Source organism: Zeus faber (genome assembly GCF_960531495.2).
Source record: "Zeus faber genome assembly, chromosome: 1".
Classification (NCBI taxonomy): domain Eukaryota; kingdom Metazoa; phylum Chordata; class Actinopteri; order Zeiformes; family Zeidae; genus Zeus; species Zeus faber.
Genome location: NC_137193.1, coordinates 25,783,072 through 25,854,771, shown reverse-complemented (window position 1 = coordinate 25,854,771; position 71,700 = coordinate 25,783,072). Strand labels below are relative to the sequence as shown.

Genomic DNA, 71,700 nt, shown 5'->3' with positions numbered 1-71,700 from the left:
ACACACACACACACACACAGACCCATACACTTGAATGAGTATACGACACACACTAAATCACCTCCAACCAAACAGTTCACAACAAACCTAAACAGCGCGCTGAGTGTCAAAAACCCTCCGACACTATGGAAGGAAGTAGTGTTAGCTTTGCGGTTTACACTGTTGACAGTGGAGGAGAAGAGAGCGAGGAGCAGGTAGCAGGTAAATGTTTCTCTGGTGAGCGGTCGGGGCTGCAGAGTGAGTGCTGACGTGCCGTCATTTTGTCTGCTGCACTCCAACAATACACGCTGATGATGGGCCCTCGGAGTTCAAACTTTCCCCGGATTTCTCAGTTGAATTGTTTATAAAAAATAAAATAAATAAATAAAAAGTCTCGAGTCTACTTCACAACGAGTGCGTAGCCGACAGTTAGATCCTCCCCGAGTGACCGGCGAATGAAATCACGTCTGCTCTGAATCTGAGTTTCGCATTGCAAAATATGTCAGGGGAAATGTGAGAGCTCGTTTTTTCCAGAACAACAGCAAGTAGTTTGCTCAGCTGGACATTTATTATGTTCCACGAATCTGGGTTTAAAATTTCCTACGTATAGTGTTTTGCAAAAAAATACACACGATTCACTTATATAAAAAGAGATATATTGATAGTGAATATGGTGACATTCAAAGTTAACATCAATAACGTCATTAATATACAGTATATACATGACTTATTTACCGGTACTTCGTTTTAAGCCTAGTTACACATGAGTTTCCAAATGTGAACGCGTCGAGAGCCTTGGTCGCGGTTTGTTCTTGTCATTTGTCGTATCTGGTGTGAATCAGGCTCCACAGTGACCAAAGGCCTGAAGTCCCCGCCTGCTTTTTTTAGTTTCTCTATTTTTTGAATTTAAAGTAATTGGAGTGGCCAGAATACGTCTCCGGTTTAATTAGACGCTGTAATTGCGGGAGAGACAGGGGGCGCATGGTGTGACAACTGCAGATTAATCAAACCCCCGCAGGGCCTGCGTGACTGGCTCGGCCCACGCCGACACGCTCCATGGCGACATTAAAAATAAATAAATATATAAATAAATATGTAGGGAATGCCCATTCTGCTACGCGGGCAGTTGTGCCGGAGCTCCAGGCTTAAAAGCCGACATCTGTGTTCATAAGCCTAATTTCACACCGACACTGATTTTCTTTCATTGTGACTCTCTGAGTATTATGAAGTGGATAAGACAAATGGGTGGTCCTCCCTCTGTTAATTCACTTGAATGGAAAATCCCCTTTCATGCTAAGGGCTATGTGGGTTTTTGTGTGGGCGTTGTGTGTGCGTGTATGTGTGTGTGTGAGTGTGTGTGTGTGAGAGAGAGAGAGAGAGAGAGAGAGAGAGAGAGGGAGAGAGAGAGAGAGAGAGAGAGAGAGAGAGATTGTTTGACTTTGGTGTGTTTCTGTGTGCTATTTCACTGTGAGGGTCCTCAGCTCTGCGTGCAAACCCCATGCTTTAATTCTCCTAAATTAAAGCCTTACTTTAAGCTTTAATTCTTCCCGCCAGGACCAAACCCATAAACGTGGTTCACTCTTTCCTGCAGAATGCTTAGAAGCAGATCTCAGATGGGGATATAATGTTTAATACACCGGCACATGATCGAGTGATGGTGCCAGATGTGGTATTAGGTACACCGCCGTAGCACAGGGTGGTTTTTCGGCAACAGAACATCTGTGTGTGCGTGTAAGTTCCTGTATGCCTGTGGATGTTTGTCGGTGTCCACTCTCTCTTTTTCTCCCTTTTCGGGCCCCTCCCCTTTTACTAGCTGCTCACCGTCCCCTTGTTGGGTCAGGACAGTAAATAAAGCAAATGCTTGAATTCGTCCCAACGTGGAGACCTTTGAGCTTCCATGTCTGGTCTAGATCCCTTTTTCCCGCTGCATTCTGGGAGCGACAGCGGGGTTCCGGGGGTTCCTCTCCCGCTCGCCCGCCCCAGGAGCAGATGGCCCCGGCCGGGTCTGTGCGCCGTGAATGGAGCCCCCCTTTTGTCCCGGGACGTAGTGCGGCCGCCGGGCCCAGATGGCTTTTGTACCTTTTGTGTGTGCGCTGACTTCTCTCTGCGGCATGAGGCGCTGTGTGTGTTGTCTGCTGCCGTGGGTGGTACCACCCCCCACCCCCAACAACTCTTTGGTCTCTCTTTCTTTTTTCTTGTCTCTCTCTCTCTCTTTGTTTCTGTCTCTCACTCGCTCGCTCGCTCTTTGTGGTGGTGAGGCTGGCGTGACCTGTGCGCATGAAGGTGGGCGGGTGTATGTGGGTGTATGGTCTAGTGTGTAGGTGTGGGATCAACTTGTGTTGTGTGTGTGTGCACGGGTGTAGGCATCTGGGTTATGTTTTGTGTGTATGTATGTGCTTGTGTGTATCATATGTGTGTGTGTGTGTGTGTGTGTGTGTGTGTGTGTGTGTGTGTGTGTGTGTGTGTGTGTGTGTGTGTGTGTGTGTGTGTGTGTGTGTGCCGGGGGTGGGGGGGGGTCTTTGCGTTTGCCGTCACAAGTTTTCTCATCCCCTTGGTTTTTTCTTAGAACAGGCCTAAAAATAGCTCCGCCCCCCTGCACCCACACACACACACACTTACAGTACAAACACACACATACACAGCGACCCACCCTCACAAACAGAGGTCTCTTGTTGACTCACATGTTGTTTTTGGGGTTTGTCTTTTTTTTTTTGAGCGGGGGAGCATTGAGGTTCTAATGAGCATTTGCGGTCGACCTCATTGACGACAATCAGGGAGATTAGAGAAACGTTGTCACTATATAACTATCTGCCTGTTGACTGAGAGAGAGAGAGAGAGAGAGAGAGAGAGAGAGAGAGAGAGAGAGTGAGATAAAGATGTTCAATTATTGTTGCGACGCTCCCCGGTCCCTGCGTCACATTCACCGAACCGCGGAAAGTCGCACGGATGCGCCATGTCGAAGCCGCTAATTTACTGTTTCGGTCCAGCTCAGCTCCACTAATGAATCTACACGTTCACGCTAATACGGACTCTCCCTCCCTCTCATACTCTCCCTCCCTTTCTCTCTCTCTCTCTCTCTCTCGCTCGCTCGCTCTCTCTCTCTCTTTCTGCCTCTAATCAGTGACGCACCGCCATGCCCACGGGGCTGAGCGGAGCATGAGGCCCAGTCAGAGACAGTCGGTCTGTCTGCTGTGCAGAGCGCTGGCACATCAGCAGCCTGTATTTACTGCAACCGCTGGAAGAGAGGGATCTGATTACCAGGAGGAATATATACAAGACATCAATCAACAGAGGGAGAGAGGGGACGGGGACGTAGAGAGCAAGAAAGGGAGATGGAGGGACAGAGATAGATTTGGTTTAATCTTGTGGTAATTTTCACACACACACACACACACACACACACACACACACACACACACACGCACACACGCACGCACACGCGCGCGCACACACACACACACACACACAGGGAACAAAAGGTGATGTCACTAACCCATAGCTGTCCCTACCACTCAGTACAGCGATGGCTCTGTGTGTGTGTGTGTGTGTGTGTGTGTGTGTGTGTGTGTGTGTGTGTGTGTGTGTGTGTGTGTGTGTGTGTGTGTGTGTGTGTGTGTATGTGTGTATGTGTGTGTGTGCGTGCACGCATGTGTGTGTGTTTGTGCACGTGTGTTTCTCTATCACTTTCTCAATCTGTATTTCTCTCTCTCTCTCTCCGGGGATCATGCAGACCTTGTTGAAAGCTTCGGTTTGGATCAAGTTCCTCTGTGTGTTTGTAGGAGAGACTGTGAGTCTCAAGAACGCACACACACACACACACACACACACACACACACACAGACACACACACACACACACAACACACAGAGACACTAACTCACTCAGACGCTAGATGCCGGGAACAGCAGAGGGGAAATGGGGGAATTTGTGGAGATGCTTTTCACACTCCCATCTCCCTCTCATACATAACCAATTAAGCGCGTGCACACACACACACACACACACACACACACACATTCTTTTAATACATTTAAAGGGAACCTAACTCACCTTTTCAGTGCTTGTGGACATACATTAAGGTCCCTACTAACAGACAAAACAGACAACTTAGTCTTTTTTTTTTTCAATATTTCTGCCTGGGTCATTAAACGTGATTCGACAAACCCTTCAAATTTTGCGATCCCTTCCTATGTCAAACCTTGAGTCACAAATCTTTTAAAAGAATGAGGAATTAATACCAATTGTCCATGAGAAAAGACTGCAGACAAAGAAAAAGTCCTTATATTTTATGACGTTTACTAATTGAATGAAACAAAAAATCCCAGTGTGGTGCCCCAGTGCGGTCTCCCCTACAAGCTTCGTGCACGGCAACAAAAGTCGGAACAAACTTTTAAATGAGCCCTTGCACAGTAGATCTAATATGAGTGTAGATTCAGCAACTGGATTGCTTATTCTTCGCCTCAAATTTGTTCAGAAACAGATTTTGGTGGACCGATGAGGTGAAATCAGTGATAGTTTACAGACTTCATGCAACGGAACCTGGAACTCAAGCTCAAACCCCATTGGCTCTAGGGCTCTTATAGCACTAGGGATTTTTTTGTCTAAAAGAATCATGATAGGTCCTCTTAATTACATTCTTGGGGTCTGTTGTCTTTGAGCATCATTTTTTGGGAGGCTTTTCTGTTACATCTTTTTTTAACTTCTGCCTTGAAAACCCTTTCAAGGTATTTATTTTCTCATGACCGTGTTTGTTTGAAGAGCTTCACTTTAAAAGAGAATGTTTCTGTGGTGAACTTGCAAATGCAATTAAAGTGCTGATTAGGTTTTGGCGACTTGTTCGGAAAAACAAATATGCAGCATATTAGCCAATTTCAGTCACAGGACCCTGATCCTAGATGTTGTGTAGAAACTTTCTGCAAAACAAAAAACAAAGCAAAGCAATGCAAAACAGGAGAAACCCCCCCTAGCGTTACATAGCAACAAAATATTTTTATGCCTACAATGTGGTTGTGTCACTGGAAAATCACATGTTACTGTAAACCTGTACAGGAAAGATTCACTATTTTTCCACCCAGGCCTTATTAAAATGTTGGTTCCCATCATTTATAACTGTTCTGAGCACAACCTGAGCAAAAACTACTGACTGAAAACCTTCAAGAACCCACCCCTCTTTTCAAAAACGGGAAGCTCACGATTTGGTCAGGCAGTATCTATTGGAGATAGATATCGCCTATAGATATCTCCTATATCTATCTCCTATCTCCGACGCTATCAAGTTTTCAGGCTTCTATTGACTGTTTTGCACTCCTTCTAATAAGCTCTTTCAGCTTACGTGAGAGACTAGGAACAGGAAGTTGTGACGCTTTCAACTGGCCACCTACTGTAGCCAACTACTGTAGACACGCTTGCCTACATTGTGAGCTTCTTTAAGCCGAAAAAGTTGCCCCATTGGATTTAAGAGAGGAGAGGTTGCAGCAGAGTCGTAATTTCCTCAACTGTCAAGTGTTCAGCGAGGTTGTGCTATGAACAGTTTTAAATGATTGGCACTGACATGTTAATAAGGTCTGGCCTGAAAAATATAGTTAATATAATTATTAGTATTAATGTGTGTGATTCTTATTTTACATGACTATACTGTGTTTTTAATATGATATTGCAAAGCATTATCAAAAGCTGTACAAATAAAAAGTCGAATTACAAGCTACTTGAATTGCTGTAAAATACATTGCAAAATGCTGATAATTGTTATCTACTGTATTTGGAACCAGGCAGCAAGGAGCCATTAACGAGGCTGAACCCTCAACGCGGCGTTGTTAACTCCACCAGGGTTGAAAGCTTCCTGGCAGCGAAACATGAGCTCGCTATATTGAAGCTGAAGCACTTATATATTTATGATATATTTAGCCACGAGCATTTGCATAGTTTTATTAAGTATGGAAGCATTTTTTGAATGAGAGAGTTGATTTAATTAAAGGAATTGGGAACCGGGCACCACCAGCGCAGACACATACACAGAATAAATTATTACTTATTCTGTTTCACAATGGTATGTTCTCCACATATTGATCTTTCACAAATACAAACAAGTATTTTTTTTTATGTAAAAAGTGCGTAATTTGTTCACCGCTGGTAACAAAAGTAAATTCTTATGAATGAATTTTTCTATTTAACTTTTCACAAAACATGATGCACTCAAAACACAAGTCCACAAGACTTCTGACCTCACAATTATTTCCTCACTACAAATAAGTAAACTGTAATTGTGGCTGAAAGCACTAAACAAGCAAAGAATATTCACATCTGTTTGGAATAAAGTTCCTGTTTTCTTTTTTATTTTTCTCTATTCATTTTTGTATCGCTTTTCTATTGTTCCCTTAAAGCAAAATGTAGAATGACCCGTAAAGAGTTACTTTATATTCCTGTGCCTGCAGTTGGCTGTTGCATCGGGGAGACATAGGACTCTGCCAATTTCCGTCGAGAGGCGACCAGGACAATTTGTGCAGAAGAAACCCATAAATCCATCTGTTTGCGTTACAGCCAATGTAATAAAAGAGAAATCGACTCCGGATGTTTTTATATTTTAACTACTGTTCAAGTGCTTTTGTGGATATTGTTTTTTTCTCCCCTACTTTCGTCTCTCTCTTGCAGCCTTGGTTTTGCTTTCAGGCTTCAGCTGCGCGATGGTGGTGGAGGTTGGATCTCTTCTCTCTGTGTGGGTGCCATAGTGACCTCTGACCTCCGGCGACCCGCAGACCAGCAGCCCAACTGGCCCTCCAACCGGGAGCAGGGGTCAACCGAGAGAGGAGCACTTTCTCAGCCTCTCTCTCTCTCTCTCTCTCTCTCTCTCTCTCTCTCTCTCTCTGGTTTTGAATATTGAATAGTGTCTGCTATTCTTGTGCTATATGTTCTTATTGCAGCCTTATACATTTTTGTTTTACGTCTCTTTCTCTTTCCAATTCTCTTTAATGCTGATCTTCCCATGGGCTTTATTTTTCAACAAAGTCATGCTCACTCTCTCTCTCTCTCTCTCTCTCCCTCTCTCCCTCTCTATACCTCTCTCTCTCTCTCTCTCGCTCTCTGTATTTTATGGCCCAGTCACCAGCCCCGAGATGTGTCCCTCTACACTTGAACGGGATCTTTTGGCGTTTACGTTTAGGGGAACGGGAATATATCATATAGTAAAAACATGAGACAAAACACTGGCTCTGGCAGATTTTTTTTTCTTCTTTCAGCCTTTACACTCCTCGCTCACACCCCTTTCCCAGGGCCCCATTTCCCCTCCCTCGCCCCCCCCCCCACACACACACACACTTCTCCCCCTCTCTCTCTCATCAAGGGTCATTTGCCTGGTTTCCTGCCCTCCTCCTCCCCCTCCTCCTCCTGCTCCTCCTACTCCTCCTCCTCCTCCGCTACAGGCTCTTACCAAACTCTGATTGGTGGAACTGTCCCTGTTTGTGATTGGTTGGCACCTTTGTCTCCTCCCCACTGGACACACTGGGACACGCCTTCCCCTCCAGTGAGACGCGCCCACCTTCCACCCCCTTTGGACCGCCCCTTCCTGAACCTCCCCCCTTCCAGAGGCTGTATGGGAGAGCATGTGTGTTTTGAGCGCCATCTGGTGGATCAATAACAATCTGAAATGATACTGTATATCTGGCTTTTCAGTCCTTATAACACAAAATGTATTTAATATAAATGTATTATGCTTATTGTATATGACAACATTTTCCTGTTTATTTGTTTCTGGGTTTTTACAGTTGTTGTTTTTATTAAGTTATATATTTTGTTGTTCATCATTAGGTTTAATGTATATTGTCAAAGTTTATTGTGTACAGTCAACTGTTAGGTTTTATTGTATATTTGCACATTTAACATATATTGCCACTTTTTAATTTTATTTTTAGTTCCATTGTTTTATTTATTTTTTTTTTTGCCTATTTTTTGTAAGATGTTGCTGAGACTACAATTTCCCTTGTGGGGTGAATAAATTATCTAAATGCTTATGTTTTTACTCTGATACATTTCCAATACAATCAGGACTTTGGTTTTTGTGAGAAAATAATCATTTTGATGCATAGAATCAGAATTGCCAAGTTTTGAAAATTTGGTTTGGGTCACAAGGACTGGATCTAGTATCAAACTTTTTATATTTATATTTAAGCACTTACTTGTATAAGTACTGGTACACTTTTACTTAAGTAGGAATGCTTATGCGATACTTTTACTTTTAGTAGTGATTTTGTGTCAAGGTATTTGTACTTTTCTCAATTAAAATGTCTGAGAAATTCTTCCACCACTGAGCAAATTCTTCAGTGGTGTTCAGTTGATGAGGGCCCAGAAATGTCGGTAATAAAGACGTTATTTATGAATTGTTAAATTGAATAGATATCATATATAAATAATGCGGGGGAAAAAAACATAGTAGGAGAACAAGAATAGCCAGTAAGCACACGTGCTTATTGTCCACAGAGCTGAGTCGATAGCACATACGCCTTTGTGTCTGCCGCTCGCTGTACATCGTAATGGGCGGATCACAGAGAAATGGATATAATCATTGATAAAACTATAAGCGGTCAAACACATTGATGGATGGGTCTCCTCGCTGAGTGTGCGGACGGCTGGAGTGTTGCGATGATGACCCGGCTGATGTCTAAGTGAGGGGAAGATAAAACTGCACATAAATCAGCTCAACAGGGGGGGATTAGGCTGCATTCTCACAAATCATCCCGGGAATCCGAGGCTGCCCCTGTCCTGAGCCCGGAATTCTGGGAAAGCTGCCAGGTCCCAGGGCAGAAAGGGGGTGGGGAGAGGGGCAACGGGGAGGGGGGGGGGGGGTCCGTGGGGAATCAATGGTGAACCCTGTCTCATCACAGTTCTCCAATTCTCTGCCTCCCCAGTCCCTCTCTGTCTCCCTCTGTCTGTCCCTCATTTTTGGGCGTCTATTTTTTCTCCGTTCTCCTCTCTCTCTCTCTCTCTCTCCCTCTCACATGCACAGAGACTCTCTCAGAGTCTGTCTCCAGGTGAGGCAGACAAGCAGACCGGAGAAAGGCCGGGGTGAGAGAGGTGTAGACATGAAAGCCGGAAAATGGAAAGATGAAAAGGCCGCCCATTCTGAGAGGCAGAGTGCATTAACAACATTAAGAGGGGAGAGTTACAGTGGCTGACCAAGAAGGTCTTCAGTGTGTGTGTGTGTGTGTGTGTGTGTGTGTGTGTGTGTGTGTGTGTGTGTGTGCGTGCGTGTGTTCGTGCATGCGTGCGTGTGTGTGTGTGTGAGCTCGAAAAGAACAAAGGGAGGGTTGATGTACCGAGGCCCCCGCTGGATAAGTCTCCAGATAAGTGTTGAAGACAGCATCGTAAATTATGACCCTGCGGTGTGCACATCCGCAACCAGGGTCACAGAGAGAGAGAGAGAGAGAGAGAGAGAGAGAGAGAGAGAGAGAGAGAGAGAGAGAGAGAGAGAGAGAGAGATATGGGAGGGATGAAGAGGAAATAGGAGAGAGGAAGAAAGGACAAAGAGGAAGGACAGTCGGAGAGGGGTGGGATGGCAACGTGGAAAGCTTTGCATAAAACAAAATCAAAAATCCATATGTTACTGTTTTATCACTAGAACAAGAAGCTATTTTTCCATATATTATGAGCATAATACATCAGAATAGGATCACACTGTGAAAAGGCTGCTACGCTAAGCTAAATTAAACTAAGCTGAGCTGGCAGCAGTTGCTGAGAAGCCAAAGAAGCAGCAATGTCAGGGCAAGGACAAATGACACAAATTAAAGTTCAGACTGGATTGTCATCAATATTATTATTATTATTATTATTATTATTATTATTATTATTATTATTGGGGGTCCAGCCTGCAGGGAAGAGAGGGAAGAGGTAAGAGAATAACATGGAAAAACACACCTCTATGGAAGCAGTTACATAAATTAATTTCCATAATCTTCTTTTTCTTTGGGCTGCTCCCATTAGGGGTCGCCACAGCAGATCATCTGCCTCCAATACCTTCTGTTCTGCGCATCTTCCTCCCTTACACCAACCGCCTGCATGTCCTCCCTCAGCACGTGCATAAACCTTCTCTTTGGCCTTCCTCTTTTCCTCTTGCCTGCCAGCTCCACCCTCAGCATCCTTCTCCCAATGTAACTCTCATCTCTCCTACACACGTGTCCAAACCATCGCAATCTGGCCTGTCTCACTTTTTCGCCAAACTGTCCAACCTGAGCTGTCCCTCTAATGTACTCATTCTTAATCCTGTCCATCCTTGTCACTCCCAATGAAAATCTCAACATCCTCAACTCTGCCACCTCCAGTTCAACCACCTGCCTTTTAGTCAGTGCCACCGCCTCTAAACCGTACAACATGGCTGGTCCCACTACCGTCCTGTAGACCTTCCCCTTCACTCTTGCTGGGACCCTTCTGTCACAGATCACTCTGGACACTCTTCTCCACCCACTCCACCCTGACTGTACTCTCTTCTTCACCTCTCTCCCGCACTCTCACTGCATTGGATGGTTGACCCCAAGTACTTGAACTCATCCACCTTCTCCATCTCCACTCTGTGCATTCTCAGCTTTTCGCCGCCCTCCCTCCCATTCAGGCACATGTATTCTGTCTTACTCCTGCTGACTTTCATTCCTCTTCTCTCTAATTCATGCCTCCACTTCTCCAGGCTCTCCTCAACCTGCTCCCTACTCTCGCTACAGATCACAATGTTATCTGCGAACATGATAGTCCACGGTGACTCCTGCCTGAATTCATCTGTTAACTTGTCCATCACCATTGCAAACAAGAAAGGGCTCAGAGTTGATCCTTGATGCAATCCCACCTCCACTTTGAACGCCTTTGTCACGCCTACTGCACACCTTACTACTGTCTGACTGCCCTCATACATATCCTGTACCACTCTTATGTACTTCTCTGCCACCCCCGACTTCCTCATGCAATACAACATTTCCTCTCTCAGCACCCTATCATACGCTTTCTCTAAATCCACAAAGACACAGTACAACTCCCTCTGGCCTTCCCTGTACTTTTCCATCAGCATCTTAAAGCAAACATTGCATCTGTACTTCTCTTTCCTGGCATGAAACCATACTGCTGCTCGCTGATCCCCACCTCTCCTCTTAACCGAGCCTCCACTATCCTTTCCCATATCTTCATGCTGTGGCTGATCAACTTTATTCCCCTGTAGTTACTACAGCTCTGTACGTCTCCCTTATTCTTGGAGATGGGTACCAGTACACTTCTCCACTTCTCCGGCATTCTCTACCTTTCCAGGATGGTGTTAAACAGCCTTGTTAGGAACGCCATTGCCATCTCACCTAAACATTTCCATGCTCCCCAGGTATGTCATCTGGGCCAACTGCCTTTCCTCTCTTCATCTTCTGTAATGCTGTTCTCACCTCATCCTTGCTAATTTGCCGCACTTCTTGATCCACTATCCCCACATCATCCACTCTTCTCGCCCTCTCATTCCTTCATTCATCACTAGAGCTGGTGGTCTAGTGATCTAAAGGTTGCTGGTTTGATCCCAGGCTCCTCCTGCTAGCATGCTGTAGTGTCCTTGAGCAAGACACTTAACCCCTAATTGCTCCTGATGGCTGCGTCCGTCGGTGTTTGAATAATTGTAAGTCGCTTTGGATAAAAGCGTCTGCTAAATGCAATGTAAAGTAAATGTAAAGTACTGTGTACTGTAAAGTATAGTGGTATTGCTAGTGTGTCAATTGCTTCAAATCTGTTAGTCACATTGAGTTCCCTCTTCAGTACCATATGCACTCTCCTGTGGTACTCTTTCCAGATCTTCTCCTTCACGGTTGAGTGTTGTTTGTAGTCTCCTTTGTTCACTCCTACATACTTATATGTGCCATCTTGGTGTAGCTCCTTGATCATGGTGTCAATGTCTAAGTCTGCAGTCTTGGTCAGTCATCCTTTCTTAAAAGTGACTTTGTCACACTTGAATCCAAATTCCACCTTGATGTCATCGCTGGAGGTCTTGACCATGTTGGTTGTTGTCCATGGCAAGTTATCAATGTAGCGCACATGGTTTAGTTTGCCATTCTGTGATTTGTACCCAAAGCTGCTTCTGTTCAGTAGGTTGCTGAGTGACGCTAGTACAAGGCAGATGAGCAGCTGTGATAGTGAGTCCCCTTTGATGATTCTGCTTCTGTGCTTGATGGGTTTAGATGATAACGACCTGTCTGTATGGTGGAGATTTAGGGTGGTCTTACAGGTCTTCATCCTCTCCTTGATGAACTTCCTTTGTTACATCCCTTCTGTTCTGCTGGTAACAAGTTGTTTTTTTGAGCTAGCTGTAGGTCCTCTCAGTGATGATGCAGGTGATGATCTTGTACATTGTTGGTAGGCAGGTGATGGGTAGGAAGGTGAGAGTTCTGCGACTCCTCTGTCTTTGGAAGCAGGTAAGTGGTTCCCCATTTGAGCCATTTGGGCCCATGCAAGGTCTTCATGGATGCTGGGCAGGTTCTTGACCCAGAACTTGTCAATTCCTTCTATCCTCGGTGCCTTCCAGTTGTTGGTCTTGTTGATGGCAGCAGTGGTCGCAGTTTTGTTTGATCCATGTGTTTGGTCCGGCTGTTGCCTGATCCATGTTGCTCCCTCTTGTGTCTTTTGTTATTGTTCCAGATTTTACTCCAGATCTCCTTGACTTCTTTGATAGTGGGTGGCTCACTGACATCTATCTTCTTCTTGCCCAGCTCACAGAATAATTTCTTGGTATCTCCTTTGGAGATCTTGTTTTTCCTCAAGAACTTGTTTCTCTTGTCAAATCTCCAGAGTCTTTGAAGCTTGAAGCTTGAATTACTTCAGCGTCTCTTTAACTATTGATATATCATCCTTCTGTTTGATGTTGAGCTTTCGTTCCAGTTGTTTCCTTTTTCTCCCATAGAGTTTTTTTCAACTTCACTAAGGAGTGATAGCTGTCTCTGTAGCTTCCTTTCTGCCACTCGATTTTCTCCAAACTGATTGTTTTCTGTTCTGTGTCTGTTGTTGACTTGGTCTTTCTCCTACTGCGTCTGCAATGGCTGAAGTGGTCGCATATATGAGCTGGTTGATTTTTGTTAAGCAAGTAAAGCAAAAGCTTTGTTGGCCAGTCTGATGGCTTCTTTGGACTGGTGGTCTTTCTTGATCTTTGGGATTACTAGTCGTTCTTCGATAGACATTTCATTCAGGTTTTCCCGTCTCTTCTGTGTTCTGTCATCAAATCGGTCCATATACGGAGCGGATATTGCCAGTATGCCAGTGCGAAAAATGTCAAACCCAGCTAACACTATCTGAAACACATACTTCGGCATAAGCTAGAAGCAGGGTTAAGATGTCGTTTAAATTGCTATATAACAAGGATCTCGTGGTTTAAATATCACAAAATCGATCCACATACAGAGCAGATATTGACGAAAAACAGAATAAATTTTACCGGAAATATTCAGTAGATCTGGTTAACAGCCATGTCACACGTGTCGTTCAAAATTGAACATGATGAGATTTACAGTAAGACGCCTTATCACATAATCATATTATTTACTATAAATGTACAAATTCCAATTGAGAATGTCCACTTGGACCACGTCCATAGGGTGGCGTTGAATGGGACCCTGTGCAGTCTTTAGAAGTTTCCAAACTATCAATTAACGTGTATAATTATATAGCTTCTTACCTGGTAGATGTCAGGAGATCTGTTTGTTTGATATTCAAAATCCGTGGTCCACTTTGCCAGATTAATGAAAAAAATAATAGGAAATAATCCTTAAAATGTTATCTGAGCGAAAACACTGAAATGTGCTACTCAGTGATGAGTTCAAAATACAAGGTGGTGTAGGAAAAAAAGAAACCGTGGAATTACCCACAGAAATATCACAATGTTTGTCATATTTAATGGAAACTAAACATAATGAAAATGTAATCCAACTAAAAAACTGAACTGAACTTTACTAAAGAAATACTTAAATTTGACTGCTATCGTAAATCAACATAAACACAGAACCTCATAATTGACGTATATGACACACAACATCTACCATCACAGAAACCCGCGGATGTACTTCAATGCAGCAAGGTAAGTTATAACAATGACAACATGTAGTTTCAAATAAAAAATAATATACTTTTCTTGATAATTAACATCATGGATAAACATTGTCCTATAACTACACTTAAAAAACTATAATGAAACACCACAAAGTGTCTGTGATCTTGCGTAATTATTCAATAATATTTCTAATTGCAAATGAATGTTAAAGATACATAAAATTATCTGCATTCAAATATAGACAAGTAATCTGAATGAAATTAAAAGATCATAAAAACTGATGATATAAAACTAAAAATATATATCATTTTGGTGTGGGGACGGTATGGTTTGAGAAGCCTCACCTGACCTGGATCTCAATAATTGGGGACCCAGGCTCAAGAGTGGCTTCCCTGAAAACATCACTTGGGTGGCGCGTGGTAGGCGAAACTGCCACACTGGCACCTGAACAGGGACTCTCCGGCACGGGGAAGGGACACAGAGGGACTGTCCGAAGTCGCCCTGGAGTCGTCCTTTTCAGGTATAGCAAGCCAGTTTCAGAGTGTGTTTTAGGCTTCTTTTTTTTTTTCTCTGCTTGGTGGGGGGGGCTTAAATACATATATATATATATGTGTGTGTGTGTGTGTGTGTGTGTGTGTGTGTGTGTGTGTGTGTGTGTGTGTATATATATATATATCTTGAATAAGTTGGACCCTGTGTATTGCTGCTAGTTATTATTATTATTATTATTATTATTATTATTATTATTATTATTATTATTATTACTCTGCCTCTTAAACACTACCATACCTACATACCATTCCCAGTGCTATTCATTCAAATGCATTGTAAGTGAGTCATTTGATAATTACAAAAAAAGAAGAAAAAAACAAAACCGTTTTCAAGGACAGAATGTTGTGTGACGTCAGTACGACTTGTACGCTGAAAAAATATGGCCAGGTGGAATTCTCTTAATTAGATGTCTCCAAACGCACCCCAGCAACGGTTGCTAGTTGAATTCACAGCAGCCAAGGTGAATCAATAGCACCCTTACTTGCCAGTTCTCAGGACAACACCTTCTTTTAGAAGTATTTGGGTTAAGAATCACAATTTTGTAAAGAACAATAGCCTGATAGCATAGAATAATAGATTATAGTAATATTTTTTAAAGAAGATGTATTGTGTACATGCATTTTTGGATTTTTGGGTAATGGCGGCTGCAAAGACTCCCAAAGGACTACTAGAAGCATAAATGACTACTAGTATAGCGATGGTGGTTACAGCCATTATAGATGAGGCCATGGATGTCATTGATCAGCTGAGCAATCAATTACTTCAATTTGTCTTTCTGCCTGTATCTCCGGTCAAACTCTGCATGCCACAGCACAGTACCAAAGCAGCAGAGTTGACTGCTCAGTTGCCCCTACTAAAGCCTGGCATCATCTCCATTTGGAGCTTTCACTCAGTCTGTGCTCCTATCTGCACCAGATCTTTTCACCCTGGAACTCCTTCAATGAGGTGTCCCACTGTGGGGCATCTTCTTGAACCCTACTGTGTCCACTGGTTGTATTTCCCACTGGTGTTTCTCCACATCACGCTCCCAAATAGGACAGACTGGAGGGTCAGTTGTGGCCTCTGGAGCAGATTTAGGCCTTGATTGCATGGTGAGGGGCACTAATTGGAGATGGTGGGCTCACACCCGCCCTGTCACACAGGGAGATTGTGTTAGAACCCCTTTGGTTACTGGATGGTCACTCTTCATCTATACACAGATGAAAATGCATTACATTTTTATCAACATGTATCTGAAAACATCCTGAAGCATGAATGTTTCATGCATTGTGTTTACTAGATATGTATCAAATACTTCAGATTTTTGATTTAGAAATACCATATTCAATGCTAAAGCACATTTCCTGAGACAAGTCAGCATTTTCCAAAAAAAATGAAAATCTAGTCATAACCTGCAACTTTGATGAGCTAATTCAAACATCAAAAAACATTTTATCTTCCTCATCGACTTTGCCTTCAGAAGCCACTCAAATCCCATAAAATACACAAAGACACTATTAATAGCCCTTACACCACACACTGGTGACATCCTGGGTGTATACCATACTGTAAACTGATTGGAAATGAACGAACATGCAAAATGAAAAAAATGAAAGTCAGTAGCACAGTACATACATGTAAGAAAAGCTTCATCTCCAGTGTCCTGTCTTTGCGCTGGTCAGGCCACAGACTTTCACAGGCTGTCAGGCAGCAGGGGGAAGTACTCCCTTGTGTGTCTTATCCAGGCCCTGGCAAGTCTCCACATAAATGTCCCCACGAGCTGCCTCCGTGGCCTGGAGCAGGTTACTTCGGTCATAGGCCTTCCAAGGCCATGCCAGGAAAAACTCCTCTACGGGGGTTGAAGAATGAGTAAAACAGGCTGGGGAATCTAGGATCGTCAGTGAACTAGTTGCGTACCTATGAAACTTGCACGTTTGAGAACTTCAGACAGAAGAGATTAGACAAACTTTGTCCACCATGTGAAGGGAAAATAGAGGAGGGTGTTACATTAAAACACATATAGTATAAAAGACATACACAGTGAAACTAATTGGACCAATCCCGCTTTACCGCTATGGAAGTGGGAGCACAAAAGGCTAATAAGGAAGGAAATTCCTTTGATGATTCATTGATGTGATCACAGGTATTGTAATTCTTTCATTTATTCATTCATTCATTCATTCATTCATTCATTCGTCCACTGAAAAACTCCATAAATAGTGTGTAACTGGTTGCTACGGTTGGTAACTGGTTGGTAACTGGTTGGTAACGCTGGTTTCTATGAATGCCACTATTGTATCATCGAGAGATTATTAGGTAAGAACGCTCGAATGCATCTCAACAATTCGTGTGTGTGTGTGTGTGTGTGTGTGTGTGTGTGTGTGTGTGTGTGTGTGTATGTGCACAGTTTGAGGAGGTGTGAGGCAACGGTGTGTCCATGTCTGGACTCATGCACGCCACCAGTGACGTTTTTCGGTGTTAAATATGAGGTGGTCTTTGCAGAACCGGGCTTGTGTGCTATGGGTAGAGAAGATCTGCACAGCTCTCACAATGTTACACATAGTCTTGCTCTTGGGTTTTCCGGCGCTGGAAGGTCTTGGAGAAGCAGCGGCTTCAGAGCGACTGGTGTTCCACCAACCCTTCCATGGCGCTAAGACTCTGCTGTCCATCATGGACGGCTGGAATGCGGTCAGGAAACACCCGCACCTCCAGGTAAGGCCATGGTGATGATCCAAACCAGGCAGAGGCCCCTCGGTTCATCTTTATGGGTTTGGGGAAATATTAAGGTTTTCTGAATGGTAGTCAAGGAAAAACTGCAAACATTTTTTCACAATTTTTCACCAATTACAGGTAGTCCCTGGGTTACGAATGAGTTCCGTTTTTAAGTCTGTCTGTAAGTCGTATTTCTATGTAAGTCGGAACAGTTAGGTACGGTTCACACCTAGCGGCAGTTAGTCAAATGTTTGTCTTAGTATATAGCATATATTTTACCTAAAACATCTTAAATGTAATAATACAGTAATAATAAAAATAATGATATTTATTATAAAAATAATGTAACTACAATACAGTACAGTATTTATGAGAGAGAGAGAGAGAGAGAGAGAGAGAGAGAGAGAGGACAGCGTGGCGTTGTTCTCCCTCGGGCCAACGAAAAGTAGTCCGCCTGTTCGTTTGTACGAACCATTGTATGTCACTCGATTTTACGAACTGGCGTTCGTAAATCGGGTGTTTGTAACCTGGGTACTGCCTGTATATCCATTTCTATCACACAATTTTATGTAAAAAAAATATGAAAATGGAAAGTTTGACAGATAAGATTTCCCTCACAAAGTTTTTCTGTGATGGGAGGATAACACTGCAGGTCCAACAATTCCATTTGAATTTGCAACGCTTTTATTTCCCAATATCCGTGTTTAACCTGTCTTCACTCTGAGATGGTCTAATTCTTTGTTGAAAGAATACTTTCTTCTGATCGATTTGAATTTAATTTTTTTCTTGCTGGGAAAGGCGGGCCAATAATAGCAACGGCATATAGAGGAGTGTGTGCATAACGCAAATACATCCAGCGGCTGTTTCTTAATGCGTGTAGTATCAAATATGGGACTTTTTACCTACCTACGGATTACCATTTTAAACTTGTATCCACCACTCAAGGTACAGTATATTAATTTCCACCTCCATATTAGAATTTGATGAGGTTCTTCAACAACTTTGCCACCATTTTATTTACTCAGCCAAGGTAACAAATTCTGTTTTGCTCCATGTCCATTTTTATCCACTGAAATTATGCATTTCTGCTTCCAGCCTGACGAACTACGCAGGAGCTTGGATTTTGAGAGCCTGAACATCCCGTCGGTCCCCATCAGCAGCAAAATCAACATTCCCACCATGATCAAGCTGTACCCGCCCACCACCAAACCCATTCACCTGCATGCCAACCTGCCCCTGCGCTTTGGGAGACACATGGAACCCGCCAACGACGGGAACATCAAGTCCACCCCCAACCTACCGCAGAGATTCGGGAGGGCTTGGGAGACGAGTAATGCACGGTGTGCAGGATTTCCTCGCACTGAAGAGGAGAGGCCTCAGAAAGTCTGCAGCACCGCAGCCCTTCCAGAACCGCACACAGAAAACAGATAAAGGGAAAGCTCGATCCCAAGTGCCTTGGAATCCTTCATTCTGATGCTGTAATGATGCTGTCTGATATTTTTTTCCATAGGCCTAAAGTTTTAGAGTCCACAGTGAGCTCAGAGGAGATGGAGAGCCTGTAAAAATATGTGAAAATGTGAAGGAGGAGCAGGCCTAAAGATCAAACTTGGGCTTCAGATGCTACGCCTTGTAAATACACACAGCATCTCTACTGTGTTTCAATAAGTATTAAAAGTCTGTATTGGTGTAAACCAAATGTTGTGGATGGACATTTAAATATATTCAATTGTAATGGGAAGCACGCATTAAAACAGGATATTTGAAAATAATAAGGAAGAGGTTTGTGTTTATTTTTCATCAAAGTTCATATTCACATGAATACTGCCCTTTATAAAATCACAGTATTTTCATTGATCTTTTGGAAATCTATGAAAGTGACTTGTGAATCTTTGAAGGGGGATAAATAATGATAAAAAATATGTATTCAAGCAGATTTCATTACAATTACCTTTTGTTTCTATTGCACTATTTGGTAAGGATGCTTTACTGTTGGTTGTGTTTTTTCTCATCTCAGTCTCTTGCTATCTTGAACTTTACAGCCTCAGATGAAAACAATGTTAACTCAAGTTCTACCTGGTTTGTAGTAAACAATTGCTTCCTCATGTTGGTTAACAATATAATAATATATAGTCATGAATCATTAACAGTAAATCCTCCTATACTCACATCACTCCATTGCATTATACCTGAATATACTGCACTTGAAAAAGCGCCCTCTCTAGTCCACAGGAGACAAAGGCGCTTCACATTTTCTTCACATTGGGCCTCATTCATGAACAGTGCACCGCACAGATTAGTGCTTAAATCCTGTCCAAGGTTTAAGAATAAATTCAGGATCAAACAATATGTTCTTGTTGAATTTGTTCTTACTTTAGGAGAGAATTTAGAGCTGCCTTGTTCCATGCGATAGATTCCAGGAAAATTATATTGCTGAACTTTAAGTGGCATATTAGAACCACAATGAGTAAAAAAAAATAATAATAATAATAATGTTCAATTTTAGACATTATACAACATACAAATTAAAAAAATATTTACTCCCACTAATAATCTGATACCTACTATTTATCTTCTTTGCGTATTATTCTGTTTAAGTCTAGGATCCCATAATAAAAGTGGTCATATTAATCTCCAAGTCGGTTTGGAAATGGATTATTTTGCTTATTATTATTATTATTTTATGGATATAATTATGGATATTGGTATACGGCTTTGGGAGAGAGCGCATCTATAGCGATCTGCTTCCCTAGGAGTGATCAATGATCTGTTTACTGGTATTAATCAATTATCTATTTCCTGGTAGTGAACAATGATATATTAAATGGTAGTGATGAATATTATTAATTGGTAGTGATCAATTATATATTTACTAGCAGTAATCAATAATCTATTAACTGGTAGTGATGAATGATATGTTTCCTGGTAGTGATCAATGATCAATTTACTGGTATCAAGGATCTCTTTACTGGTAATGACCAATGATCTGTTTACTGGTTGTGATTAATGATCTGTTTACTGGTAGTGATCAATGACTTTACGCAACTTTATCACCGGACCAACCGTGCAACGGGAAACCACCACATCCAAATCCTCCATCTGCTTCCTTGCTACAAGCACCAAACAGCCTCCATGCAGTTAATAAATAGATAAACACAACTTTTATATCAATCCACATTTTTTATCCAAGTCATTTAAGTGAGATCCTCTGGAGTAAACGGCGTCTACCTACTCCAGCAGACATGCTCAGTAGAATTGGCTCATCCTCTTTGTTTACCTCTGGCCAGGTGTGGTGGTATTTGTTATATCCTTGTTTGGGCCTATATTTGGAAACTAGACAATAATTAACATGATTTACGAATGGGTTACATATAAAATAAAAATAAAAAATTCTGTTGCATTTATCCTTATGATCTTGCATTATTTTACCTGTTCTGTTCCCTATAATTTAACCAATCGAGCCCTTTTTACCTGTTGAAATACATTTAAAGCAGCACTATGTAACTTTTGGTATTTGGGATCCGGCGCCCCTACAGTCTCTGAGTGAAATTGCACTGTTACGTCAAATAATTTATTTTACCGGACTGTTAACCTTATTGGGCGCGGGGACGGTGAAAGTGGATTACGATTAAGATATTTACGCCTAAATAACCTTTCAGTGACAAGGTAGTTGCTGCAAAAAAAAATTGGCAAGTTAAAAACTGCATTTTACTGGTTGTATAGGGCCTTTTAAGGTATTTCAAGAGGTAAAAAGGACTGTATTGGTTATGATATAGGGCACAAAGCAGGTAAAATAATGCGAATGCATTTTCTTTAGTGTAAATAATGTTATTTATACTCTAGTTTCCAAATATAGGCCTAAACAAGGATATTAGTAATTTCAAACACATACAAAACACTGGAAAAAAATATTAAATTGTTTCCCATAATCACGTCAATGTCATATTACGCTATTAACTGCAAACACTTATTTGGCCACAAGTGTGAATATTCTGTTCCAAGAGACGTTAAAGTTTCACAAAGACATCCGTTTGCTGTTACATGAAGTCATGCACGTTATGACCGTTTGATCCGAATAAAAGCAGCTGTAGACGGATAGCACTCGCGAGCACGCGCCTGTCTATTTAGAATGCTTCAGATTTATAACATACAACATGTTTAGGAACAAATGTGGCACGCGTCTTGAATCCGGTGCTGACTTTGCGTATCCAGCTCTCAAAGTAAGAACATTTCGACGCACATATTCACGAATGAGGCCGATTAATGTGGTGTGCTGTGTGACAAATAAAGATTGTTCTTCTTCTTAAACCACTGTGACACACACACACACACACACACGTGGAGTCAGTACAGTATTTGACCACTAGGTGGCGACAGGAAGCCAGTGAAAGCCTTGAATTAAGCCATCCTGCTTTTTGCAGACTTCCCAAATAATACATAATAACAAATACAACTGTGAGACATGCACATAAAGTGAACACAACTTCATTTTCATAACACCGTAAACATTACAGTTTTTTCTATATTGTCTAATGACACAAAATACATACATATGGGGCATTTGCATGTTACGGGTATTGCAGCATGGACTTTCAAGCATGCACCTATAAAGAGTGCATTGTCTTACCAAGTGTTTTCTGTCTGTTTTTCTTTACCAAAACGTTCTTAATCACATCCTTAAAATCCAACCCACGAACCATGTCGTTTTCCATGGACATTAAGGTGGTTATAGTCTCTCTTGATGCACAGTGGATCAGTCTATTTTTCACCTCATTTTGCTCATTTACCCCCCATGCAATTTGCTGACAACAATGGTGATGACGAAGAGACTTGCTCTTCATATTGGCATGCTAAGCTTGGCACTTTTAGGAGCAATTGGCTCCCTAATGTACACTGAATCTAGCGCATCAGTTTGACCAGTCAGCAGCCACAACATTATATCAAGTGACCAATTTGGCACCAAATAAGAGATAATAATATAGCAATTGAAGCAATGAGACTGTCATATTGTCTAGCTTTGACATTGCATATTATAGAAGTACAATATCCTATGATTAGTCAGTCATGGTTTATTATTATTAATGTTGCCCACTCGGCATCCACTGCAGCCTGGGCATCTTGGAAGGGGGATCCTGCTTCTGTGGCCCCTTCTCAACGTTTCTTCCTTTTTTCCCCAAAGGGTTTGCTGGGAGTTTTTCCTTAGCCCGGATGGGGGTTCAGACTAGGTGATGCCGTTGATTTCTTTGTGAAATGCGAAGCCCTTTGAGATTGTATTTGTCAGGGTTCGCCCGGGTCCTTCCGGCATCGGCCACTAGATGCCGCCAGTACTGCCTCATCAATGCTGCTTTGTTTCACCTGTTTCTGTTTCTGATTCCCCAACCTCATTATGTCATATGTTTCACCTGTGTCTCGTTTTGTCTTTCCTATGTATACCCTGTCTTTTGTGTCCTTCCGTGCTCAGCCTTGAGTTTTTCTAGACTCCTGACCAAGCTCTCGGTTCCATGCCCACGAAATTCTTACTTGTCTTTTGTCCGTTTTTTGTTTTGAAAAGTTCAATTGTTTTTTGGCGGTTTGTTTTTTTGGAGTCCCATCTCCGATGTATTTGTGCTTTCCCTTTGTTGTGTGCTTGTTACAAGTAAACCTTTATTTTTGCCACCTCATCTCTGCCTCTGCCTCGTTCTCTGCACCTGGGTCCACTCAACATACCACTCGACAGTTTTGTGATGAAGGGCTATAGAAATGAACTTGCATTGACTTTAACAATGTATTAACCCACTGTCGCCAGACACATCGAGTCGTCGGATCAAATGCACTGAAGAGCTGTACACATTTACATCGAATTTAAATCATTTTTCTGTCTACCTCTGGTTGGAAAGAGCAAACATGGATGGAAGTTGCTCTAAACAGGTGCATTGCACCTCAATTGTGAGCTGCAGTTTAGTACTATAATAGTACAAACCGAATAATAGTCGTAGTAATGCTAGTACTCTGATTATTTATATATATATATATATATATATGAAGAAAAGTAACGTTACTTAGGGGAGGAGCTAGAGGGAATGAAGACGGGATGACAATAAAATCAACGAATGTACAATAGGCTTTTGCTCATTTGGCACCACGTACACCGCAAATATTCATAATAGGCCTATACGATGTTCTTCTTGTTGAATTTATCATTTTTGCCAAACCGTCCAGACTCGTTCGTTCACTCTTCTATAAACTATAAATTCCCGTGACGTAAAAGCTTATTTTTTTAGGTAATCCACCACCTGTTTTGAATCAAAGTTTTGCAAGTGTCTTTTTTTTTTATTCATCGCTCTTTATGTTGACAATAAAAAAGGCACAACACACCACAACACCACATCAGCAAAGAGCTAGGGCGTGATTATGCCAAGTGACTAATTTGAAAATCAGACAGCGCAATGCATATTGTGAAAATAAATAAAGACATAAATAAATAAATGAGAACGAAAACATAACCATAACAACGAAAATAATTTGACTAATAACGAAAATATACGAAATATACGAAATATACGATAAGGCCTATAATACTAAAGTAAATTATGACAATGACAATAATAATAATAATAATAATAATAATAATATGTATAACAACAACGACAACAATAATAATAATAATAATAATAATAATAATAATAATAACATTAATAACAATACCATTCATAATAATAATAAAAATAATAATAATAACAACAATAATAGTAATAGTAATAATAATTGATAAACTGCCCAGTGAGAGGCCCTTGATCATGATCAGCATTATAAACAGATCGTCATAACACACACAGTCGGTAGCTTTCTTCTTCTTCTTTCGGCTGCTCCCGTAAATATAAATCATTATTTGTTCCATTTCCGTCTCCCCCAAGGCTGGTTGGGGGCCAACGTGGGTGGATGCTCTGAACAGGTGCACTGACACCCAAGCAAACCAAAACAGTTTGGTTACGTCAAATTCGGTTGTAAACAAACAAACAAAATACATGTGGTAAATTGATATTTTAAATGTTGTTATTTTTAATTTTTATTGTATTACATATACCATACCAGTCCTGGACTCCCTCCTATCCAAAGACTGGGTGGTTGCTTGGGCCTTTTTTGATATGCTTTGTTTTGATTTAATTCACGTTTACCCAATACGCGAGTCACCGATTGAGCGAGTACTTTTTAAATAGAGGATGAGCTTTTATACCCTGGAATTCTGATAAGGAACAATTCTGATAGGATGTTTTGACCACTCCACTCCAATAGATTATTATCAGCGCAAGAATTGTAATAGCCCACAGGATAAGATATTTATCCGGAATAACATACTGTATATATAAACACTAGTAAAAAAGAAAAACAGCAAAGGTGATGAATAATTATAAAGGTTTGGTAAATACATTTGCAGTGATATAAAACTTTGTTATAGATCAAACACAATAAACAAGGTTGGAATGGAAGTTCCAAGGCCTCTCTTATTCCTCAAGACGTCCATCAGGCTTGGGCAGAAACGCTCAGGGACATCGAAGTATACTTGTTCAAGGTTTACGCCTTATTTACTGATTTCACTACCCCTGTAAACCGGAAACATTAGATAAGATTTACGTGAGATAAGATTCGAATTGGGGGGAAATTCAGTTGTTACATCGGAAAAAAAAACAAAAACAGTGCGTGTTTCAGTCCACGGTCCTGGGTCCTGCCAACAAAAATGACCCGACCGAGCATGAGCCAGTAGACAGTGACATGTCTGCATTCTACTTGATTCCATGGCCGTACAGCAGAATACGGTTAATCCTGTATTTCCATACTCTCTGTTTTTGTTTATAGCCCGTGTGTTAAGACGCTGTCGTTTTTTCCTTTTCTTCGCCTCCTTTCCTCCTGGTGCGGACTGGTTGAGCAGTGGCCGAAGCTGTGAGCGTCCCTCTGGTGTTCAAAGAGCAGGATGAATTCAACAGGAAGCTTATCTTTCTCTTATTATGTGAATGTTATTCAAAACTCTCTTATTGAAATGCACTACTCCAGGATAATGATCGGTGTAAAAGTTGAAGACATTGGTATTTGTGTCAAATTGCACATTATACATATGTATTGTATTTCTCTGCTGACCAGCTGCAGCCAAATCACAAATCTCTTTCTTTTGTTGTTGTTGTCCTTTTGTGATGATTTTATATCAAGTGAATTCTGTGACATTCCTTCCCAGTCACACACTTCTACGATTCTAATGAACTCGGAACACAAATTAGTTATTTTTATTTTAACGTCTTTGATATTAACGTATGGATCCAATGTGCCGCCTTTATTTTCCTCTATACTTTGTGCCCAGAATCAAGTTTGAGTCCAGAGGGCACAAAAGTAAAATAAATAATTAAATAAATACATACACACACACACACATATATATATATATATATATATATATATATATATATATATATATATATATATATATATATATATATATATATATATATATATATATATATATATATTCTGATCCGCAACTGTGCAGATTGGCAGAACTCCGGACAGGGAAGGGGGGTCATCCTTAATAGGGAGGGTCAACCTTGATAAGGACTGATGGGACTGTTCCATCAGCCCTTAATGCATTTTTCTATTTTTTTTTTGGGGGGGGGGGTTGGGTCCAATGTCCCATATTCCCTGGGCCCTGCGTAATTTGCTGTGTTTTGTTAGGAATGCCTCGATCAGTGAATGTGAGTACTCATCGTTGAAATACACATCGACCTTGTGTCCACTAGATGGCAGTCGTATGTTTCAGCGTCGATGCAACCGAGTGAGCAGCAGTCCAGTAGGTGGCAGTAGTACCCAGCATGGACCAGGGGTTGCCCTACCTGTTTCTCCGAAAACAATGCGTGGCGTCTCAAATAAAGGCGGGCACGGAGCTGCACCACACCGGGGTTCAAGGTGGAGCACACCCCTGGGGGAGGGTGAGAGACCGGCCCCCACGACTACGTCCAGTCCATCTGCAGTGTGAGCAGGAGTAGGGGCTGGATCCACAATTCAGAAGGGCAGGGCGGGTCTGGACTTTTACAACCTCTCCCTTGTCCCTACCCCGAAACTTATTTGTTTGTTTGCCTCTTGTTTGATGGCGCATTTCTCCAATCCGGAGCACTTCTGCCAGTAGGCGTGGCGAGCTGCAAGAATTCACTGCGAGGAAACTATTCTGCGCGCTCCACCAAACCGAGTGTGTTCCGATCGGGATATATACTTGGATTTCTATTCAGGTGAGTTTATCGTTCACTATTTGGGTTTCATGGTCTACAAGAGGTAAATATAAGAAGAGTTTGTTCCTCTAACAAAATATCTACATTAGGTACGTTTTGCTGTGAGAAGGAGAACAAACAGAGAGACATTGAGTTATATTGACAACTCAGGTCTGCCATTACTTTCTGTTCACTGGAACTTTTTTGTGGGTTTTATTTACTCTATTGCTTTGATCCTACAAGTAAACACTTGGAAACGTATTGTTTTATTTCAGGTATAAACTACAAAACCATCAGGTCGAAATCAAAATATTTGATGTATTTCATGTTGCCCCCCCCCATAACCTTTATATATAGGGGACTTACACCACCCAACCACACCCGTTTCTGTCAGAGAAGAGATGACATAACTTATTTTTTATTAAATGCATTTAACTTGTTTGCTTATTTTTATAATTATTGTTAATAATAATAATAACAATAATAATAATAATAATAATAATAATAATAATAATAATAAAAATAAGAATATGTGATGGCCTTCTATTCATGTAAAGCACTTTGAGTTGCATGATGTGTTGAAAGTTTCTATAAAAATGAATGTCATAACTAATATTGTTATTATTATTATTTTTTTTTTTATAACAATAATTATATAAAAAATATTTAATTAAATTATTAATTATTAAAAGTTTTGATAATAAATGATAGTATTATTATTAATACATGTTGCACATATTTCGTTTTCTGCCATCACACCCACAACCACCGGGATAATACTTTTTTAAATGTATGATACATTTGATAACTATGTACTCACACACACCTTTCCCTTCCCTGTCCACCTTGTTAAACCTGCCCTGTGCTCTTAGTTAACTTCTGTAGGCTCATGGCTCTTTGGGAGATTCTAATGGTGGTATTTCCAAACCTGCCAAACCTTTTTTGGTCTCTAAGCCTATCTCATCTTTAGATCACAACTATTGTGTTTTTACTGAAACGTTTCACCTGGTAACCATGGTTCACTTATTTTTCTTCCCCAGCCATGGGCGATGTCGCAAAGGGAAAGAAGGTGTTTGTCCAGAAGTGTTCCCAGTGCCACACGGTGGAGAAAGGGGGGAAACACAAGGTTGGACCAAACCTCTGGGGTCTGTTCGGAAGGAAGACTGGAAAGTCACCCGGCTTCTCCTACACGCAGGCCAACATCGACAAGGGTATGGCCGTGTGTGTTTTATACATGTAGAATACAAAGCAAACCTGGATATTTCTCAAAAGAGTGTTCACCTTCCTGAACTGCAGGTCTGGACAGGTCTTATAGCGACCTACATCTACAGGCATGCATAGAAAGTAGAGAGTCATAGAGTCATACAGTGAGAGCATAACCCGAAAGCTGTATTCAGAAATCTTAAGTATGAACTGCTGTGTGCGTTGTCTTTTTCAGGTATAGTGTGGAACGAAGAGACTCTGAACACCTACCTCACGAACCCTAAGAAATACATTCCTGGGACCAAAATGATATTTTCTGGGATCAGAAAGAAATCTGAGAGAAGCGACATCATAGCCTATTTGAAAGACGCCACTTCCCCACCCTCCACCTAGGGTGGACACACGTGTACTACCACACACACACACACACACACACACACACACACACACTCATGTGTACACACTCACGTGTACACACTCACGTGTACACACGTGTATGGACCGAGGTATAAATTAGGATTATCAAAGAGGTCTAAGACATATTTTAGGGGGCTGTAGCCTTCCTAGAATTTACTTTAGCACAGCCCCTCTGCATTCTCTACATTAGATATGTGTTTTGTTATTGATTTGATATACAGAAACTGCTACAGACTATGCTAAAAACTGTACTACAGTTAATGTTTTTTTACCTTTTGCGGATTAAAAGTAATACTATTTCTCTGTATAATTGTGAATCATTTATATATGTATATGCATATAAATGATACTTTTGGTTTTATTTTTCTCAATTGCTTACACAAGTTTTCTGTAAACATACCTCATAATCTCAGAACTTTACACACAAATCCAAAAACATGCACACAAAAGTTAAAACTCCACAAATCTCCTGCAAAATGAAACTCTGCATTTAAAACAATGTTATGTCTTTTCAAAATGTTTTCTTTTGTGTGTGTCGAAATGACACACACACACCATCACATGAATAGACATTTCTAAGAACCAATTGAAGACTGATGTGCTCTATGTAAAACACTACCATGAATGGAGAACCATAGTACGAATGGAAAACCCTAGTACGAATGCCTCATCAGAAGACTTTTTCCATTTGCATGTTCAGTGTAATACTAAGTTTTTTTGTACAATGTTTTCACATGTACTGTATACTGTAATGTAAACAAAAAATATGTTTTTATTTTTTCCCCAAATACTGTATACATCCCAACAAACACAGAGTTGGATGTGTAAAATGTACTACATACAAAACAAACAAACATGTACTGTATTGATCTACAGTACAACAATACTGTAAGGAGAGTAGATTTTTTACCTTTTCTCATCTGGACAATGGACGCTACTGTGAACCTGCTCATGTTCGGTTGAACTCTCTGCCCAGCCTTCCTTACAGACCATGGTTGAACATGGTCAGCCAAAGTGGCCCAGATTTCATCAGAGATTTTGGCTACCCTTGGTCTTGCGCTTCCTCTTCCACATCCTCCACCTCTTACTCTCACTCCTCTTGCTATGACTCTCTCTCCTCTCTCCTCTCATCTGTGGCCTGTTTTGTTACAGTAAAGATCTGATTGTTAATTGAACAATTGTGCAACATGTGTTTGCCCATGTGCAAAGTCAATGTGGATAGTAGGAAATTTAAGTTTAGCATTTTGAATGGCAGAGTGTTCCATGTGAACGCAAGAGATTTGATTCATGAAGATTGTGCCAAATGTAGAGAATTGAGTCTAGTGTTTTAAAAAATGTGGTTTACAAGTTAAATCTGAGTGTAAAGTGCTTGTATTTTAGAATAAATAGTTCAGGGGAGTTTAGTTGTTACATGAGTTACCGGTTGTGGTCATCATTTCTCAACTACCAGTGTTAGTGTGTAAACAATTGAGAAAACTAACCACCGTTGCCGCTTCCTGCACATTGTCCTTGCTCTTGTGCTTCTATGTTCTTTTGAAGTGCAAGGCTTGGGAACTGAGCTGGTTCAAGACTTTTTGGGAAACCTTTCAGGCAAGGCCTTGTACAATGCTGCAAATCTCTAAAAAGGGTTTATATATATATATAGGAGCTGCAATGAACTTGCTCTTTGTTTTCTGCCATTCTCTACTGTATTCTTTGATGTATCATTCACGCTGTCGTTTCTATGCTCAGTTTTATTCTCTGTTGTGTTATATTGTATTCTATTAACATTATGCAGTACTTTCTGTCAGTTTTTTCAGAGACAGGTCTCTTCTGTTTCTTTTCAAAGTGATAATGTCTGTATTTTACAACTTCCACATTTTTTAATTGTTCCTCCAAAATTATCTTTTCAGGGAATACAATGAGATCTTTCACTAAAAGTACAGAAACCTTTCAAGTATAGGTCTATTCAACGTGTATTAAGTGGAACCATTCAGAAGCCTTTAAGTGGCGATGACCACATTATTCAGAACAACTGTTAGCTTTTGAGTTGGTGTGATGGACAACTGTATAATCATTTTTATAATAAATATTTTTTAATATTTTGTCATTTGTATCAATATTTTCATATTAAATTTGGTATTTCATTAAAATATTTTAAATAAATATATTATAGAAAAGGCTATGTTATAAGTAGGAATCCTACTTACAGTAATTAAACATAATACTACTACTACTACTTCTACTACTACTACTAATAATAATAATTTTGCTGAAATATTGCTTTTTCATCAATTTGACAGTTAAATAAAAATATAAACACGGGAACGTTAAACGGATACCGTAAAAATATACAGTAAAGCAGTAAAGCGTAAATAAAAAGCGTATTGTATAATCACAAAATGACCAGTAGGTGTCGCCATTTCGCTTAATATTAGTGCAAAAAACAGCGTGAAACGAATGCATGAACAAATTATCCTACATAAAACAATTACGTGTCAACCTAACGTCACGATTTGATCATAATATCTTTAAAAAACATATTTTTGGAGAAAAAAGTCCGCTGTGGCCCCAACCCAAAAAGGCGCTGCTTCAGCATCGCAGAGCCCATACTGGCTCCTGGTGCGCGTCGACGCGCAACGGGCGAAACGCGCTTCCCTGCAGGACTGTGATGTTATTAATCAGTGGAAGAAGAGAGAGCGGGGGTCGATAAGTGGAACGTAGTGATTTAATCGCCCAAATCCAACGTGGTTACATGGCATCAGAGTCAAAAGCAGAGGGAACCGAGCCATTCGTGCATATCGCCTGCAGGAGCAGCTCCAGACGTCTGAAAAAGAAACCCGCTCACAACCTAAGGTTGAGGTAAGAGAAACTGCCGCATGTTGAGGGAAAACATTATCATCAGATAATAAATCCGAATCTATAAAGACGATTATCCTGATTACCCCCTGGGGATAAATTAAATCGGAGCTCATCTTGTTTTATCTTATCTCACCTTATCTTATCTAATCGTGTCTTATCTTATCGTATTTGGTGTTATCATATCTTGTCTTATCTTATCTTATCTTATCTTATCTTATCTTATCTTATCTTATCTTATCCTTAATTCCCTGCAGGAACTGGTGTGTGCTATTATTATAAGGACGAAAAACCTGTTCCATCTTCTAATGGTCAATGTTATACAGGCTCTCAACCAAATAACCCTTAAAATGCCTCAGTGTTGTTTGATCGCTGTCAGTGAAAGCAAATACACACACACACACACACACACACACACACACACACACACACACACACACACACACACACACACACACACACACACACACACACACACACACACACACACAAACTACTTCTAAATAGGACCAACTGGCACAGCTGAAGCGGGGGGCGTGGGTGGTGGGCGGGGGTGTTGGTGGTGCACGGTTGTAGTTACAGCGGTGGATGCAACTGCTGCAGTGCACGTTGTGGGGTGGTGGTGGTCTAAGTTTATGCAGGAGAGCGAGATATTCTAGGAGAGGAGACAGTGAAACCCCTAAGTGACAGAAGGTACCAGTGATCATGGGGAGCACGAGCAGCAACAGGGACTGAGTGAAGGTCTAACTAGTTTTATTGTGTGTTTTAAATAGTTTTAAAAAAAAAGGGCAGAATGTTCCTGATGTGGGCCACGGTGTCCCTCTATGTCCTCTTGTGTTCCGCGTGGGCCCTCTCCCACCACACCTACATTGATAACATCCTGTCAACTCGCTCAGGTAAGAAACGCTGGTGCTTTGTGTCTACACCTGTATGTGTGTGTACTTGATTCATCCGCTGATTGAGTGTTGCGTAACCGGGTGTGTCTCTCCACTAGTCGCCGGGTTTCTGGACGAGCCCATGAGGTTCGACCCCTGCTGTCTCACATCCCCTCCCCCACCACCGCTGTTTCCCCCGCCTCCTCAGCTGTGGAAGCGCGGGAATCCGGTAGGGGTCGAGCCTACGCACACACACACGCACGCATGCGCACACACACACACACACACACACACACACACACGCAAGACCTGATCATCGTTATGTGCATGTTCAAGGGTGATTCGGACATCTTAGGGCCTGGTGTCAAAGGGGGAGATAACCAGAAAGAAACCAATCAGGGGATCCCTGGATGTGCCACCGGTCCCCCTGGACCCCCGGGACCCCCCGGTGCAGAGGTGAGACCCACACCCAACACACACACCTTGGGGTCTTGTGTGATAAGTCGTCGGTCTATCTCAAATGAAAACAGCTCTGTAGTATCGATCTTCCTGAACGTGGGACCGTGCTCCAGTGTATGTGAGCTGTGTATTCATTTTTGGTTGCATGTTTCAGGGTCACAGTGGACTACCTGGCATAGAAGGACCAAAAGGGGAAAAGGTGTGTGTGTGTGTGTGTTGTGTGTGTGTGTGTGTGTGTGTGTGTGTGTGTGTGTGTGTGTGTGTGTGTGTGTGTGTGTGTGTGTGTGTGTGTGTGTGCAGAATTGCCTTTTTGGTTTGCTTGGCTGTCTTGTACTTTTACCTCTAATGTTGTTTATAGTAATTTCTCCACGTGTCCTTGTGTCTCTGCTCTAATGAGTTGTAACCCCACCCCACCCCACCCCTCGCCACTCCACCCCATCCCGTCCTCTACCAGGGAGAAATTGGACGTCCGGGGTTAAAGGTGAGCCGCTCCTCCCTGTGCTGCTTCTTCCCTCATCCCTCTTCTCCTCTTCTCTTCTGTCCCTGCCTTGTTCAGTCTACAATGTCCTTGGTGTAATGGGATAAAGACTCTCCCTCTCTCCTCTCTCTCGCTCTCTAACACTCTCTCTTAGTCTCTTCCATTTTCCTTTAACTGCTCTGTAAATCCTTCTGATTTTCTTTCCCCCGTCAATGTGAACAGCAATCTTGGTCGTAGCCGCTTAATGGCGCGTGCCGTGTTAGTTTCCACTCGCTACTCTGACCACATGGCCAAGCCTGATTGTCTCCCGCTCCGTCTCCCCTCACCCTTCTCTCACCCCTCTTCTTCTCCGCCCTGTGCACACTCCTCCTCCACATCTCTCTCACCCCCCCCCCCCCCCGCCCCCGCCCCCCATCTCCACCTTTCCTTGGCCGGGCTCCATTGGCCCCCGTGTGTGCAGTCTGGCTCAGTCCTGCTGATCCAGGCTATCCTCCGCCGCGCTCCTGCACTCTAATCTCCCTAAGTGCCTCCGTGCTCCGTGATAAATCACCGTGCCCGGCGGAGGCAGCAGCAGAGGCGGCCCGGCCATACCTCTGCGGGCTGCAGACTTTTTATGGCAGCTGGCTTAAACGAGCGCTTTCTCCCCGAAAAGCGGCAGCCCCGGGGCGCACTCATTGCAGGTGTCGCTGAGATGTGCAGCTTTTGTATAGTGTTGTAATATAGTTGGCTCCTCCGCCTCCAAGTACTGTAGGGGGGAATTAGCAATGGAAATTAGATCCAGTGGGTCTTTGGTCCGTCCTCTAATAAACACAAGCTCTGTGGCTTCCTTTTAAGATCCACAGAACGTCCAAGGCTTTTATCCTCAGTCATCTCCTTTCATAAGAAGTGGTGTGGATGTCAAATGAATCACTCTATGATGCACCATGTAGGGGTGTGCTAATTTTTAATTGATACACTTTAAACACCAACAGATAGAATCACTTATCCAACTGTTCTTGATTAGTGTTGGAGTTCACACCATAGATTGACGCCGACTTTGACTCAGAACCTGGATGCGTACCTCATAGCAGCTGTAGAGTTATATGATAGCAGCAGGACATTGAAATAGATGAAAAGCTTCCATTCACAAACGGCGGCTGTTGAATGAGCTCCAACCCAAACAACTCTGGCTTCCTGCAGCGAGGCAGCGGGCGAAAGATCTAATGTTCATTCATCATAAAAGACATTCTATTACAGTATTTGCACTTAAAACTATATGAGAAAGAAAGTATGAAAAAAAAAAACATAAGAAAAAATTGAATCATGTACAGGCATAATTGGTTTGGCTTTAATCGTGCCCAGCAGCACTGTGACGTCTGGTTATGTAACTTGCCTCTGCAGGGTCGCACAGGAGCCCCAGGGCTCCCGGGGAAACAAGGGCAGTCAGGGTGGCCCGGTCAAGAGGGACCCAAAGTGAGTGTGACGTTGTTTCTAATACATAGAAATATCTCTTTTCAAATAGATTATATAAAAAATATATATATATTTTCTCTGATACAGTAAGGCCTTGTCCAGTGTGCATACCAGCATATCATCTGGTCCTCAGATGATTATGTTGGTTTGACAACATGTGTCCCAGTCAAAATACAATCAGACAAACACCTATGTTTCACATCTTTCTGTGTTTAATTCAGGGAGAGAAAGGTGACCCAGGACTCATGGGGTTGCCCGGACTAAGAGGACCACCAGGGACTAAGGTTTGTACATCACGGTAACATCACAGCTCATTGAATAAGCCATGAATCATCTTTATATTCTACATCTCTACGGATCTTGTATATTTTCTCCCCTCATTTCTCAGGGCTTGCTTGGCTACAAAGGGGAAAAGGTAATGTACTCTACTGTTGTATACTGTACTATAACTGCTGTACTTATATTCTGTACTCCTGTACGGTTCTCTGCTTCATTTGAGATTTCTCTGCCATTTTTCTCTTCTTCCTCCACTGAAGGGAGCTCGTGGTGACAGTGGAGTTATGGGACCCAAGGGCGATAAAGTAAGTATGGTGTGTTTTGCACGGTTTTAGTGGTCAAGGTCAGTCTGAAAACTATTTAAAGCCTCTTGTCCAGTTGTTCGAGCTGATGTCGGGAACCTAAAAAGGGTTTACAGGTTTAGGATTAGGATGCTTAAAAAAAGCCCCGGGTCCCTGAGATCTCATTTTCCCCCATTTCAGAGTCAGGCTTAAAAATAGATTCAGCAACCCTTGCACTCGAGGTTTTTTTTTCTGATTTTCCTTTGTACTCAGGGCTCCATCGGTTTGCCTGGGATGCTGGGACAGCAGGTTTGCAAACTTTAATATCGATTCAACTCTACAACTCTGAACCCTTACTTCTACGACCGACTCTTACATGGACAACCTTTTACCCCCTCCCCCGCCACAGGGTGAATTGGGACCGAAGGGAGAGCAAGGGGTTCCGGGCAAGAGAGGGCCGACCGGGCGACCGGGGAAGAGAGGAAAACAGGTGAAGGAATGGAAATAAAGTGGACTTTTAGGATTCAAATATGATCTGTCATGGTAGTGTTTTGGAGCCAGCATCAATTATCTCCTGTGGTTCAATTCACATTTAGGCCTATAAGCTACGGATTGGTGGTCAGCAAGAATCTTTCTGATTGTACTTTGAAAACTGACAGTGCATTACTGGTCAAAGTCGGGATATTCCACATTACATATTAGACAACAGTTTAAGGCCAGTTAGGAGTATCACATATAGTATGCTACTTTTACTATATCAGGGCATGGAGGGATCTCCAAATGGATTACGTATATCAAAATGGTGATATATTTCAAACCTATGAAGTATGTGTGCGTGTGTGTCGTGGTCCGCGGGTATGTCCGAACGAGGCCCAATTACACACCGCCATTGCATGACCCCTGCTGTCGCCAGCCAGCGCTCCCTCATTCCTTACTCTGTCTTGTGCCGCCGACTAATTCTGTCGCTCAGGCCTTCACCTCCGGATCTAAGTTTAGGCTTCCACTGGGAGCGCATGGGACTTGGCTGCTCAGATCTTTTTAAAGTCCACACATATGCACACATACACACAAATACCAAGCACACGTGCATGCGTTCACTTGTTCAATCTTCAAGTGTGTGTGCGTGTGTGTTTTTGTGTGTTCTGATGGATAATTCCAGCGATGCAGGAATGGCAACGTAACATTAAAAGCGTTAGTTTGTGTGTTTGTGGGTTTAATATTTGATATACTGGTATGTCTGGTTTATGCAGGGTATGAAGGGCCATGGTGGAGCTCCAGGGCCCATGGGCCCCTCAGGACCATCTGGACCCACAGGCCACCCAGGACCCCCCGGTCCACCTGCCTCAGGTAACACACACACACACACACACGCACGCACACAGATACACACACACATACACACACACCCAAATAGCCTTGGTTCATATACCCTGGCAATTGGTTAGAATTTGTTTTTGTGCTTGTGTGTCGCCCAGGCCTCTATGTGGTCGGGGAGAAGGGGGAGAAGGGTGTTCCCGGCCCCGCAAGTCGATGTGAATGCGCCCCCTCGCCCGGGGTGAGTAGCGCCCCCTTTGGCAGCTACACCCAACAGGGCAACTACAACAAGGTCCCTGCGGTGAGACCCCGTTCATGCAAAATACACCCCCCCATCCGATTGCTGTGTCTTTGAACATTACGTCCACACAAAAACCAACGATTCTTCCATATGGATTATGTTTCACTTGTGTGTGTGTGTGTGTGTGTGTGTGTGTGTGTGTGTGTGTGTGTGTGTGTGTGTGTGTGTGTGTGTGTGTGTGTGTGTGTGTGTGTGTGTGTGCGTGCAGATATTTGTCGTAAACAGCGAGGAGGAGCTGAACCGTCTGCAGGTGGACAACGCTATAGCTTTCCGTAAAGATCAGCGCTCGCTCTACTTCAAGGACAAAGACGGTTGGAAGCCGATACAGGTACTACAAACCCATAGAGTAACTCATTGACAATAAAACGTTTTTTTGTAAATAATACAACCGTGACACTGGGCCTTCAGCCGTTCCAGCCTTTCCAGTCCACGGAGAAGATCCCGGAACGAGCGGGTGACTGCGGGGATGGCAAGGTGCAAGCCCAGCACGGAGAAGAGTGCGATGACGGCAACAAAGTCGTTACAGACGCCTGTCTCAGTGAGTCACGTGTCACAAAATCACACGCACAAGCACACACACACACATACTCACACACGGGCAGAACTGCTTGGCAACGATTTTCTTGTGTCCACTCTAAATTTGATCCCGCATGGTGGCAAGGGAAAGGAGTAAGCATAGTTAGGGCGCTCACTGGAGCTTCATTAATCTCACCCCTTCTCCCTCTGTCAAGGTGTCTCACACTCCACCTCTCAATTCAATTAAATTAGCAGGGGAAGAAATGCCGTATTGGCTTCGGTGGAGCTCACGGGAGGGAGTGCCAAAGCAATTAGTAATGTTCCTCTTCCCTCTCGTTCCCTCCTCTTCCCTCTCCCTCTCCCGTTTTCCCTTCTGATCAGCTTATCTTTCCTGTGCCCTTTCAGACTGTAAGTTTGCTTACTGTGGGGACGGCTATCGGCACGAGGGCATGGAAGAGTGCGATGGAAAGGACTTTGGCTACCAGACCTGCAAATCCTACCTTCCAGGGTACCTTTTCTTTATGTTAAAGATACACGGAAATCCTTCTCTGTGTTTTCAACCTTCTGACCCTTCCGAGTGTGACAAATGTTCTTGTTTTTCTTCCTTTTATTATTATGTTGGAGCAAGCAACACTCATCTCCTGTGATTCAATTCACATTTAGGCCTATAAGCTACAGATTGCTGCTAAACAAGAATCTTTCTGATTGTACATTGAAAACTGACAGTGCGTAACTGATCAAAGTGGGGATATTCCACATTGCATATTAGGCAACAGTTTCATGCCAACGAGGTATATCACACACAGTATGCTACTTTTATTATATCAGGGCATGGAGGGAGCTCCAAATGGATTACGTATATCAAAATTATGATATTTCAAAACCTATGAAGCAATTTTCTATATATATATACGTATATATATATATATATATATATATATATATATATATATATATATATATAAAATATGTTTGTGTGTGTGTTCAGGTACTCCCCACTTAACGGCATGCCTGTTTAACGACTGTTCAGACTTACGCGTCTCAATGTCTGCGTGCGTGTATTGTTTGTTTGTATAAAATATATATACTAAAAATTATAATATATTTATATTTAACAAAAATATTTATATAAAAATAGTTTCATAGTTTTTAAATATATCATCATATATTCTTTATTAAACTGTATATTAGATTAAATATGAGCATATCTGTCTGATCTGTGTGTGTGTGTGTGTGTGTGTGTGTGTGTGTGTGTGTGTGTCGTCTGCAGATCGTTCGGGCAGCTACGATGCACTGATTCCTGCCTTATCGACTCCACCAGCTGCAAGTACTTCACCTGAGCCCCCACCCTGGCCCTCCGACCCATTAAATAAACTTAGCTACAACTAAATGATGGCCACCAGCGTGTAGAGGCTGCATGTCCAGAGCCCCTTTCTGCTTTTGGGGTTCACACTTCAGCTCATCACTGAAGACTCTCCATCCCAAAAGCTAACTCTTCAGACTGATAGAGCACTTCAGGCAAAATAAGCCCTCATGCTCAGGACCTGGGGTGTGAACTGTGAAAAATAACTGTGGAACTGTGACGTCCCGTGGCAGCCTTAGGAAATGGCTTCGGCGATCGTGCCACACCATCGGCTGCAGCACTGTTACAGGAACTGGTGGTTGCTGACACCATGTTAAAAATGTGACTGTTTTAATAGCATCTGGTTGTAATGTCAATGACTGTTATTGGAGCTGTGTTCTTTAAAACCGTGTAGCAAGAGATCATTGCAAGAGGTAGCATTTTAGAGAGGAACATATACTGTATTAGCACTGATATTTAGAACCCCAGTCAGGGGTGTGTAAATATCCATATTTCTGAATAAGAGATGATGTATTGTGTAAAACATGATATTAATGTAAAAAAATAATATAATAATGCGGTGACTGTAATCTTCTATTATTGCATGTGAATGTTTTTTGGGGGGGGCATATTTGATTGTGTGCATTGGATTTTGCCTTTTAGCAATGCTCTAATTGTATTTGCCAGCAATGTGGACCTATTGAAGTGAATGTCTTATTTACAGTTTACTGTAACTGCAGGACGTACTGATAATAACAATAATAACAGTAAGCACCTTTAAAACGTGTGAATATTGCTGAAGCATGACTTTTTCAATATGATTAGATGATAAGATTAAAAAAAAACGATAATAATAAGCTGGAAAAAAAACTGCAAAATGTTTTAAATGGTATTACACTGTGAAGTGGTGTTTCCTTTAATAAATATTACAATAAAGAATGGTCCTGGAAAGATTGCCTATGATGCGTTCCAGAGGGGCTCGGAAATCGGTCATTCCGATCAGTAGGTCTCACTTCAAGCTAAATGCGTTCCATTGTCTCTATTCGGGTAAACATGGAAGCCTGCGGTAAAAATGTATTTTTTATCGGCAAGCGTGTGAATCTTACAAGGTGCAAAAACGTATGTTAACGTCACGCACAAACGAAATTAGACGAGTATTCAAATAAAACCTTGTAAGGTGGAACTTCGTTATGCGTTACGGTATGTGCCACCGTGGTGCTGTGTCATGTATATTATGTCAGTGCACTCGGGTCCGTGTGATCCGCCCCGAATTTCGACATGGAATTTCGACATGGAATTCCGACATGGAATTCCGATTTCAAATGTCATGTTCCTTTGGACTCTGTGTTTATTTCCCGAGTTAAAACGCTGATGGAACGCGCAGCATTACTGGCGGGGTGGGGGCGGCTGAGGGCGGGGCTCATGACAGGATCCGACCAATCGGCGAAAGACTTCCTGCAACAGTTCGCGGATGATGACGTCATTGCCACGTCTCGATCGCTCCCTCGGGTTGAGAGGAGTCCGTTTTATCCTCGAACGTCTTGGACACAAAATGCTGCTCAGTGTGCTCGGTTGGCTCTGCTCCGCCTCCCTGGTCTTCCTGGTCAGCGGGGGGAAGCTCCCAGAGGCCGAGGTGGAGATAGAAGTGTTGTACAAACCGTTCCTGTGCCACCGCAGGTCCAAGTATGGAGACATGCTGCTGGTGCATCATGAGGGCTACTTCCAAAACGACACCCTGTTCCACTCCAGGTGAGCTGTGACGTCACGCGCTGTGTCTGGATCACTGTGCAACGGAGGAGGGTTGGAGGACAGGGACTTTCACCCGGTGCATGCTTCCCATCTGACGGGGATGTCCGTGTGCGTTTCCCAGTCGGACCGAGGGCGACCGGCAGCCAGTGTGGTTCACCCTGGGCATCAGGGAGGTGATCCGGGGCTGGGACAAGGGCCTGCAGGACATGTGCAGTGGAGAGAAGAGGAGGCTGATCATCCCTCCAGCTCTGGCCTATGGCAAGGAGGGCAGAGGTACACGATGTCCATGTTGAAGTTTTACGTGTACCATTAATATTTAAAGTGGTAATCCGTGGGATTATTTAGTGAAAAAACAACAACATATTTTATACTTTTATTTCCCTCGCACTTTGTATGGAACGCCTGTTCAATGTATTTGCGTCATGCATGTGCATGCTTCCGCTGTTGGTGGCGGGGTCCACAGTAGCCTCGGATGAAAAAATGTCCCCACCGCAATGACCAAGAAAAACGAATGAAGTGATCGGAAGAAGGCATGTCAGAGTGAAAATGAGGATTAACACGGATGTTGCTGCTGCTGCTGTTGGAGTTCTGGGATTTGTAGTGTAATCCCCCCAACGCAGACGTATGGATTTACACTTTGATATAGTTTTCTGTAGTTTTGTATTGTAGAAAAACACGCAATACTATGAACATTACACTTGATCCCTGTAACTAATACTGATTGAAAGATTTTTGTCTTAAAGCATCCGTGGACTGCTCCTCCGGATGCGGGTCTTTCAAACTTTTATCAGTCGGCCATTTCTCAGCATGGAGCATGTGAGCTATACTGTGCTTTTGCCCCGGTAAGAACTCTGCACCATAACCCCTCTAACACATTCCTCTGCTTCTCTCACTTGTTTCATAATAACCCTAAGCCGAGGGGCTCAGATTAACAAAAGTTACACATTCTTTGGCCAATTTAATGGTTACAAAAACCTCCGGTTGCCTTCACTTCCGATCTGGTGGTGTTTTGAATAATCAGGTAAGATCCCGCCTGAAAGCCCCTTGACCTTCGTCATCGAGGTGATGGAGATCAGAAATGGTCCCAGGTCGCACGAGTCCTTCCAGGAGATGGACCTCAACGATGACTGGAAGCTCTCCAAGAAGGAGGTGAGGGAAAAGTCACCTCATTTTACTCTTGCATCCCCTTTTTATTTTTTAAATAGGTTCTTCTGGACTCCCACAACCTCAGTCTAACATCGGTGTCTCTCGTTCAGGTGAAGCAGTACCTGCAGAAGGAGTTTGAGCGCCACGGCTACGATCCCAACGAAACGCACCACGACGACTTGGTGGAGGACATTTTCAACAAGGAGGACGAGAACAAAGACGGCTTCATATCCTCCAGGGAGTTCACCTACAAACACGACGAACTTTAAAACGATTCCGTCTGGTTTTCTGCAACTTACTCCTCAGTTTCTCAAGCGTTTGATACAGGAATGTTTCTGGCACAGAGCAACAGTTTTTTCTTTTTTAAAGGACTGCTCGTGTTCGGTTGATAAGGTCGTTGGTGTTTTCAGGTTTTGTAAAGTTATTTCCTGAGGCTGTACTGTACATGTTCGAGACCATGAGTTTACTGCCTGTGTGCTTTTAATGTAATATTTCAATTTGGAAGAACTTGGCATTTCAAATCCTCAGACTGATTCTGAACCTCCTGCCGCTAAGATACCTGCATACCAAATTCACCCCTATTCTCAGTAATGAATATTGCAGGTAATGGAGGTAAATTCTGAATATGCTTGTGGTGACAACAGGTTCCCTGGAAATGTGATGTTGCCTCGATCAATCTTAATGTCTAAAGTAGAAATCCCCAATATTAAGTAAAATATCACTGAGAATACAAGAGTGTTACTCTTCACAACTTTCATTATTATTATCTTTTGTTTCTAAATCAAAGTAAAGATATTTCTTAGTGGATTTCTCAAATGCACATTGTTGAGCAACATTTGTTTCACTAATGCTGAAATGTTCAAAAATACATTTTGTGAATCTATTGACATTTTGAACAAAAAACATGACGGTAGGCCCACTGAATCCTCATTAAACGCTAAAAAGACAGGTGTTTAAGAGGGTTCCAAGTTAGGAGGGTTCCAATTTATCAACATAGGGTGGATTTATACTTTGAGTGTTACTGTAGGAAATGTTTGATAGGAATTCTAAAAGTATTTTTGATCAACAAAACCGACTACCGGCCTTTAAAATTAAAACAGTGATTTATTTAGTGGCAGAAGCCTGTAATACTCATTTTAAACCAGCAGGTGGCACTGTCTTCACAACTTATCGGAAAACAACCCATACAATAACGTTGTATGGGTTGTTTTCCGATAAGTTATATTAAGTTAGTATTATAAGCTGCTTTATCACTTTACAGGCCAAACACTGCAGACTTAATACAAAAGGATTCATAGGTGCCCTAAATGTAAAAAAAAAAAAAATAATAATAATAATGTTAAGATGTTAGATTGTCTTTGATTTACAAGCATGTTTCCTTGTGAAAGATTTGACTTATAAAGCACCGTTACATGTAAAGGGGTATGCAAACCATTGACCATTGTAAGAAAAAAAAAAAAAGAATGGATGGACACAAAGCAATGACTTGACAATTGCTGTTTCATTTTCATGAACAGTAAAAAATGTTCCGGATAACCTATAAGTGGCTTGTATTTGAGGAAAATATTAGTTTTACTAGTCGTAAAGCTCTAATAAAGCATTGCCTTGTGGCATTTTTTTCAGCGATGTAAAGGACCACGATGAAACATTTATCGGTGGGAAGGTGGACGATAGACAGCAAATTCCTCGTGTAGTAAAAGTGATACGCATCAAGATCTATTTTGAGTGCGGCCATTTGAAACTGTCGTATCAGGAGTATGCGGTGTGATGTAACAGGTTCCTAATGGAAATCTATCAATCTGTAATGAGATTACAGGTATATTTCAAGGCCTGCCATCCTTGAGCCAGCATTTTGTTTCCAGAATCAAATTAAATTTAGCTACCAGGAACATTGTCCTTGAACACAAACACACTGTCCATGTATGTGTGCTGAGGTTGGGAGAGGTAGAGAGAGATAGACAGTTAAAGAGAGAGAGCCCGCACTATAGTGAGAACCCTCCCCTCACACACATTCAAAACATTCCATCCCAAGGTTAAAGGTCTTCAGTTACTACACCTCGCTACTTACATACCCCCAAAAATACACATGACAACTGAACACACTCATTGCAGTGAGCTGGTTGGCGTCAAAACCAGCATCATACCAAAGTCTGTGGAAGACTTCAGCGTCATTGTCATCATGCGGTGGAGAAGGGGGAATATGAGATTTCTATCCGGGGGATGTTTCTGTGATTCATCGGAGGTGTGTCCTGATCCCAGGGGGTTTGGGGTTCACTGCACAGAGAGAGGAAAATCAGGAGAATCAGAAAGATGTTTAGACTTCAGACTCAAAAATTCTAAAACTCCATGTCAAACCTAATGAGTACTCATGTGATTATTTAGTCAACGTGCGCGAGCAAAATTCCTGCACCTGAAATCTCACGAGATACATTTGGGAATTCCCAAACTTCCCCCTGGGGATTAATAAAGTGTTATCTTGACTTAAATGATTGGTATGTCTCACAGGATCAACCCTTTATGTGCAGAATTTCCAAGACTAGATTAGTCTAATCTAGGCTTGAAATGAATTGCAATGAATACATATCCATGATATTCCATGATCCAGGTGAAAGTTTAAGGAAATTCCTTGGTTTTCCCTGTGAAGAATTTACTTTTCAAAATTCCTGGACTTCCACAAATTACAGGACCCTGCAACTACCAATGGAACAGCGCTTGGCACAGTGCGGCCCACGTTGGTACCTCTGTTCTCTTTGCTGGGGTAGATCCGAGGGAAAGGCTTGAACTCCTCGGGTGGGGGCAGATCCTCCACAGGGTGGAACTGGAACTTGGACTCAAAGTCATCTATAAGGTCACAACAATGGAGCCATCAGAGCCACTGTGTCTAGTCCGGATTCAGACAAAACAAACAGGAGTTTGCTACGCCGGCCTTCGGTAATAACCTGACTGTAGCATTGTAAAAACAGCCTCACCCAGGTTGTGCAGATGGCCGTTCCTCAGGCTGGAGGGAGGCAGGGGGGGAGGCAGCGGTGGGGGAGGAATGCGACTGGACAACTCTGTGTTGGGGGAGCGGGCGGGGGGAGCAGGGGGAGGGGCCAGGCGACCCACACCTGTTGCCACGGGAGACGGGGAACAAGCGACAGGCGTCATTGTCATAAGAAACACTACGGGTTTAAATACGCTATGTTTTTGCATGTTAAAGAATAAGTTGGGTTTTGTGAAATGAATATCCCATGAAAACATTGTTCTGTGTCAGCTAATAGTGCAATTTATTGGAGTCAGAAATGCCCTTAAACCTTTGACCAGTCTTCAATGAAGTTCAATGGGCCAAATGATTTAGTCCTCAGAAAACCATGATAAATGTCCTTTCAGAAGACATTGTCTCCCATTGTCTCCAAAAGAAGAACGGTGCAGCGAAGCAGGAAGTTGACATAAAATTTTGTGCTACTGCAGATATTCCTAAAACTTGTTCCACATGATATCTGATATTCATTGCATTTGTGGCACAATATGAGGGATCATCAATTAACTGAAGCCACCTTTGACCAGCGTCTGCTTCACATCTTTTGAAGGGACGTTTTTCATGTTTTTTTAGAGGTAATTTGACCCATTCTGTCAAGCTGACTGTAAAGGAAAGGCACAATTTTAAATCCATTCATTATGATAAGTCTTTGAAAAACAAATTAAATGGCATATTCGTTGCAAAACCCATAACCGAGTTGCCCAGGGAAAACCACTTGTGTATTTGGTCTTCACATACCTGCACTGCGTGGCACTGCGGGTGGTCTTCGGGTGGGGGCAGTGCATGGGTAGGAGGGTGGCAAAGGGGGCGGCCCGGGCCGTATGACCGAGGAGGGCACAGGGGGCAGCTTAGGGGGGGGAGGGGGCAGTGTGGACGAGAAGCTGGGCGTAAAGGAGGTCGGGAGCGGAGGGGGAGGTGGCGGAGGGGGACCCAGAAGGCTGTCCCTCCTGGGGGGCTCCGAGAAGACAGAGGGGGAGGTGGGCGGAGGGTAGAAGCACCCCGAGGAGCGGTCCGGCACAGAGGAGGGAGGTGTGGGTGGGGGTGGGGGAGGAGGGGTGGACGGCTGAGCCCCCTGGTGGGCGTGTTGAACTGGCAGCCAAGTGGGCCTTGTGAGCTGAGAGGGGGGAGGCGGGGGAGGGCAGGTGGGAACGGGCGGAGGCCGGCTGGTGGGCCGGTCGTGGAAGGCCGTCAGCGGTTGCTGTGGCGGTGGCGGCGGGGGAGGAGCCAAGGGGGGCGGCGGTGGAGGAGAGGAGGTGGGGGCCGGGGGAGGGTGCTTGCTGCTGTGAGACAGGGAGGAGGGAGCAGAGGACGAGGGTCCCACGAGCCGGTGGGCGGAGCCTCCTCGCTCTATGGCCCTGTGGGCCTCGGAGACGCCGCCAGACTCTGATGAGGGGGGAGGGTTCCACACAGGCTTTGGCATTAGCGATGAGCTGGACAGAGAGACTGCAGCACACACACACGCACACACACACACACACAGACACAGACACACACACACACATCAATGATGCTGCATAAAGAGACGGCACCAGACCAAAACACACTCGCGGGACTATGAGAATCAATCATTCGTACAAGATGGAAGCACTGAACCAACCTGAGATCTTTCCTGCATCTTTCTGTCCTCTTGGCCTCAGTGTGGGAAACCCACCTGCAAAAAGCCCCCCCAGGGAGGGCCCCTGGGGTGCCATGCCTCCGGGCGCCCCCTGGTTATAACCAGAACCGCTGGAAACATCTCCACCACTGACCTTGGGCTCTGGGGGACAACACACACACCTAAATGTCCAAATCCTGATTATAAGTATTAAGACGCTTGGATAACATGGACCAAAGCTGATGAATTGTTATCTCTGAAAAAGACACCCTGAAGATCTTGTATACCTTAAAATTAATTCAGGAAAAGTCTTGATTTATTATCAAAACCTTAAATATCTAAATAGATGGCCAAATGGCCAAATAAAAAATTGCCATTTTGACTGTTGGATGGCTGGGAATCCCACCTGAAGTTCAATGCACAAATCGTTAACCTTGAGATAGTGTCATGCCTCCATAGCATAGACTGTTGTCATTGGCCTGTGGTTCCCCTGGTGGACACAAGGGGGCATTGCATACAACAACATGATATTGGAAAAGACATGCATTGAGAAAATAAAGCTTTCACGGCTTAGGAGATTCTTGCAATTCCAATAGAAATAGGAAACATTGTAGTGTAAAAAGCCAACCTATACAAACGTAAATTCATTAATAGTATTAAATAATAGACATGAAATAATTAATTTTATCCTTATATATTAAGGTGTGATATTTAGGGAGTGTAAAAGACCCGTACAGATTATTTCTTCTATATCTCCACAAGGCTTTACTACTCTCAAAGCACGACTTGCTTCAGTAAGATAGAATGGTTCGGATTTGTCAGATTTAACAATAGGTTTGAAAACGCTGACTCTGGAAAGTGTGACATCAGTATTTTTTTGGTATCTAACTTAGAATATAATACTCAGCATAACATTGCCTTAACGCTGGCATTGAGTTTATAGCAATGTAATAGAATAGAATATATTTTCCAGGCACTCCAGATACTATATGTCTTCTGTCTACACACAGTACATCGAGTGTGAGTCTTTGCAAACACAATACAGAGGTTTCCTTTTCTGTGTACATTCTTATCTGTCATGGGGCATTCCTTCCTGTGTGTGTGTGTGTGTGTGTGTGTGTGTGTGTGTGTGTCTGTGTGTGTGTGTGTGTGTGTGACCCAAGAAGCAATCTTGAGTTGATATACCGCCGAAGATATGAGAGTGCCCACATCCTGTATTTTTCATCAAAATCTCCTTCTTTCTTTGGCTTTCTTCACCTTTATCTTTCTCTCCCACATGCTACCTCTCCTCACTTTCACTGCTTCTCACAAGACAAACACATACTGTTACACCTCCTGCCCCACCACCACCACCACCACCCTCACTCTCCCATGGGAAAATGACTCTCAGTGACAATAGCTACATGTGAGGTTCATTTACTACTACAACCCTGGCAAGAGCGCTAGAGAGAGGGGGGCGGGGGCAAGATAGGGAGAGAGTGGGAGAGCGAAAGAGTGTGTGTGTGTATGTGTGTATGTGTGACATCGAAGGTTACACTCTCTTACTGTCAACAGCGGGGGCACTGCGGTCGTTGACATGCGTGACTTTCCTGAGCCTGGCTCCTTTCTGAATGTCCGCCAGCAGAGCATTCCTGCCGCTGCCTCCTCCTCCGCCTCCTCCACCTCCTCCCGACGGCAACCTGGCTGGATCTGACCGAGGCTGTCGGAGAGAGTAAGAGGACGATTTTGGCACTTTCCCTAAGCACGTGAACTGCACCCATCGAGACACCGACACCTGTGGTGTAGTAGTGGATGGTTTGGGGAATGACGTGGTGGAGTTTATCGCAAATAATGTCCGGTCATTGAGCACTCTTTGAGACAGACGTGTGCATGGAAGTGGTTGTGGAGGTAGGTGGGGGTCGGCACAGAAAACAGTTGTCCAGAACTAAAATACTTGTTTGCGTAATGAATTATTGCGCTGGGCGATGAAGCAATGTATTTCAATTCTCGTGCTTACTTTGACGAACTACCACTTGCCCATGCTGGGCTCACTGGTGAGCAGAAACTGCGTTTCCACCCAAAGCACTGGGAGGTTTTAGTCCCAGGAACTTTTTTCAGGAACTAAAAGGTTTCATCAGCCCGTTGTCTGTGTTTCCACCACGGCCTAAAGACCTGCAAATATTATGCAAATTAGCCTGCTGACTTCTAGAAAAGCAATGGCTGTTTGGACACATTTTTGCATGCTACTATACAACAAACTGTTCCACTCCAGTCCAATAGGTGGTTCATTCAGAAGACTATTCAACAAGAACAATAAAATGGATAAAGAAAGACCACCAAAGTGATATTCCGCTATCACTTTGGTTGTCTTTCTTTATCCATTTTATTCTTCCGTCCTTGTATTAACTGTCAACCAAAATATTCACTCTCACAATCAAGATTGTATTATCAAGTTTGCATCAAAAACATAAATTCACACACAGGGAATCGAACCTGGGTCCATTGTATAGGTGTGAAAAACGTTACTCACTACACTATATGCGCCACATGTGCATATATGACATTGTAAAAACAGCCTCACCCAGGGAACACCCTGTGTTCATATATATATATATATGTATGAACACAGGAATATATATATGAACACCGTACTTATAATATATATATATATATATATATATATATATATATATATATATATATATATATATATATATATAAACACATACATACATACTTCCATACATAACACATGTATACAGGTACATCTCATAAAATAAGAATATCATGAAAAAGTTCAATATTTTTTGTCACTCATTTCAGAAAGTGAAACCCATATTTAATCTATATTTATATATTCATTAGACGTAGAGTGAAATATTTCAAGCCTTTATTTCTTGAAATTGTGATGATTGTGGCTAGAGATAATGAAAACCCAAAATTCTCAGTGTCTCAGAAAATTAGAATATTGTGAAAAAGTACAATATTGGAAAGTCATGGTGTCACACCCTAAGCAGCTAATGAACTCAAAACACCTGCAAAGGTTTCCTGAGCCTTGAAATGGTCTCTCAGTCTGGGTCAGTTGGCTACACAATCATGGGGAAGACTGCTGACTTGACAGATGTCCAGAAGACAGTCACTGACCCTCTCCACAAGGAGGGTAAAGCCACAAAAGGTCATTGCTAAAGAAGCTGCTTGTTCACAGAGTGCTTTATCCAAGCATATTCGTAGGAGGTTGAGTGGAAGGAAAAAGTGTGGGAGGGAAAGGTGCACCAGCAAAAAGGATAACCGCAGCCTTGAGAGGATCGTCAAGCAAAATCCGTTCAAGAATTTGGGGGAGCTTCACAAGGAGCGGACTGAGGCTGGAGTCAGCGCATCAAGAGCCACTACGCACAGACGAACACTAGGCACGGGCTACAAATGTCGCATTCCTCGTGTCAAGCCTCTCCTGAACCAGAGACAACGTCAGCAGCGTCTTACCTGGGCTGTGGAGAAAAATAAGTGGACTGTTGCTAGGTGGTCCAAAGCCCTCTTTTCAGGTGAAAGTAAATTTTGCATGTCATTTGGAAATCAAGGTCCCAGAGTCTGGAGGAAAAGTGGAGAGGCACAGAATCCACATTGCTTGAAGTCCAGTGTGAAGTTTCCACAGTCAGTGATGATTTGGGCTGCCATGTCATCTGCTGGTGCTGGTCCACTGTGTTTTCTGAAGTCCACAGTCAACACAGCCATCTACCAGGAAATTTTAGAGTACTTCATGCTTCCTTCTGCTAACAAGCTTTATGGAGATGCTGATTTCATGTTCCAGCAGGGCTTGGCACCTGCCCACACTGCCAAAGGTACCAAAAGCTGGTTCAATGACCATAGTGTTACTGTGCTTGATTGGCCAGCAAACTCGCCTGATCTGAACCCCATAGAGAATCTATGGGGTATTGTCAAGAGGATGATGAGCGACACCAGACCCAACAATGCAGATGACCTGAAGGCTGCTATCAAAGCAAGCTGGGCTTCCATTACGCCTGAGCAGTGCCACAGGCTGATCGCCTCCCTGCCACGCCGCATTGATGCAGTAATTCACGCAAAAGGAGGCCCAACCAAGCATTGAGTGCATAGAAATGAACATACTTTTCAGAGTCCTGACATTTCTGTTTAAAATATCCTTTTTTTTTTATCTTATGTAATATTCTTAGTTAGTCAAAATTTCAAGAAAGACTTGAAATATTTCACTCTACGTGTAATGAATCTACTGTAGATTCATTACACGTAGAGTGAAATATTTCAAGTCTTTATTTCTTGAAATTTTGATGAATGTGGCTATAAATAATGAAAACCCAAAATTCAGTGTCTCAGAAAATAAGAATATTACATAAGATAAAAAAAAGGATATTTTAAACAGCCCCACTGTATATAATATATGGGTTTCACTTTCTGAAATAAGTGACAATAAATATTGAACTTTTTCACGATATTCTAATTTTATGAAATGTACCTGTATGTGTATATATTCACACACGTGTGTGTGAACACACACACACACACACACACAGTCTATTTTTCATTTTCTGTTTTTATTATCAAATCAAAACATTTAAAATGGGTTGTTTTGTTTGGAGAAAAGATTTGCTAAACACCCCCCCCCGCACTAAATTTGAGCATTCAAATTTGAATGAAATCTAATATTAAAAATAATGAAGAAATTCAAATGGGATTAAAGATTAATATTTGGAGCCCTACCTGGCACCAATGGTTCTGATATGATATGACAGTGGAGACGCACAAACATGACAGTTAATGACTAAGCTGATCGCATAGAAGAAGCCCTTTACTACCAGCATTCCTCTCTGGCACAAAAAAGCATCCGTTTTTCTGCGCTTATTTTGGCGAGTAACTTAAAAGTAGGGTAATAAGTAACTTATTGTTTATTATTCTAGTCTAGTTTTGCTAAAGCTACTAACTGTTGAGGTGTGTTTAAAGATTTTCATATTTTTGTTATTTATCATTTTTTATATTCAAATAAAAGTTACTTATTGAGAATCAAGTTATTTTCTTTACAAATCAAGACTTGATGGTCTAACAAAGCCGTTAGTGCTGAAAAAAACACATGTTTAAGTAGAAAATCGAATCAAATTGTGACCTTAAAATCGAAAGTCAGATCGAGACGTGGATTTATACATATATTATTTCTTATCTCATTTGAATTTGAATCTCTTTCTCAACCGATCTATTTTTTGGTGATCTTTTCTTATCTTATGTTATAGTATATTAAATTGTCTTATAGTATACAGTATTATATTATATTACCGACTACCATCTCAGCGAGCCAAAATGCGGACGACAACATTTCTCAGTATTTGCAGGGTGCTGTAGCTTCGTGTCATTTTAACGATACATTGATGTGACATCACACCTTTTATGAGCAAGTTCGAAGAAGTCTCAAAGTCCTGCCTTTGCACGCCAAGCTCACTGAACACGAGAACACCGAGCCTGGAACACGACACTACGCTGCAGCTGAGCGTCTGCTGTCTGCCGTGTGTGTGTGTGTGTGTGTGTGTGTGTGTGTGTGTGTGTGTGTGTGTGTGTGTGTGTGTGTGTGTGTGTGTGTGTGTGTGTGTGTGTGTGTGTGTGTGTGTAACCGAATCGCTGATAAATAATGTAAATACCCCCCAGGTCTTCTTTTTGGACGATCATTGAGAATGCTTGCGTTTACAATTGCATGAAAGCGAAAATTACTTAAATTACTGTGTAAATATCTGGTTTTCAAATCAGGCAGAGAGCAAATGGCGGTTGTACTGAAATGTCTCTTGGTTCACAACAATGGCCGTATTTCACCAAGAATGGCAAATCTCACCCATTTATTGCCGTGTGTCAGCTCTACAGATTGCACTTCAGGGTGGACATTTGTTCTACATCAAGCATTTCCAAAACATCATCCTACCTGTGGTGGAGCAGCGCAGGGTGGGGGGTGCGGAGGGGGAGCTGGGGGAGGCGGAGGAGGTGGGGGAGGAGGAACCGCGGGCATGCCTTGGCCTCAGACGCCTGCGGGGGTGGTAGTACAGATAAGAAGTGGTCAAAACAAAAGCTCACCAACCTCTTCCTCCCCCGAACAGGAAGGGTTTCCACCGCAAACAGGACACAAGTGAGAACTCCTTCCTCTCCGGGGAAATGTGAGACCCTTCCACACACACACACACACACACACACACACACACACACACACACACACACACACACACACACACACACACACACACACACACACACACACACACACACACACACACACACACACACACACACACACACACAGTCCAGTGGCAGAGCAGAGGAGAGGAACAATGGTTCACGTTGTGTCTAACAGCGAGGCCTCACCCCTTCATCCCACAGATGGAAAACATGGAAAACACATTGAGGAAACTCTCCAGGAACACGCTACCGAGTCTCGCCCGCTCTAGATTGTAAACAGGCAGATCTGACTGTGTTATGGAGATAAATGCAGGTGTACCAGAAAGACTGAAGCCCCCTCCTCTATCTCCTTGAGAAACCGTCACAACACTTACCCGCCGTCACCGTCACCGCCACAGCGTACATCACACTGAACATTTTGAGCCACAACGCCCTCCACCCAGTCGTGACATAATGAATTCTTGAGGAGTTTCTCGTCCCTAGGAGGCCTGTTTCCCGTTCGCTACGCTGTGGAATCCAGGCGGCAACGCCAGACTGAATCGAATGCACAATCTTGTTTTTTGTTCTTTTTCGGCCACTATGCTGCAGCTACAGAAAGAGAGAAGGGGAGAAGGGGAAAGGTCTCAACCGAGATCAACGCAGAGATAGATTTGAGTGAGTGTGTGTATTTACATATGCTCCACTTGTTGCCCTGTTTTTCCACTGGCAGGTCTATCTATGTTGCTATTTCTATCTTCATATCTGTGTCAGGCAGCTCGGGTGCTGGATGGTGGTAAAGCACAGGTCAACCGTTGGTTGAGCTCTGGCAGCACAGGTGTGAAAACCGAGTGCCTTTCTGACAACAGTCCTCTTTGTGTTTTCCTTTAGGGATATTGGATCCACCCGTTTTGTTTTGTTTTTTTGCTGAGAAAGAGACACAACAGGCAATCTTTATGCATTCACCTCTATGCATGCACAGTCGACATTTCATTAAAAAATACAAAACAAAACAGCCTCTAGAACAAAAGAGGCTGATATTTAAGTTCAAGTTCAAGTTCAAGTTCAAGAGATTATTTGTTACTTGTTTTTTATGAAATGCATTTTACTTGTTTGCTGCATTATTTATAGAACTTTATTATTATTATTATTATTATTATTATAATTGAAACTGCATACTGAATGCATTCTGTAAAAGAGCAGCCGTGAAACCAGAACCAGGTGCTGTTTCATGCCCCAGGAGGCTCCCACACTACACCCTGCGTTTCGGGTGGTGGGGGGAAAAAATAAAAAATAAACTGTGATCACGACGTTTCACTGTGGATTTCTAAAAAGGACAAAATAAAGCGTTGGGAGGGTCTGCGACATGCACCGCGATCATAGTCTGCAGCACAGCGGGTTGCACGGGTTTAGATAGTCAGTCCGCCTTACCTTTAGAAAGCAGCAGAATTCCGTGTGTTCAGAGCGTCCAAGAGAGTTCAGAGGGAGCAGACTGCCCTCATAGTGCTGCTCTCTGGCCGGGTTATTTTTAGTCAAACGGGAGCTCGTCCAATAGAAGCGACAAGCGACGTCAACATTTGTAATTGTAAAAAAAAGACAAAAAAAAATAAAATAAAAATCTAAAATCAAGGTTTTAAAATACAAATGAAACTTTTGAAAGTGGCTCAGATTCATGAGGGGAGGGGGGGGGGGGAAAGGTGTGAAAAGACAAAAAGTTTTCTGTTCGCGTCGGAACGAGACGCGCCGAGGACGCGCGCGCTCTTTTCCTTCGCGCGTCCGGCGTGAAGCCGCCGTTCACGCGCTGCCACGGGAGGCCACGCCCCTCCGCCCTGACCGTCGACCAATCAGAATGAAGAACACTTGCGCTCGCTCGTTGTTATCGCTTTGACTCTTTTTTTATGTATCGAAATTGATCAGGAGCTTTCATTGAAGTTATGTTGGGGAATATAATATAACAACCAACAGTGGTTTTGTGGCAGATTTAGTAACTATACTTCAGTAAAATGAATGTACATGTTTTGTTTTGACGCATGAAGGTTTTTCTCAGTGCTGGTATTCAATATAATACAATTAACGTATATTGCATACTATTTGATTGAATAAATCCAATAAAAAGGCAGTACATCATTCTAGACTTGTGCGTATGAAAAAAAAAACATATTACGTTTTATTATATCATATTCTATTAGGCTGTACTTAATCAGTAGTGCACATTTACCCTCTAGTGTTTTGAGAGGGCATTACACATGTTCCTCTCATCTAAATGTGTTTACCACTCACATACACAGCAAATACAAATAGTTAGTTATACGGTTCCAATGTCAGTGTTCCATAGCATTGACTCTATGGACACTTGCTGTATTTTCTTGCTGTATTTCCAATTAATGGTTGATGTATCTTGAGGGCCATTATTTGCACGCTCTAAAACAGTCACATGAACAATAATTGCACATTAATAATTGCACAACAACAAAAGAATGCAGCAAAACAGGCACTCTGCTCCGTTTGAATGACAGAACAGGATCATTTAGCCCTGGGCTTGTCATGCATGCCGTCGACACTTTCAAATGCACTAATGTCTTGTAATTGCTTTTCTTCCCACAAATGCCTCATGTCCTTCTCTCTAACTGGAGTATGGAGATGTTACAGAGATGTTGACTTCTACAGTTTGTGACAATGGAGCATTAGACACTTATTACTACCCTCCCCCCTCCAAAACACACACACACACACACTCACACCATTAGTAAAAAATATTGATATTTATTCATCATGCTTTTCCTTCATTAATGTATTCACAAATGGTTCAAATATGGTAGTATTTTGTACCATAAAGAAAACCAGTTGTTGCACCTTAACTTCTTTAACCTCTTGCTTGTTTGTACCTTGCTTCATATTTCACTCTACATTTCAGTTTTGATGTTTGCCATAGTAGTTTACATTTATACACTGTGTTGCTTAATTTTCTAGCACATCAGTATACCATCCTTCAATTATGGCATAGCAGAAAAAAAAACCCATTTAATTAGCAACTACCTGGCAATGATTCACTTCATTATCGTCATACTTGGTACATGCATGCATGACACTAAAAGCTGCTCATTTTGTTCATTTTCTCCCACAGACTCAACTTTCTACCAATAATGAAATTATTTACACCACAACAATAACCTTCTAACCCTTAAAAATACATTTTTGTTTAATAAATGTAAAACCTCATGGATTTGTGATGTCTTTCATAATTTGACACAAATTAATGTCACTACAGAACTAATGCAAATGCCACGACCAACGATATCCAGAAGAGCATCAAGCTTGTCTAATATCCAGAAATGGCATTCAATGATATGCTGACATTCCTTTTTGTTTAACCAGTGGAAAGGCTCATTGTTCACGAAGGACCATAAAACAGCATTTGTCCAAAAAGGCACTGGAGGGTATTGTCTACCACCTGTAGACCTCTGAAATGCTTACTGCATTATTCTTTTAATCTCCCCAAACTTCTATTATGGCATGTATTCCCTTTGGTGGTTAAATAACCATAACCAAATGATTGGAGAAAAATCAAATTCATTATTAGAGTCACTTTGAGATTTGTTGTAACGGCCCGTGTGAACAATTCCCTGCAAAGATGCGATAAAAAGGCAACGTATCGGTTTCCTGATGTGTTCAAAGATATTTGTTCTATAATAACAACACCTGCGCTTGTTATCTATACCAGCTGCCCATCTTCCTTCAACAGTAGGCAAAAAAAGGGGTCTTTGTTGTCTTCATTATCACCATTATAATCATTACAGACTCTTATTGTAATAACCACTCCTCAGGTTTTCTAACCCCTTCCATTCATTCCAAGCATCATCAGCCAGTCATTGGTTTCCACCATCCTCTTCATCATCTTCCCTCCTGTCACCGTTGGTCCCCCTTGTCCGTGTCCTTCTCCTCAATGGGGAGGCTGGAGCGTACCCTCCGCTTCTCCTTGAAGCGTCCCGAACGTGAGACCCTCATGTTTCTGCGACACGTCTGCTCGTTGAAGACGGAGTCCAGCTGGGTGTCGTCGTAGGTCTCATCACTGAGGAGACTGGAGCCCTTGTTGGGTTCGGTCTTCCCTTGCTGGGCCAGGGACGGGGCCTTGGGCTCGGGGGAGCTCTTGGAAGTCGGGCTGAGCTGTTCCTTTGGCTTCTCTGGTTTCACCGAGAATGGATCGAACTCTGGCGTCATGACCGCGTCTTTGAGACCCCCGCTCTTCCTCTTGACCAGGAAGGCCCTCCACCATGGGGTCCTCTCCGCCATCTTATACTGGTACTGGCTGGATTAAGACACAGAAGAAAAAGTCAAATTACTGTAGGCAATAGGGCTTTTACAATCATGACATGACAGGACTTGTGATAATTATGATTTGGAATAATATGACCTGTTGCGGAAGAGCCAGTTATTGGCATTGGTGATTGGAGTATTCAGGTAGACAGTTCATTAACAATCTTATTCACATTCTGTTTATTGCATTATTTATAAAATTGGTTTAGAAATATTCCCCCTTAAACTTGGATGGAACAAATTAACGTGGAATCTAACGATTTTACAGCAACATTGTGATTCGCTCAAATAGTCGCGATCAGGCAATTATATATTCATAATCGTGACAACTATATGAGGCAATTGTACATATGATACCTTGATATAGTTTAAATATTTTCTATTGTCAGGAAATGTCAGATAATGTTAATTTAGCCATATTTTCCTGGCCATGTTACCATCCTCCAAACCCATATCAGCATCACTAAGAAAGTGTGCTGTTTTTCTTTTAAATGGCATATTTGGTTGGTTTAGCTTGTTAGATTGAGATCCACAATTTAGTCACCCAGTAGTGATATTTATAGCTCCTAATCCTAAGAATAACCAGTGTAGCCATGTTAAACTTCTCTGTAAAACTGGTTCAATCAGTTGAGAGAAGTAGTGATTCACGGTTGAACAATGCGCCAAATCCCCACTGCAAACACTCACCTGAGCTATTTCAGCTTTGGAAAAGGAACAGAATGGGTAAAACAGTCCAATTTATATGAAGCGTCAGACTGTGATGACAGTTGTATCCATACGGCAACAAAAAGAGCGTCTTCTTAAATGCTCAGGTACAGGAACATCTGTAGAAACAATTCTTTATTTCAGAATGTTCCCATTTTACGCACGGACAGCCGATGAACGCCTCCCCCGCATCTTCCCGATGTAGTTTAGCATTACACCACCTCTGCTGCAGTTGAAGGGTATCCTCATTCCTCCTCAGCTGTGAACTGACACGTTTATAAGCAGTCCCCGGTCGACGCGAGCCGCAGGTTTCCGCCTCCGAAACTCTCCTCTCGGCGCACCTGTGCGCATCGCTGATTGGTTGAAATCCGCAGGTTTGTTACGGGAGCGGTTGAGGTGAATCTGCCAGATGGGCGGGGCCTGTGGTTGCTAGGCAACATAACCCCATGGGAGCATGCACCTCCGATACATTTGGAAAGTGTCCCATTGTTTTCGCAATGGAACCCAGCCCAACCAATTGTGCAGCCAAATTATGTCCAAATTGAATACTGTACTCACATCAGTTAGACAATTGCGGGAAATATAAATACTTAGCTATTTCTTTCATCACAATAATTGCCACTACCTGGAAGAGGCTCACAGCCAACTACTGCAGGTTATTCCAATAGCAGCCACATGTATAGGTCTATCTGCCTTTGTGTTTTTCTGTCTGAGGTAGTATTTGTCGCTAATCATTTTGGAGACATGTGTGAGACGAAGAATTTGCGCTTCTTCTGCAACGGCATTGCCAAACAACTTAGTCGGGAAATTGTGGTTGATGCCTGCTCACATAACTGGGCAAATAGTTTGGCCTGACGCCAGTTTCACCTGGCTCGACGAGAAGTGTCTTTTCCGGATGCCTGTGCTCGCCCTCCGACTGAACACTTAAGGACCATTCTTTGGAGCCGTGGCCATACTTTGTATTGGTATGGCTGTGTAGCTTTCAGAGTAACACACACGCACACGCACACACACACACGCACACACACACACAGACACACACACACACACACACACACACACACACGCATCAGCCAGCATAATTCTCTGCATAAGTCTTTATTGTCCAAACTCTCGACAAAGTCGTTATTGGGTTGCAGCAGCAGGAGTTCAGATGCATGCATATACAGACATATAGAGCAATTATCACAGCCACAACAATTGAAGTACATTTAAAAGGTGAAAAGTCATGCTGGCTACGTACGGTAGAACAAAGAAGTATCCTCCGTTTGTAAAAGGGCAGAGGCTAGTCCATCTTATAAGATGTGGATGCAAACTCAACCTATCAATTTGTAAATAAAGCCGACTGAAAACTTTACCGCTCTTTAACCCATCAAGCAGCACATCCATAATCCAACCTGTAATATGACAATTAACATTAAAATCTCCAAAAGCCCTCTGGGCCAACACACATGGCTGTATATTGTTGATTGTAGAGGAAAAGTCTGGCATGAGCCTGAGGGCCTCCTAAATGTGCAGTATGCTATGGGAGGAGATGCGGCAATTTGGATTCAACAACTTCTTCAGGCAGGTTCTTCAATGTGTCGTGGTGGTGGGAAAAATACTTTGTGTACTTAATGTAGTTGCCTCTTATTGTTCTTATTATTCATGTACAAATCTAAAACTTAACCCTTTCATGAACTGTTTGTATGTATCACTTGTATGAAAAATCAAAACATTTCGCAAATATCTTGCCCTTTCAGGCATTACAGACAAACGTAATATAAAAAAATACATTTGCTTAGAAATGTAGTGTAGTCAACATACTGTATATTACTGTACCCTTAAAACAAATTAGAAATGCATTGAAAATTGTGCTTAAATACAGAAATTGAGTAAACTACTCGGTTACCTCCCACCTTTGTTTTTCCCATATAGATGAGTTCTGTTTTTATTTTGTATTTAATGTGATTGAATACATTTTTGACTCATTGATTCACTGGGTGAGTATGTGGATGAGGGATAAAACCATTAATCGTGGAATTGGTAAGAAAGATGAGTTTTAAGGGGCAGGTTTCTAGCCTTTCATAAATGAAGATGTGATGCCCATGAGGAGTCCAGTTAAAATTAAAAATTCATAAAGATATTGTGTATTATGTAACAGATGTTTTTGTTTCTGTAAACGCTGGGATGAATTTGATATTAGGTTTCAGTGGTGAACAATCACGTTTGGGAGAAGCGTTATTAAGACAACAGTCATGATTTACATCGGAGAATACCTACCAAAATGGTTTCTGTGTGTCTCAATGTGGGTGTGGGGAATCATTCCATAAACGGTGTGGGAGAGAGAGAGAGAGATAGATGAATGGATGAATGGATTGATGGATGGATGGATAGATAGATAGAAAGATGCCTGAGCTGCAGTGAGCATGCTGCATACCTGGGGGACTCCCTCTCCTTCTGTTCAAGTCGAAACTGTGCCTTGCGTCACCGCGCCGGAGATCTTCGCCCTCCACTTCCTAAGCCGTACTGCAATCTTTATTTCCTCAGAGACCGCACAAAATCAATTCAATCTGATTCAATCCGAGACCCCCCACTATTTAAAATATGTGGTACGTCGTGAATTTATCAGCAGTCGGCGGTCGTTTTTGTCTGAATTGGTTGTTATGACATACAAACCAACATTATGAACCGACACTAATGTGGATTTTGGAACCAATATTTGACTATTAGGAAACATACACCTCAAATCATCCAAGGCCTCGTGACCACCCCTGCGATCTCTGGCTTCTTCCTGTGGGGGTCTCGCTCCCCAGGTTGGGAAACACTGCCCTAATGTACAGTATGTGCAGACAGAAATGCGTGAGCATATATGCACTCACACACACATTTACGGGTACACACACATCCCCATCCTCTTGTATATAAACCTGGGGTATTACAGTTCGAGGCCACAGTAGCACCCTGGGTTTGAATCTCGTCTCCGGTCATGTCATTGTGGAGTCTGCGTCTTATCACCATGTTTTTGACGGTTTGAGGCAGTTTCCTCCAATCTCCAGAGACATGGAGTTAAGGTCCTTACACGTGCCAGTTGCTATGCGCGTGTGTGACCCTGAAATACACTTGAGTCTAGCCGCTTCAGATGTACGGTGAGTTGCAGCAACAGGAACAGGAATAATCGAACAAACTGATTAGATGGATCGTTACAAGAGGGCAATTATTAAACCGCTTCAAAATGGCTTGAGGTAAACTAAGATGTGCTGTTTTGTGGTCATTTACAATATATAAAATTTCATATTTTGAGACATATATTTTTCATATTTTATAGATGCATTTTCCACATGCATAATATATAATTTTCAGAATTTGATATTAATATGCAATATATTAATTGTAATATACTGTTTATACTCTATATGTTATATTTATTAATTGTTCAAAATCTCACGCTAACCTCCTTGTACTGCAACCAGCATTCCAGACTGTAAACCGTGGAAAGTTCAGTTTCACTTGAGCTTTCCCCTGAACCAGACCAAAGAAACATAACGAGATACATACTTACACAAGATTTCCTGATAGAGCAATATAAACATAGATGTTACTCTCTCTACTCCCTCTAATGTGGTTTACGGTGATGCGGCCCCTGGTTTCGAATATGGGGCTGTCTCTACTGAAAAGGTTGTGTTCCCTTGCTGCTGAGACGTGACGAGTTATGACGAGAATGTCGAATAAAGACGGAGGGACGTGGCCAAGAGACACAGAAACAGAAACAGCGACTGGGACTGTGTATCTGTTTCGGTCCAGGAAGTGTTTATTAGATACCCTTTGAATGAATTCAGAGACTACCATCGCTAAAACCCCAACAGAGTTTTAAAGGATAGGTTCACGGTTTTGTTAACCAGGCATTATGAAAATGTTGGTTCCCATCATTTAGAACTGTTCGTAGCACGACCTCACTGAATGCTTTACTGTTGAGAAGCGTACCACACTGCTGCAGATTCTCACTGTGTTTCAATGCAGTCCAATGGGGCAAACATTTTTTTAAGAATTTATTTGAAAAAAGGAAACTTACATCATAGTCACGTGTGTCTTAGCATATATTTTGAACATGTTTTGAATATATTCCCATTTTATTTTTATTTATTTATGTATTTATGTGTTTATGTATTTACAAATGTATTTATTTATATATATTTATTTATTTATTTATTTATTTATTTATTTATTTATTTATCTATTTATTTGTTTGTTTATTTATTTATTTATTTGACTGATTGTTTGTTTATTTGTTTATTTAGTTGGTTAGTTATTTGTTTATTTATGTATCTATTCGTTTTTTGTTTGTTTATTATTATTATTATTGTTATTTATTTATTTATTTATTTATTTGTTTGTTTGTTTGTTTGTTTGTTTGTTTGTTTGTTTTGTTTTTTTATTTACCTGTGCTGTCAGCAGGCTTGGCATACAACACAGGGTATTTGTATGCCATTGCATCCAAGACAGACTTAATCTCCAAGAGGAGTTCAAATTCTCAACCTTCAATCCAATCTTTATTAATCATCAAGAACTGTTTGCGATAATTCTGTCCTGTGGACGACCTGTGGGATGACAAGAGCGCAGCTTTTTTTTAAACGTGACTTCCACCAATCCCTCTCTTTGGAGAACAATCTTACCACGTTTTGGTTTATAAACAACTGATCATCATTACACCTCCAAGAGGGGGGAATCACCTCGGGTGAGACAAATAAACATAGAAATAAACAACAATATTTACTTGACAAAACATAAATATAGAAACATCAGACAACCACGTGTTTTTGACAAAACACAATGAAGTAGCAAAAAATTGGAACAGCAATTGCGGCATGTGGCCTCTTCCTGTGATTGCTATGGTAGTAAGAATAAGGGAGAAGGATGTCATCAGGAGGGTGTTGGGGTGTGTTCGAGGCAGATGCTGGTGGTGTGTGTACCTGTGATGAGTCCCCCTGTGAACGCACAGCACTTGTCCCAAGTGGCTGTGCGTTGGCTCAAGTTCGGTCCGGTGCCCAGGGCCAGACGAGACAGTCTACCCCCCGGCCCCAACCCAGGCACCAAACCCACAACCACTCCCAAGACTGACACATGGCAGCCAGGCAAGGCACCCCAGGATGAGCCCAGGACCCCCACAGAGTATATTCACAATTTTATTTAAAACTACTACTTACAAAGCAAAAGGTTGGCTACAGCAGATTGCCGGTAGGAAGCGGCACAACTTCTTGTTTTTCAAGGATCGAGGACTCAAAAGGGAACGCAAGAAAGTGAATCATTCCAAGGTGCATAAATGCTGACGTAGACTGGCATGTACGTTTCTAAATACTCATCCTCATATACTTTTTTAGTGTGCAATGACGGAGAAGCATTGACGTCAAACGTCAATGGTTCATGGGCATATATTTGTCCATTAAGTCCAGGCAAAATGATAAACCTAAAAAGGAATCTCTTTGTTTTTGTACAACTGGTTGAACCAAAACGTGCAAGCCTTGGGAAAAAGAGCGAGGAGGCAGCCAGTCGGACTGGTAGAGTCAGCTGCAGCAAAGCTTCTCTCAGGAAGTCAGCAGGCTACTGTATGTGAGAACAATTGTCTCTCTCTCTCTCCCTCCCTCTCTCTCTCTCTCTCTCTCACGCACATACATACACGCACACACCTGAACATTTGAGGCCCTGGAAGGACGAACACCGTATACTTGGACAGAGATTTCTTGTACTTTGCTCGTCATATTGCTGTGGAGCAGGAAGTAACTAAGTTCTGCCATTGCTAAAAATAACACGTCTGATGTCTCACAGAGTGAAGGTGGAGTTGCTCTACTATTCTGGTGTACTCGTGGCCTGTGTTTGGTTTAAGGACTGTATTGTTTGGCCAGGTTGCCAGTGTACTTGCACTATTGTATGGTTTGGGTTGGGCTCTTCTGGTGTCAGCACCATGAGTTTGACTCAAACTGGAAGTGGGAAGTGACACAGTGACAGCCAGTCACAGTGATGACCAGATGGATGACCAAAAAAGGCTAAAATTATTATTATTTCCCAATCTGCTTTCCATTCAATGTTATTTCCTTATTAATGGCTGACATACAGGGCATATATGATATGGACAAGCATGATTGAAATTAATTAACTTTCTTCCGCTTTCCACACTGATATGGTTTTATAATACAATAGAACAATGAGCAATCTGAGTTGATTGCATTTTTATTAAAGATGAATTTATTTTACACTTAAAAATACTGAAATTCAAATCATGTTGTGCGTCTGTGTTTTTGTTTTTGCAAATTGTTCAAACATAGTGTTTTTGTGGCTTTTTCCATGCGCTAAAGTGTATGCTGTGTTCAAGACCACGTGGTGGCGCTGTTGTCAAAGCAACATGGCAACCCCACCTGCATTACTGATGGACCCTCTTCCAGCACCCAGTGGCACACAGTTCCAGTGGTGGGGAAAGTATTCGGATGCCGCACTTGAGTAAAAGTAGAGATTTGTGACTAAAAAACTGCCGCGGTAAAAGAGAAATTCACTCATTCGAATACTACTTGAATAAAGTCTTAAGTCGTATTCTCAAGCGGTATTATTTTTGCGCCGCTGTCGCAAAGACAAGCGGATCGCTTTACGTTTTTCTGAAAACGCTCTTTGGAAAGGATCAACACCACTTTGTAAATAAAAGAGAAGAAAGAGGCACGTTCAATGAAAGGGTCTGTTGAAATTGTCACAATTTTAGTTAAATTCAAGTCAAGCTGTATTTATTGTAGTCGCGCAGTCATAGACATACAAACATAGACACCGCATTGACTGCTTCGGATCGTTGCTGGGATACGTCGACTTCGCCGCCATATTGGAGCGGGCAACACTGTAAATCAATAGAACTAAACGGGGCAGCTGTGGTTTCTCTGGATTAAAAGCACTATAACGTTTACATTTCTCATCTGTAATGCGTTAGGGTTAGGGTTAGGGTTAGATATTAAATAACGTTAAATATTCAGGTTCAACATTGCAAAAAGTGCATGTTTTCAATATCTACAATTTGGATAAATATTTATTTGTTGGATGTATATTGTGTAAAATTTTAATGTGTACTTATTTAATCTCATCGGTAATAGTCAAGGTAAGTCACACTATATTTATAGAGCGCATTTCATACCAGGGCAACACAATGCGCTTTACAAAGAAATACAAAATAAAGAGAGAACGTAATTGTCAGCCGATCATTACAAAAGAAGGCCCCTGAAGCAACAGCAACAACAAAAGCAACAACAAAGACAAAAAAACAACAATAAAAGCGACTCCAACCGCAGTGGCAGAAAACAACGACAGCAGCACCAACAGCCACAGAAACAACAACAACGGCAGCAGCAACATCGACACCAGCAGCAGCAACAACAACAGCAGCAAGGTGCACGCAAAGACGTCACCGGAACCGGAAGTGGTAGCTCTCAGCGGAACCGGAAAGGTCACTCAGATTAGAGATGGTTAAGTCGAGGTATAAGGTTACGTTAAGTTGAGGTATAAGCTAAGTGAGAGTTAAGTTTAGGTATAAGACTAGCAGCAGCAACGACAACATCAGTTAAGGTATAAGGTTAGCGGCACCAACAACAGCAGCAATGACAACACCAGCAGTGACAATACCAGCAGCAGACAACAGCAGCAACAAGAACAGCAACAGCAACAGCGCACAAGCGAAGACGTCAAGTTTTCAATCAGACCTCAGGAGGGAGATCTGTTTGACTGTCTCTCTCCGAAAACACACCCTTCTTATGATCCTCTAACTGTAATATCACAACAGAAACAACCACAGCAACCGAAATAGCAGCAACATCGACACCAGCAGCAACAACAGCAAAACCAAAGCAGGAGCAACAATGGCAACGCACACGCAAAGACCTCACCGGAACCGGAAGTGGTAGCTCTCACCGGAACCAGAAAAGTCACTCAGGTTAGAGATGTTAGAGATGTTGAGTTGAGTAGAGATATTTAAATTAGGGTATAAGGTTAGAGATGGTTAGGTTTAGGTATACGTTTAGGGATTGTTATGTTTAGGTATAATGTTCGAGATGATTAGGTTAAGGAATAAGGTCAGAGATGGTTAAGTTTAGGTATAATGTAAGCAGCAGCAACGACAACACCAGTTAAGGTGTAAGGTTAGCAGCACTAACAACACCGCCAGCAGCAATAACAACACTAGCGGCTACTGTACCAGCAACAACAATAGCAGCAGCAAAAACAGCAGCAACAGCAGCAGCAACAGCGCACAGGCGAAGACGTCACCGGTGTTGAGTCAACAGTTCTCAGGGAAGTAACGCACAGCAACGACGTCCCCACAACCGGAAGTGGCAGCCCTCACCAGACACTGAGATTTCAACTGTGTGCACCATCTCATCTTAATCCAGTCACGGTGGATGGTTAAGTTTAGGTATAAGGTTCGCAGGAGCAACAACAATACCAGCAGAAACAATAGCAGCAACAGAAAAGAGCAGCAGCAATAGTAGCAGCAACAGCGCACAAGCGAAGATGTCACCGGAACCGGAAGTGGTAGCTCTCACCGGAACCAGAAATCTCATCTGTATTGAGTCAACAGTGTGTACCATCTCATGTCAACGAAGCAACGCACAGCAAAGACGTCACCGGGACCGGAAGTGGTAGCCCTCACCGGAAATGGAAATTTCAACTGTGTGCACCGTCTCATCTAAGCTAAATTACGGGTCAAGTTTTTCATTCTGACCACGGGAGGAAGATTCTTTTGACTATCTCTCCAAAAACACACCCTTCTTATAATCCTCTCACTGTAATATCACAACAGAAACAACAACAGCAACAGAAATAGCAGCAGTAGCCACAAGACAACAACAGCAGCAGCAACATACAGTTGTCCCAAAATACTGTTGTCCCAAAAAGATTTTCCCATAGGAGTAATTTTCCTGCTCTCATAGAATTTATTACGTATATGTTTATTGTTGCATTTAGCATTAATAATGTTAATACCATCGATTGTTGGCACCGTGCTCCGGCGGGTTATCTCCCAAATAGGAGCCTTTCTGTGTGGAGTTTGCATGTTCTCCCCGTGCTCACATGGGGTTTCCTCCACCTACCATCAGTAAGGACCCCCACCAAAAACATGCACCCATCATCCTCTGACCAGCGATAGACACTTGTTACCAGGTCCCCGGGCACGTCCACGAATGCTGCCCACTGCTCCTGGCTGCCCCCCCGGGAAGGAAGGACAAGCTAGGATGGGTCAAATGCAGAGGCCTCATTTCACCGGCCACCATCCAAAGCATGTGCATGTGTGTGTATGTATGCATGTGTTGTAGTGTGGTGTGTTGCATGACAATTAAATATTCTTCTTCTTATCAAAAGGTGTTCTATCTTTAGTGCTTCTTGAACTTAAAAAAATGACTTTTCGTTTGATGGTATAGACAATTAGGAATAGCTTTCATGACATTATTAAATTCTCTGCTTGTTACTAGAAAGGATTTATCATGGAGGAACCGTTCATAACTAAACAATAATCCATTGGCATCAAAGAGATAGCTTACATAAATAATACCTTTGTCAACCAAATTTTGCTTAAAGACAGATTTTTTTTTTTCAACAGTAATGTCTAGAATATTCCATACGATGGCTTTGTGAGGGGAAAAGTTATTTGGTGTGTATCTTTCAGAAACAAAACTGTATCATCTGCTAGATGTGTAATTTGTATTTCTCTCTGAAATATAGATTGAATGTATTGGGACTGTTCGAATCCCTAAACAAAAGTAACTCTGCAACAGTTACAGATAAAAAGGGAGAAATTGGACACACTGATCTATTTACAGGAAACCTTTTGGAGGTATTGGGATAGATCATTATACTACTATTGATGTCCTTGTATAACATTTCCACTACTGAAATAAAGTTTTCCCCTAATCCAAACAAGTCTAAAACCTTAGATATAAAAAGATGTTCCACTGTATCAAACACTTTATAAACGTTGAGAAATACCATGACCGCCTGTGACTCCAGATACTCTGACTAGTCAAGTAAATCTAAAACTAATCTTATATTGTCTGGCTGGGTTTCATTTATAATCTCTTCAAGATTTGTTTTTAAATGTCTAGTAAATACAAGTGCAAATTATTTATAATCCACATTTAGAATTGTGATCGGACTCGGACGGTTTTCTATTGACAGAGAATCTTTGCTTGGTTTAGGTACCAAATTAATTAATCCTTGTTTAATTGTTGTTGTCATTTTCTTCTTAGAAATAAATTTTCTACATTTTCATAATTGGGGCTTCAATAACATCCCAAAAGCACCAGTAAAATTCAGTAGATAAACCGTCAATCCCAGGAGATTTTCCAGTTTTCATATGTTTCAAGGCTTCCATAAATTCACAGTTTAAAATAGTCTTTTCACAATTAGTTTTAAACTGTTCTGAAAAGGTAAGAATATGTTCTTCAGTGTTATTTAATAATTCTGCACAGTATTCTGGTTCAAACTTAGATTTATATAATTCTTTATATGAAAAAGATCCTACATGTTCTACCATTTCTTTGGGATAAGTACTAATGCTGTTGTTTATTATTTATCCTTTTTTCAACCATCTTGCCCTGGATCGTATAAAGGCTCCTTTAGCAGCATCAACATATAATTGATCAATTTCATTCTGGAGTTGTGTTAGTTTTAATTCCCCATTTTATTTTTTCTTTGCGCTGCTCGCCTTTGTAATGTCCTTGCTATGTTTAGCTATTTCTCCAATTCAAAATTTTGAAGTATTCCCACTTCTGACTATTACTCGTTTCAGTTGTTCTAAAAATATTTTATGCCATTTGTTTAACTGAATCTTCAAAGGTTTTGTCTTTAATGAAGTTATTATTTAGCTTACAATTCCCACAAAGTTTATTATTACTTTCTTTGGAAGAACCTAAATGTATAGAAATCATCTTATGATCTTATAAAGGAACCTTTCAATGTGAAAATTCATGTATGTATTGCAGGCAAGAAGCAGACGTTAACCACAAATCTATGCTAGATTGCTGTGAACTCCTGGTATTACAACAAGTAAACTCTACAGCTTGGGTTTAAACAAAACAAAAACAACGGCCATGCATCTATTACTGACAACTTCTCATTTAACTCAACTGTGGCTTTAAATTGTGAGTTTTGAGAGATTTTTTCCGGAATTCTGTCCATAAAATCATTTGGAGCATCATTAAAGTCCACTCCTGTAATCAAATATGCATCTTTATATTTAACACGGGCAGGGTTGCCAGGTCTCCATGTCAAACCCAGCCATCCTCCAAACTGCGGGAAAAAAACCACCTGCTTCAACACCTAAAATGTAGCCCAATTCCGCGGGAAAACTGTGAACCTGGCAACGGTTCCAGAGTGTTTGTTTTGCGGTCAGCTCCCTGCTGATATGAGCCTTGATCCAAACATGAATCTGGTGATAACTGGCTTTATAACATCATGGTGACCAGTTTTCCTCCCATAGCGAGTAACAAAGGTTTTCAGGGGAAATGTATTGGAGTAAACTGTTTTTGGGATAAATGTAGCTGAGTAAATGTGAAAGTCGTACAGATACTCCCAAAAAATACCCAAGTACAGTAACAACTATTTATACTTTGTAAATTTGCACCTCTAAGCATATCAGAACAGTCTACCTATCTCAAATATTTGACACGTCTACATCCTGTTATCACACTAGTGGTCATCTATTTCTGAATAATGACGGCTAATGTGTAATAGTGGCTGTTGCCACGGGAACCACTTCTCCTTGTTTCACGTCCCTCGTAGCTAGTGGCACCTGGTGACGCAACATAGGAAGTACATCGGAGAATTTAAAGCGATAAATGTGGACGTCAATATAAAAATTTCCAACGTCCCATTCAGCCTCGCATTTCCCAAAATTCAAAATGAATAACAATGTTTTTTTTCTCAGTGGAAGCTTAAACTAGGCATACAAAATAATTTCAAATCAATATTTGTCTCAATGTATTCTTTCATTTGGTAAGTAGTGTGTAATACGCAGGATAATGTGCAGCAAGAAGTTAATTATCACAACATCAGCCCATTCAAAAAGCTAAAATTCCTGACCAGGACTATGGCCTGATCACCCTCTGGGTTATTTTTCCCGTAATCACTGGCTGGCTGTTCATTATCCCTTACGTGTGATTATATATGAATTTCGTATTGATAAAGATATGGTTGTTCGACGAAAAAATACGGCGTCTGCCACCGCCTCCCCTTCCATCCGTACGCCCTGCAAGATGGTTGCCATGTCCTCGCTGTTCCTGATCTGGTTGGCAAAGGGAAGCGCCAGCAGGACGGTGACAGCACGCATGGCCGTAGGACGCAACTCCTTCTGCTTCCCCAACTCCTGCTTCAAAGAACCAGATTGGAGGAGAGGAGAATGCATTTGTGTGTGTATGTATGATATGTATCATTATTATTATTACTATCTTATCAGCAGTAATCAGATGAAATTATACTCCTTGTCTGCCTGCTAATGTAGTGTTAGTGTAGTTAGTAATGTACTAGTGGTGTAGTAGCGCAGTAGGAGTGTAAAAGGAAAAGTGTAGTGGTAGTTTAGTTTAAACATCTCCAGGAAACCCTCCGACAGGAAATCCTGGAGACTGTTGAGTGTCTCCAGGAGATCCTCCAACAATCTGCACCAGAGGAGCAGATCTGTGCTTCCTGCTTTAAAGAGCCTTCCGCTTCAAATGGGAACTACACAAACACTGAAACATTGAATACATGGGAGGCCGGAGTCTGGGGCTTTGTATACTCACACACACACGCACGCATACACACACACACACACGCATGCACGCATACACACACACACACACACACACACACACACACACACACACACACACACACACACCAGTGTGGAGCTTCTGCTGCAGCATGGCAGGGTGGGCGGTGGTGAGTCTGCCCAGACACTTGGCCACCAGTATCCTAGTGCCCTCTCGCTTACTCTGGCAGCCCTGCAGCAGCAGAGACCACACCCTGTCCATGTGGGGCGCGAGACTGGAGGCAGGACAGGCACTGAAGAGAGAGGGAGAGAGTGGGAGGGAGAGAGACGGAAGGGAAAGAAGGAAATACATAAAAATGGAGAGAGAAGATGAGATGACAGAGGGATGAGATGTGTTCGAAATATCAGTCCGAGATATGTGACACATGACATCGTCACTGTACTCGTCATCTGATTCTGAATCAGATCAGATCGGATCAGATCAGAGGAGATTATAATAGATCACATTAGATTACATTTGATGTATTGGATTGGATAAAATTAATTTCGATAAAGATCAAATCAAATTTGATTAAATTACATTACATTTGGTCTAACTAAATCACATTTTATTACATTAGACAGTTTAGATAGATAGATAGATAGATAGATAGATAGATAGACAGACAGACTTTGGTCCAGGTCGTCTTCTATGTCTATAGACATACAGTAGAAGTCCGTCTGTCTTCCTCCTCTTCCTTGTGGTCGTAGTTGGGGTCAAAGGTCATGAAGTTCAGACACAAGCCATCTCCCTTGGACAGCTGTCAATCACCTGTGTGTGTGTGTGTATGTGTGTGTGTGTGTGTGTGTGTGTGCGCGCATGTACCAAGGGACGGCCAGGTTCTGCACCTCTCTGTTCTTGTCCTCCAATAGGCTCGGCACTCTACTCACCACCTTGCACTTGCTGTCCTCATCCAGACGCACTCTGTCCTTCTGCAGCTCCGGCATCAGACATTTCTTCAGGAAGTCTTGAGAAAGTCTTTAGATGGACTTTTGAAAGTCTTGAGAAAGTCTTGAAATGTCTACACCTGTGGTCGTCATCTACCATCATCGACCGTCCACCAGGACAACTAGGTGACTTCCTACATGAGCTTGGCACCCTGCTGTCATCAATACCTGAGCATGAGTGTCCCATGCTCGTCCTCTGTGACATGAACATCCACCTGGACAGTGCGAGCTCGGCTGACTTCCTGTCTTTGGTTCGCTCATTCGACCTAAGACAGGCCCCAACTCCACCGACTCACGAGGCTGGCAAAGAGCTTGATCTCATTCTTGCTCGGAGCTGCACCACAGACAACCTAATCGTCGCCCCTCTCCATCTCTCAGACCACATCTTCATCCGCTTCAATGTTCAGCTTCCAGAACAACCCTCTACCTCCCCACCCATGGTTTCCATCCGCCGCAACCTCCGCAACCTGTCTCCCACACACTTCTCCTCTGTGCTCTCCTCTTCTCTTCCGCCTCACGGCACTTTCTCCTCTCTTCAGGTTAATGATGCCACAGATTCTCTCTGCTCTACCTTGAGCTCATGTCTAGAGAGCCTGTGTCCACTATCCACCAGACATGCTCGATCAACCCAGTCGCACCCGTGTCTGAGTGACACCCTCCGGACATTGCGCACTGACCTCAGAGCAGCCGAGAGGAAATGGCACAAATCCGAAGCGACTGAAGATCTTGCAAGCTACCAGACACTGCTGTCCTCCTTCTCCCCCAGCATCACTGCTGCTAAGAAGGCTTTCTTCAACGACAGGATCAAGGTGCCACGGACACACGTAAGTTATTCTCCACCTTTAAGTCTCTGCTCTACCCCCCACCACCTCCTCCAGCTACCAACCTCACTGCTGATAGCTTTGCCTCCTTTTTTACTGACAAAGTGGCAGCTATCAGCAGCCAATTCTCAATAACTCACAACCTGTCTACTCCGGCTCAAGGCTCATTGTTCCCTGATTTTTCCCCTCTCGCTGAGAGTGAGTTATCTAAACTACTAACATGTAGCCCTCCTACTACCTGTCCGCTAGATCCGA

At 42.3% G+C, this 71,700-nt stretch overlaps 5 protein-coding genes across 6 annotated transcripts; 3 read left to right on the top strand and 2 right to left on the bottom strand.

Annotated features, from left to right (window-relative positions):
* The first annotated feature begins 26,264 nt into the window (after positions 1-26,264).
* LOC307237561 (cytochrome c iso-1/iso-2-like) lies at positions 26,265-30,188 on the top strand. Its single transcript, XM_080010300.1, has 3 exons — positions 26,265-26,505; positions 27,525-27,695; positions 27,923-30,188. The coding sequence occupies exons 2-3, from the start codon at positions 27,527-27,529 to the stop codon at positions 28,078-28,080; spliced, it is 327 nt and encodes a 108-aa protein (XP_079866426.1). The 5' UTR covers positions 26,265-26,505; positions 27,525-27,526; the 3' UTR covers positions 28,081-30,188.
* A 730-nt stretch (positions 30,189-30,918) lies between these two features.
* LOC307233924 (uncharacterized protein) lies at positions 30,919-39,091 on the top strand. Its single transcript, XM_080005399.1, has 18 exons — positions 30,919-30,945; positions 31,716-31,838; positions 31,937-32,046; positions 32,154-32,273; positions 32,431-32,475; positions 32,731-32,757; positions 34,135-34,206; positions 34,428-34,490; positions 34,595-34,621; positions 34,743-34,787; positions 35,037-35,072; positions 35,173-35,253; positions 36,014-36,110; positions 36,239-36,378; positions 36,587-36,706; positions 36,787-36,916; positions 37,300-37,402; positions 38,165-39,091. Exons 2-18 carry the CDS (start codon positions 31,736-31,738, stop codon positions 38,232-38,234), a joined length of 1,389 nt encoding a protein of 462 aa, XP_079861525.1. The 5' UTR covers positions 30,919-30,945; positions 31,716-31,735; the 3' UTR covers positions 38,235-39,091.
* Positions 39,092-39,730: 639 nt separating this feature from the next.
* On the top strand, positions 39,731-42,299 carry fkbp14 (FKBP prolyl isomerase 14). Its single transcript, XM_080012081.1, has 4 exons — positions 39,731-39,985; positions 40,107-40,258; positions 41,007-41,134; positions 41,242-42,299. The coding sequence occupies exons 1-4, from the start codon at positions 39,789-39,791 to the stop codon at positions 41,398-41,400; spliced, it is 636 nt and encodes a 211-aa protein (XP_079868207.1). The 5' UTR covers positions 39,731-39,788; the 3' UTR covers positions 41,401-42,299.
* A 318-nt stretch (positions 42,300-42,617) lies between these two features.
* Positions 42,618-53,505, bottom strand: wipf3 (WAS/WASL interacting protein family member 3). Of its 2 annotated transcripts, XM_080010536.1 has the most exons (9): positions 53,311-53,505; positions 52,278-52,491; positions 51,656-51,756; positions 47,290-47,443; positions 45,748-45,906; positions 44,889-45,593; positions 44,101-44,238; positions 43,871-43,972; positions 42,618-43,405 (listed from the first exon to the last, which is right to left on the bottom strand). In XM_080010536.1, exons 3-9 carry the CDS (start codon positions 51,737-51,739, stop codon positions 43,365-43,367), a joined length of 1,383 nt encoding a protein of 460 aa, XP_079866662.1. In that variant the 5' UTR covers positions 51,740-51,756; positions 52,278-52,491; positions 53,311-53,505; the 3' UTR covers positions 42,618-43,364. The 2 variants fall into 2 exon arrangements, with proteins under 2 accessions (XP_079866662.1, XP_079866663.1); XM_080010537.1 differs by lacking the exon at positions 52,278-52,491.
* A 2,280-nt stretch (positions 53,506-55,785) lies between these two features.
* LOC307244255 (uncharacterized protein) lies at positions 55,786-56,169 on the bottom strand (the record flags this gene model as incomplete). The annotated part of the gene is made up of 1 exon (XM_080019382.1): positions 55,786-56,169. The coding sequence occupies one exon, from the start codon at positions 56,167-56,169 to the stop codon at positions 55,786-55,788; it is 384 nt and encodes a 127-aa protein (XP_079875508.1).
* Positions 56,170-71,700: the final 15,531 nt, after the last annotated feature.

Bases quoted from the DNA above. Each gene is read 5' to 3' on its own strand.
- LOC307237561 (XM_080010300.1), top strand. From the start codon at position 27,527: ATGGGCGATGTCGCAAAGGGAAAGAAGGTGTTTGTCCAGAAGTGTTCC. The intron at 27,696-27,922 runs GTATGGCCGTGT...TGTCTTTTTCAG, and splicing joins GCAGGCCAACATCGACAAGG to GTATAGTGTGGAACGAAGAG.
- LOC307233924 (XM_080005399.1), top strand. From the start codon at position 31,736: ATGTTCCTGATGTGGGCCACGGTGTCCCTCTATGTCCTCTTGTGTTCC. The intron at 31,839-31,936 runs GTAAGAAACGCT...TCTCTCCACTAG, and splicing joins CATCCTGTCAACTCGCTCAG to TCGCCGGGTTTCTGGACGAG. The intron at 35,254-36,013 runs GTGAAGGAATGG...TGGTTTATGCAG, and splicing joins CGGGGAAGAGAGGAAAACAG to GGTATGAAGGGCCATGGTGG.
- fkbp14 (XM_080012081.1), top strand. From the start codon at position 39,789: ATGCTGCTCAGTGTGCTCGGTTGGCTCTGCTCCGCCTCCCTGGTCTTC. The intron at 39,986-40,106 runs GTGAGCTGTGAC...TGCGTTTCCCAG, and splicing joins GACACCCTGTTCCACTCCAG to TCGGACCGAGGGCGACCGGC. The intron at 40,259-41,006 runs GTACACGATGTC...TTGAATAATCAG, and splicing joins CTATGGCAAGGAGGGCAGAG to GTAAGATCCCGCCTGAAAGC.
- wipf3 (XM_080010536.1), bottom strand. From the start codon at position 51,739: ATGCCCGCGGTTCCTCCTCCCCCACCTCCTCCGCCTCCCCCAGCTCCC. The intron at 47,444-51,655 runs GTAGGATGATGT...TCTCTCCGACAG, and splicing joins CCTGCGCTGCTCCACCACAG to CCTCGGTCAGATCCAGCCAG. The intron at 45,594-45,747 runs GTTGGTTCAGTG...TGTGTGCTGCAG, and splicing joins AGATGCAGGAAAGATCTCAG to TCTCTCTGTCCAGCTCATCG.